The 69,774-nt window shown below is 38.1% G+C and overlaps 1 protein-coding gene across 1 annotated transcript; it reads left to right on the top strand.

Moving 5' to 3' along the window:
• The first annotated feature begins 21,761 nt into the window (after positions 1-21,761).
• On the top strand, positions 21,762-50,586 carry LOC574982 (beta-1,3-galactosyltransferase 1). Its single transcript, XM_030972310.1, has 2 exons — positions 21,762-21,937; positions 48,403-50,586. The coding sequence occupies exon 2, from the start codon at positions 48,464-48,466 to the stop codon at positions 49,844-49,846; it is 1,383 nt and encodes a 460-aa protein (XP_030828170.1). The 5' UTR covers positions 21,762-21,937; positions 48,403-48,463; the 3' UTR covers positions 49,847-50,586.
• Positions 50,587-69,774: the final 19,188 nt, after the last annotated feature.

Here is a 69,774-nt window from a genome sequence, read left to right as displayed (position 1 = left end):
TCCTCCACTATAACAGGCATATTTTGTTGCTGAATCGACATATTTGTATAATGTAATTCAACTTTTTATACTTTACATAACTTTTGCTGGAATAAACTAAAGTGATTCCATATTGCTTTCTGGCAAACAGTTATAAACAACATTTTCCTTCGAAAAAACGTTTTTCATCCCATTTTAATTAGGACTTAGCAATACGACAAATCTGCGTAACAAAACTATAATTCCTGGTATTTGTGTGGAGAGTTGAAATATCATGCACGAGCACGGCATACAATTGCTAAATTCGGTTCTGTATACAAAAGAGATTTTCTGTTGAAAGATAACCAATATTAAGCGTGGCAGTTATATAAAACACTTTGGTTATACATGTATACTGATTAAGAAATTGAATCACCTTATGTCAAATATGAGGTTTTACTATCATCAATGTAATTCTACCGGATATGCTAAATCATTAAACAAATAAAGTATAGTTGTTGTTTATCAATCTATTAATCGATGAAGTTTTTATTCTTGATAACGAGATGGGGGATTAACCTTGCGACCATATCGTGTGACATAGGCAAAAGAATCAGAACGAGGGATTGAACCATCGAAATCCTGTGTTCCTGCGGGTGTTGTGCAGTTGTCACCATCCTCTCTTGGAAGATGCTCTGTCCCTGGTGGTGGTGCTGTTGCCGTCTCTATTTGTATCGGTATCTCTCTAAGATGGGACCTGTTTCTCCTTAACACGCTACCATTGGGTGTTGTCACTTCATATGATCTTGGTTCTGGGCAAACTCTTGAAACCTCAGCCGGCAGCCATGTGTTGTCTTCTGGATGCAAGGTTCTGACTTTCTGGCCGACCTTCAGGAGGGGCAGTACCCGGCCGGCATGTCTGTCATGGTCGCTCTTCATCCTATCCCTCCTTCGCTGGAGCTGGTCGTGGACATCGCTCATCTGTCTGTCATGGCGACCTGGAAGTTTTGTCTTCATTTGCCTCCCAAACATCATCTCGGCAGGAGATGGCAGGTCGGACTGAGGCGTTGCTCGAAGGTGGAGAAGTGCCTTTTGGACATCTTGTCCTGTCTGTTTGCACTTCTGAATCATCGACTTTATGGTGCGTACCATCCGTTCAGCTAGGCCGTTAGAGCGCGGATATCTCGGCGATGAGGTGGTGTGCTTGATGTTCCATGACTCACACATGTCTTTGAAAGCTTTTCCAATGAACTGGGGTCCGTTATCAGATATAACTTCGGAGGGCACTCCAAGGAGGCTGAAAGTTTCTTTCATTACGGTAGCAACTGAAGCACTTGTGGTGCTGTGCATTTTCCTAATCACAGGGAACTTGGAATGATAGTCAGTAATGAGTAAGTATTCAGTTCCCTCAAGAAAAAACAGGTCTGTGGCTACCTTTGTCCATGGCGTCATTGGAACTTCGTGCGGTTGTAGTGGTTCCCTTTGTTGCCGATCCTGGTTCTCCTGGCAAGCAGGGCAAGTCTTGACAAGGTTTTCGATATCCTTATTGATGCCTGGCCAGTATACCGTGTCCCTTGCTAGTCTACGAGTTCTCTCTATACCCATATGACTCGTGTGTAGCTGCTCCAGGATGTCCGATTGCAGCGTTGAAGGTATCAACACCTGTCTTCCTTTGAAGATAATGCCGTTGGCGACGTCCAGTTCCTCTCGGTATGACCAGTGAATCCTTGAGCTGCTTGGAACCTGCTTAATCACGTCTGGCCATCCATCGTGAATAATTCTACTCAGCTGCTTCAAGTTCGGATCGCTTGCTGTCTCTCTCTGCAGCTGTGTCTGCTTCATAGGTGTAAAGCTTGCCAGATCAGTGTCATGATTCTCGTCTAATTCCATGACTTCATCTACACGGAGCTCAACGATGACGTCTCCTCTCTTTCTGGGGTTTGGCAACCTACTGAGTGTGTCCGGTAATGTCATCTGACTTCCGGGCTTGTATAGGATATCACAATCATAGCCCTGTATTTTGACGAGAAGTCTCTGTAGTCTTGGAGGCGCACTCCCCAGGGGCTTTCTACAGATCGTTTCGAGTGGCTTATGGTCAGTGTAGACTGTGAACCGGTTGCCAAACAGATATGAATGGAAACGTGTGATCCCAAAAACAAGTGCCAATGTCTCTCGCTCGATGTTTGAGTAGTTGGATTGTGCATCTGACAAACTCTTCGAGGCGAATGCGACTGGTCTTTCATTCTGAAGGAGGCAGGCTCCAAGTCCTTTGAGCGATGTATCTACCTCCAGTACTGTTGGGACACTGGGGTTATAGTACCGTAGACACTTTCCTTCTGAAATGTCTGATTTCAATCGTTGAAAGCATTCCTCATGGTCCTCCTGCCAGGTAAAGGGAACATCTTTCTTCAGAAGATCACGCAGTATTGCTGACTTTTCAGCATAGTTTGAGATGTATGGTGATAAATAGGTCATCATCCCTAACACTCGCTGGAGATCGTCCTTGTTCTGTGGTGTAGGCATTTCTCTGACATCCTCCAACTTGCTAGGATCTGGTTGTATGCCTTTGTCTGTGTACAGTGAACCAAAGAAATTGATGCTTCTCGCCTTGATCACACACTTTGTACTGTTGAACACCAGACCTTCTTTTCGTGCAAATCCCATCAGTCTCCAGAGGTTATCATCATGCTCCTGTTCAGTCTTGCCAAATACTGCTATATCGTCAGCTATACCTTCACAGCCGGGCGCCTGTGCAAGGATTGTGTCCATCCTTTGTTGAAAGATGTCTTGACTCACCGAAAGTCCAAATGGAAGTCTGCGAAAGCAATACCTTCCAAATGGTGATCTGAATGTAGTAAGCTCCTGCGATTCTTCGTCCAGGTGGACTGACCAATATCCTGCCTTTGCGTCCAATTTCGAGAAGTACTTGGCCTGTGAGAATGCAGGATTGAGCTCCTCTAGAGTTGGAATCTTATGAGGGCATCTCTTCAGGTTTTGATTGAGCCTTTTGGGGTCAAGGCAGACTCGCAATGACCCATCCTTCTTCAGGGCTGTGGTGAGGGAACTGCACCAATCTGTGTGATGAGTAACTTTCCTAATGATGCCGTTTCTTTCCATCTGATCCAGCTCTTTCTTGAGCTTGTCCCTCAGGTGGATGCTGCATTTTCGAGGCGCATCAATTGATGGAGTTGCATCCTTCTTTAAGTGCAACGTTGCCTTGCCACTGAAGTTCCCAATCTGGTCAAACTGGTCTGGGTAAGCCGCCTGTAGGTCTTTAGCTGACCTGATGGGAGGAAGATCATTTGGACTGTCCAGGCCCATCTGTTGTTCTACTGTGTGAATCGCCCGGCCCCCCCACTCAGTGTTATTTAGGGTACGCATATGCTCGTACCCTCTTTTTGAAAGCACCCCCTATCTGAGGACTGCCAACATTTCCGAACCCCCCTTTCGCGGGCTTTTCGCGGGCTTTTCCTGCCTTGGAGACCCCCCTAAATCAGGAAAAATTCTCAATGTACCCCCCTAAATTCGGAATAATTTCTCAGAAGTCCAAAGAGATGAGAGAGAAAAAGAAAAACACCCCCTTTTTAAAGAAATCTCCGGGTGAAAATCAAATACACCCCTTTTTTTACAAATCTCGGGCCGGACTTTGTCGCACGAAAAGTACCCCTTTACCGGACATTTTTGCAACACGCATGCGGTCATTCCGACCTCTGAGTGGGGGGGCCGGGGTGAATCGTAACAATCCCTAGCTTTCTGGAAGTAGGAAGTCCGACAATGACTGGTCCCTTTACGTCCGCAACATACCATGTTTGGTCTACGATCCAAGGCGACCCTTCATACATCATCGACATCATCAAGGTGCCTAAGCAGCGTAAAGGCGTTTCTCCGTAGGCAGATAGTCGCGTAGTGGTGGGACGGATAACATCTTTCCATCGAGCCCTGTACATGTCCTTCAGCGTCCGCAGTGGCAGAACATTACCGCTGGCTCCTGTGTCAACCTTTGCATTGAGGCGATGGTGACCCCTCAGGTCTGGACATATGATGTTGATACTCGCATATGCTTCGGTCTGCTCCGAGTCAATAGAGTTTAGCGATATATGTATCATGTGGAATTCACGTTCCTCCCTGTCCGGTTGGTTTGTGTCGTCCGGTCCAATTTCGTCAACCTTACGCTGGTTCCTGCTATGAAAGGATGTAGACCTATACTGCCTGTTTCTGGGCTGTCTCTGCTGTGAGCTCCACCTGTCTTGTGATGGTGGACGTCTAGGAGGGATCTTCGATTTGACCGGATCTTTCGTCTTTCGACACATCTTCGCCCAGTGTCCTTTGACGCCACACGCATTGCACAGGTCCCCGAAGGCTGGACACTTCTTTGGAAGGTGTGAAAGACCACAGTTCCTGCATTTCTGCCTACTGTCGTGACTAACAGCATCAATGTTCCCACTTCCAATGGTGTGGAGCGTCTGCAGGCACTGTTTACCGACTTGAATGGCCTCATATTTGCGGCCTTCTTCAAGAAGCTTATCAACTGAGAACCCTTTTTCTTTGTCGAGTAGGTCTTTCTGAAATGACTCGAGTTGTGTAGACGAAATCACCAGCTCTATAAGTCTTTCACTCAATTCCCCTTCGGTGAATTCGCATTCCTTTGCCTTACTCCGACATCTATTGACGAACTCGTCGATCGTTTCTCCAGACATCTGCTTGTATCGCATTAATTCGAGACGATGAATCCTGAAGTTCACTTTGACATTCAGTTGGCCTTCGATTAGGGCCCATAGCTTGCCTGGGTCCTTCTGATCCTCTGCGCTGAGGCTAGAGGCGTTTATTCTGCGTAACCCTTCGTTCCCAAGAGCTATCTTTATTTTTGTTGCCTGTTTTGTAGTATCAGTTATCTCATTATCGAGAAGGCAAAGTTCCATTCGCTGTTGAAATAACGTGAATTCTTCAGCGAGACCACACCGAGAGTCCCACTTCATCTCTGGATAGCGGGCCATGGTCCTGGTTTCTACAATGGGGTCTTGGACTACACAGGTAATTACGTGTAATACATGAATTGTGACTTAGATCGACATGTAGGCCTACAGAGCAATTAGCATTTACACTATAGACTCCATGTACAACTTCAAAATGCAGGTTCAAATGTATCAAAATATATCAAGTCTAGATCCATAGACAATTGGACCCCCTTGTGTAATTGGTCTAACATAGACAACTGGTCCTGGACCCGCTTTAAGGGGATACCACAGACCACTGTTTGGTCTAGTACCAGTAGAGTCTACCACTAGATCTAGATCTAGATCTAGTAGAGTCTAGTAGTACATCAGCTCTTCTACATACATGTAAGAGATGTGTATCATTCATTTAATTAGGACAGGTCCACATGTAGAAATTGGACTCGTCAAGGTCTAAAGTAAACACATCTAGAAATCTAGACTAGGCCTAGTCCAGATCTGGTCTAGATCTAGACCAGGTCCAGTAATATAGAACAAGGTGACAGTAGATTTTGATCAAGTTACACCTTCTTAATCTTAGTCATAGAATCTACTCATTCTCATACTCGGTCTAGTCTAGATCCATAGGTAGAGTCTAGACTAGAAAAAAAAAGTGTCTAGACTATCTATCTAGGCTAGGTCTTGATCTAGACCCCTAGACTAGACTAGTCCAGTTTTATACGTCATAGCACATTAATGGTTTAACTGTTTCAAACCGAGTCCAAACATTATATGTCTGCTTAGATTATAGTCCATTTGATTAAGAGTCTAATCTTGTTTTCATTCCACAATCACTGAATCAGATCCGACCAAGTCCAGCAATCAGTCCTGGATCTACTTGCACGGTCCGCAACACGACGCTCTGGGTCCGAGTGGCGTACGCTAGTTCCAAAACCAAAATGCAGTGCAGGGCTGGAAGTCCGACTCCGAGGTAGCGGCCTATAGCTGTACTGTTCCCGGTCCCGGTCGAGCCTCTAGGCTCTGGTCTTGTCGAGCCTCTAGGCTCTTCTCCTGACGAGCCTCTAGGCTCTGCTCCTGGCGAGCCTCTAGGCTCTGGTTCTGCCTCCGCATCAGTTCTGGTCCTGAATGTAGGGCTTTAGTACACTACGTCACTAGTCTACTCGTAGTGTTGCCCGCGTAATACAGTGCGCAACCTTTCGCCGACACAAAGTCATATTGGAGACGCGGCTGTGAGTTTACTCTGCTGGCTGTGCAGTGTGATTGTCGGCAGTTCAAAAACCGTCCCTATCAATCTTTCATAAGTCATTCAAGATTATTGCTGGCCCAATGTGATCTGCAGTTCCATAGTAATAGATATGGCAATTCTTGTGACCGCTGCCACCATGTTGAAAGATCAGATGAACGGATAAATAAGAGATCACTGTAGACAATGTTCATGTATAAGTGGCCATCTTGAAAGTGCTTTATTCCCATATCCTTCCGCCAATCGCGGCCTCATTACGCACATCAATGAACTATTGGTGTTGTTCATATAGTACCACAACAGGGGGGGGGGGGGGGGGGGGGGGGGGGGGGACTGAATTGAGACGAGGATTCAGAGGCGAGAACGGTAATACGAATCTTTAATTATTTAATGAAACGTAAAAGCTTATGCGCTTCGCGCGGGATGGAGGGGGAACTAAATTCCGATGAGGATTATTTTCGAGAACGGTACAATGAATCGTCTTCTTCTCTAATGATTAAATGAAGATTAAAAGCTTCCGCGCTTTGCGCGGGAGGGGGAACCTGAATTCAGACGAGGATTAAGAGTCGAGAACTGTACAACAAATCGTCTTCTTTTTCTAATGATTTAATGAAACGTAGAAGCTTTCGCGCTTCGCGCAGGAGGGGGAGGGGGAAGAACTGAATTTAGACAAGGATTAAGAGTCGAGAACTGTACAACGAATCGTCTTCTTCTCTAATGATTAAATGAAGATTAAAAGCTTTCGCGCCTCGCGCGGGAGGGGGGAACCTGAATTCAGACGAGGATTAAGAGTCGAGAACTGTAAAAACGAATCGTCTTCTTTCTCTAATGATTTAATGAAACGTAGAAGCTTCCGCGCTTCGCGCAGGAGGGGAGGGGAGGGGGGGGGGACTGATTTTAGACAAGGATTAAGAGTCGAGAACTGTACAACGAATCATTTTCTTCCTCTAATAATTTAATGAAATGTAAAAGCTTCCGCGCTTCGCGCGGGAGGGGGGGGGGGCATAATTCAGACGAGGATTAAGAGTCGAGAACGGTACAATGAATCGTCTTCTTTCTTTAATAGTTTAATAAAACGTCATAGCTTCCGCGCTTCGCGCAGGAGGGGGAGGGGGAGGAACTGAATTTAGACAAGGATTAAGAGTCGAGAACTGTACAACGAATCGTTTTCTTTCTCTAATGATTTAATGAAATGTAAAAGCTTCCGCGCTTCGCGCGGGAGGGGGGGGGGGGAACTGAAATCAGACGAAGATAAAGGGTCGAGAACGGTACAACGAATCGTCTTCTTTCTTTAATAGTTTAATAAAACGTCAAAGCTTCCGCGCTTCGCGCAGGAGGGGAGGGGGGGCTGAATTTAGACAAGGATTAGGAGTCGAGAACAGTACAACGAATCGTCTACTTTATCTAATGATTTAATGAAATGTAAAAGCTTCCGCGCTTCGCGCGGGAGGGGGGGGGGGGAACTGAAATCAGACGAAGATAAAGGGTCGAGAACGGTACAATGAATTGCTTCTTTCTTTAATAGTTTAATAAAACGTCAAAGCTTCCGCGCTTCGCGCAGGAGGGGGAGGGGGAGGAACTGAATTTAGACAAGGATTAAGAGTCGAGAACACTTACTGTACAACGAATCGTCTTCTTCTCTAATGATTAAATGAAGATTAAAAGCTTCCGCGCCTCGCGCGGGAGGGGGGAACCTGAATTCAGACGAGGATTAAGAGTCGAGAACTGTAAAACGAATCGTCTTCTTTCTCTAATGATTTAATGAAACGTAGAAGCTTCCGCGCTTCGCGCAGGAGGGGGAGGGGGGGGGGAACTGATTTTAGACAAGGATTAAGAGTCGAGAACTGTACAACGAATCATTTTCTTCCTCTAATAATTTAATGAAATGTAAAAGCTTCCGCGCTTCGCGCGGGAGGGGGGGGGGGGGGAACTGAAATCAGACGAAGATAAAGGGTCGAGAACGGTACAACGAATCGTCTTCTTTCTCTAATGATTTAATGAAATGTAAAAGCTTCCGCGCTTCGCACGGAAGTGGGGGGGGGGGGGGGAACTGAAATCAGACGAAGATAAAGGGTCGAGAACGGTACAACGAATCGTCTTCTTTCTTTAATAGTTTAATAAAACGTCAAAGCTTCCGCGCTTCGCGCAGGAGGGGAGGGGGGGGGGGCTGAATTTAGACAAGGATTAGGAGTCGAGAACAGTACAACGAATCGTCTACTTTATCTAATGATTTAATGAAACGTAAAAGCTTCAGCGCTTCGCGCGGGAGGGGGGGGGGGGAAACTGATTTCAGACGAGGATTAAGAGTCGAGAACGGTACAACGAATCGTCTTCTTTCTTTAATAGTTTAATAAAACGTCAAAGCTTCCGCGCTTCGCGCAGGAGGGTAGGGGGGGGAGGGGCTGAATTTAGACAAGGATTAAGAATCGAGAACTGTACAACGAATCGTCTTCTTTCTCTAATAATTTAATAAATCGTAAAAAAAAAAACTAAATTTAGACGAGCATTATTTTCGAGAACGGTACAACGAATCGTCTTCTTTCTCTAATAATATAATGAAACGTCAAAGCCTGGGAGGGGAAACTCGCCCCCCCCCCGGCATTACGTCACTGTTGGTCACCATAACGTACCAATATTTGGCTCGCATAATTTCAAATTTGGCCCCCCCCCCCCCAAGAAATCCTGGATCCGCGCCTGGATAAGACCGTCCAAAGCCCCATTTCTCAGGTCCTCGCGACAACCTCCATTGTTATTTTGTCGCACGCGTAAACTGCATGTACTTTGCATGTACTTTGTATGTCGAGCGATCGCTAGCTACGCGCTTCGATATCGTTACGTTGGGTCACATGACCAGTACTTTAATCAACATTGATTAAACTTTAACCGGAAGGGGGCTATCATTACTGTCGGAATTTTGTTTTTAATCCATGCTGGGTGACAATTTTTGCCAACGACTTAGACTTAACCAACATAGGTTAAAAAGAATAATTTTGATCAACACTGTTTTTAACCAACGCAAGATTAAAAGTAAATTTTAATCAACGCTACATTTTTTAACCATGGTTGAGCGTTTTTAATCAACAATTTTTTAACCCGCAGTTTTTTAATACTTGTTTTAAATTGGTGTGGGGTCCAGGGCATCTGCTTCAGCAAGGGGTTAAGGGGCTGAGCCCCGGAAGCTAAGGGGTTTTAGGTATTTAATTACGGTTAGATGAGCATCCAGGAGCCCTCTTTGAGGCAATTGACGTGTTCCAGGGGGGGGGGGGAGAGCCCCCAGAAGCTCAGAGGTTTTAATATTTAACTATACGGTCAGATGAGCATCCAGGGGCCTTAGGGCCCTTGGTGGGTTCCAGGGGGCAGAGCCCCGAAAGCTCGGAGGTTTTAGGTATTTAATTATGGTCAGATGAGCATCCAGGGGCCGCCTTAGGGCCCTTGGTGGGATCCAGGGGGCAGAGCCCCGGAAGCTCAGGGGTTTTAGGTATTTAATTACGGTCAGATGAGCACCCAGGGGCCCGCCTTAGAATCCTTGGTGGGGTCCAGGGGGCAGAGCCCCTGGAAGCTCGGGGGTTTTAGGTATTTAATTACGTCTCAGATGAGCATCCAGGGGCCCGCCTTAGGGCCCTTGGTGGGGTCCAGGGGGCATAACCCCCGGAAGCTCGGGGTTTTTAGGTATTTAATTACGGTCAGATGTGCATCCAGGGGTCAGAGCCCCCGGAAGCTCAGGTGTTTTAGGTATTTAATTACGGTCAGATGAGCATCCAGAGCATCCAGGGCCTAAGGGCCCTTGGTGGGGTCCGGGGGCGGAGCCCCTGTAAGCTCTGGGGTTTTAGGCATTTAATTACGGTCAGATGAGCATTTTTTATACCTCATTTGTGACATGGGCAGGTCATTTATTTTTTCTCACCGTCTTTCTTTTTCTCTTTAACATACTTTTTCAAAAAGTGAGGGAGGGGGGGGGGGGGGGCTCGAGCCCAGCCGCCTTGCAGACCATGACATAAAGGCTTTTGAATAAGCGTTTTTTCGCCCGACTGTAATTTGTGAATGTTCCAACAAACCCATAAAAAAGTATTACTTACAAAAAAATGGAGAAAAAATACCGGAAAATCATGTCATAACAGCAACAGTTGTAAATCACTTGTATCGAATAAGAAATACACCCCCCCCCCCCCCCATCAGTACGCCAGCGTTCAGGGGCTCATGTCTTCTCACACCTATAACAAAAAAACAGACACGCTTTCCCATTCTCGCACATATGTCCACGATATGCGCGTATCGCTATCATTAAGACCTCCATTGATAAATACCGTATAGGTGGCATGCGCAATGTTTATGAAATTTAATTCCTGTGAACTTTCCTTTTCTTTGAATGGAATTGTATATGTGCTTTAATTCAGGTTTTATTATAGTTATGTTCTTTTGGGTTAAAAATACAAACCATGTTTACTCCTTTACTGCTTTCTTTCTTTCTTTTTTGGAGGGGGGGGGGGGGCAAAATGCGTTTTGTCGCCCCCCCCCCCCCCACTTTTTTGTTTGGGGGCAACTGCCCCCCCCCCCACTTCCGGCGCCTATGGTGCTTTTACTAGACCGAGTGAAAAATTGATAGAGGAGGGAGAAAAATGTACACAATATTTCATTCAACTTGATAAGCAAAGAGGGAATGAGAAAGAAATACATTTTGTAGAAACGAAGGGATGAAACGGATCGTTAATAATTAAAAGATTCTGAAAGAAATTCATAGATTTAAAAAAACCCTGTATAGTCAACCTGTATACGAAACAGATGTCGATTAATATTGCAGTTTTCTGGCATATCTGACGAAGAAGCGAAAAGTTGTGAAGGACTGCTTACTGATACGGAATGTTGGAAAGTGTTGTCAACCATGAAACGTAACCGTTCACCGGGGAGTGACGGACTTAGTGTGGAATTTTACAAATTTTTGGGGAATGAAACGAAAGACATGGTAATAAACAGTTTGAATATTAAAGGTAATACAAAGTTTTGGTATGGGGCCATGAATTTGGTTCAAAATAATGAACATATTGGAAACTTATGCGATCCTACGATATTTAGTGATCGTTGTCGCGGTTGAAATCGAGTCTAAAGTTATGAAATTGTAAATAATAAACTCTTTATGTTGTATAGCTCCCTCTCAAGGTCAAGATAATTAATTAAGCTATGGAGGTGACACGACATTTGCTCCTGCGACAATTGCTCCGGGCTTTATTTCGTCTAAGATGTAGGGTTAGGGTTAGGGTTTCAATAGGGTTTTATGTTAGGTTTAGGGTTAGGTTTAGGGTAGGGTATAGTGTTGAATCCAGGGTTGAAGTTAGCCATTCGATTAGTGTATGAAATTTACAGCGGAGCAATTGTCGCCGGAGCAAATGTCATGGAATCGCTATGGAACAACGTTTCTTGACTAAAATCGACCGATTAGCTATTCCCGTTTGGAAATTAAATATCACAACTTCATATTCTGAGATTTTCATGGTCGCAGCTACCATTGTTCCACCGTAGGGGCTATTTGAAATTTATAAAAATTTACCGGTAGCACACGTAAATCTTTATATTCAATTTTTTAGGTGCTAACTTTTCTAGTGCTTATAATACATCCACAGGGGCATCCAAATATATCAAAATTGTAAAGAATCACTATCCACCAGATTTTCAAAGCTTTCCAAAACTTTGTATTACCTTTAAGGGTATACAAAGGGAAATCTCCCTTCACACAACTTAGCGCATTCAATAATTGTCACTAGTCTGTTATATAAAAAGGGTAAAAAAAAAAGGATCTTTGGATAATTGGCGTTTTCTACAGAAATTCCTTAATTCTTTTGGGTTGGGACTAATGTTCTGCGAATGGTTTGTGTTTTTAATGTAATGCGTAGGGAATGATAAGTTGGTACAAGTTTTGGCGAAATAGAAATAATATCAATCCTATATTCATATATTCAAATGACATGACAATTTTTGTACGAGATATAAACCCAATTTATAAACTGGAGATAATTTTAGAAACTTTCAGGAAAATGTCAGGACTAAAGATGAATGGGAAAACAAAATCATTTTGTCCTTAGGATCTTCTGTCGGCTCTGCGACTACGTTTCCTTTTGGAAACAATGTAAACATTTACAAAATGCTGGGTATATAAGGAAACCAAAGCTATAGGTTTTCACCTGCAATATTGTACTATTGTCACATAAGAGCTTTATAGATCTCTACAATCGGACCTCTGAGTAGTCCACAACAAAGTGAACAAACCTGCAAAGAGTCTGCTGGGGGGGGGGGGGGGGGTAAAGGGGGTTCTTGATGTTGTCAGTGATTCAGCTTTTTTTCCCCTCTAAATGTTTTAAATTTATATATTATTCCTGAGTTATTGTTAATACATGCTTTTTCCTTGTAAATATGTTTTTAAAGTTACACAACCTTGCCATTTCCTTGTAATCATTTTTGTACATTACCATGTTTTTTGTTGTTGTAAATGAACTTATTGATCTCGGTTGGCGGACTCTAGATCTGGGACCTGCTTGTTTTGGGGGCTCTGCGCGCGTGAGACTGTATCGTATCCATGATCGTATCAGATACGATCATGGATACGATACAGTCATGTATACCATCTTTCATGATTTGAATTGCGCAGATCCTTGAAACACGTTGGTCTCTTTGCCAATCCGCTGGGATTGAGAGGTCCATCCTCCACAGGGGCCCCACTCACAAGCATTGCTTTTTGATGTCTCAATTTGGATCATGTTTGTTCGTCATGATTACTATGCCATGTGTTTTTTAATAAAAATGAACTGAACTGTAAATAAACATTTGCAACGTCGTCTGCTATCATGTTTGTTCGTCATGAATTATTTCCACGGAGTCAAATTTCACTCTGAATGGCGTCAGCTGGGAGTCAACTCTATTCCTAGTTAAAGTGACACGGAAAAGGAGTCATCTTGACTCTGAATTGAGTCAATTCTCAGCTGATGCCACACAATCCGAGTCAAATTGATTCGGAATCCGTGTCACTTTAACTAGGAATAGAGTTGACTCCCAGCTGACGCCATTTAGAGTGAAATTTGACTCCGTGGATATACTATGCCATGTTTTTTTTAATAAAACTGAACTGAACTGTAAATAAACATTTGCAACGTCGTCTGCTATCATGTTTGTTCGTCATGATTATTATGCCATGTGTTTTCTAATAAAACTGAACTGAACTGTAAATAAACATTTGCAACGACATCGTCTGCTATCAAGAAAGATGTGGCAACCACATCTACACAGTCAGATGACAATGTCACATGACATCAACACAAAACACATAGAACACACGTACAGTGCACCCTTCTTTTCCTTACACACAGACAGCTAGAGTACAGTGAGAGGGATTTTCGAGAGTGGTCTTTGACCAAGTCGCTTTGCGGAATAAAATTGGCCGATGTGACGCGTTAGTGGTACGGAAAAAATAATCGCGGCCCGGGACACAAAACGTTTTTAATTTGAACAAGAACCTTATTTCTCTTCTTCCTTGCAATCTTAGCATTGATGATAATCATATTAAAACAATTTCTTATCTGCAAACACGAGGATAAGACCTCCAAACCCGTAAGTCCTGAAAAGCGCTATATAAGAACTAGCTATTATTATTATTATTAAGTTTAACCAACAGTGGTTAAAACTGTAACCAACAACCCACTAAAGTTTAACCAACATCGTGTGAATCAAAACAGAATATTAACCAACAATGGTTACAATTTTAACCAACGGCCCATGTAAGTTTAACCAACGTCATGTGAATCAGCCCCGAACAAAGCATAAATAACCAACAAAAGGTTAAAGTTTTAATCAGCATAAGGTTAAAGTTTAATCAACACCATTTTAACCAACATTGAGCAATTTTTTAAACCAAAAAACGATTAATTAAAAAATGTAATCAACCACAGGTTAAATTGTAATCAACAGGCCGTTGGTTAAAGTTTAACCAACAGTTGTGTGATTCATATGGTAATCCATGGTTGATTAAAATGTTAACCAAGTTGATTAAAAATTGTAATACTTGTTCTAACAGTGTATGAGTCGGTCCCCTATAGATGCTCATCTGACCATTATTAAATGCATAAAACCCCTGAGCTTCAAGGGGCTCAGTCTCCTGGACCCCACACTAATTAGTGACCTGCTAGTGTGACAAATAAGGTATCGAAAATTTGAAAAATCGCACCCCCCCCCCCCCTTGAGTGCCAGGGGAGGGGGCCCATCTCCAAAAAAAAGGTCAAATTAACGTGTTTTTACAATACCACACGAGTTTAATTGTTCTGGATTTACAAATTAATGGAAGTTCACATTGCAATAATGGTTGTAGGAAATAACTCAGCACGTTGGCAATTTTTAAGCGAACCGTTAGTGATAAAGTCATTCATGAATATTAATATGTAAAGATATAAAGAAAGTGTTTAATATTATTTTGACAGTCATGAAACACATATAGAGCACCACAAGAGTATAATTGTTCTGGATTTCCAAATTTATGGAAGTTAGTTGTAGCTACAGATGTTTTTTTTATTTACTCCACAGGGATAAAAATTTCATTTCTTAACACCTGCAGTTAATGTGGGGGTACAGCGCCTCTCTTTCCCCACAAATTTAAAAATTACGAGCTGACCGAATATGCATTTTTTATGTCTTATCTCATATAATTATCTTGGTGATAAATAACACGCTCAATTTTTCGCTCGCTCGCGAAATTGTGAACCCAGATAAATGATATTTTGTCAAGTCAAGTGGATTCAGCCCCCCCCCCCCCACCCCTGATGAAAATGTCAAAAATTTAACTTGGGAGATAGTTGACGTGACTTGAGCCTGCCCCCTTTCCAAAATACTTTGTACCGGTAACGGTGCTTTTAGTAAGTCGAGTTGAAATAACGGTCTGCGCGATTTTCAAATTTCCGCCCCCCCCCCCCCCCCCGTATTGGAAAATCCTGGAACCGCGTCTGTGTCGCAATGATTATGGACAAGTTGGGTAGTCATTCGTTTAATACGGTAAGCCTCCCGATTTTCTCGCAATGTCATTTATTTTAAGTAAACTTAGCTTTGCACTTGTAATTTAATTCTATTCTATTCTATTCTATTCTGTGTGCGTTGCTTAATTATCCTTAAAAAACTGAATTATACCGTTCTAGATAATCTCTCAACATGCAATAATATTATGGAATCCCTTTTTATTGAAATCGTGATTCCCGGTAATAAGAACATAATAGTCGGCGTGATATATCGACCCCCAAGTTCGAATGCACACGAATTTTTATTGTATTTATCTGACACATTACAAAACGCCAGTTTCAACAATAAAGATTGTTTTTTGATGGGCGACTTTAATATAGACCTGTTAAAGCACTTACATAGCAACGTTTCTCAAGAATTTTCGAAACAATTTTGTCTGCTTCTTTCTTACCACTTATTTCCAAGCCAACTCGTGTTGCAAATACATCTGCTACTTTAATTGATAATATTTTTTCTAATGTTACTCCACATTTTGATTCTTACATTATTCTTTCAGACATATCTGACCATTACCCCATTGTGACTTACTACACGGTTTCAAAGCCATTTAACAACAATGGTCCTTACCCAAGTAGACGTAAAATAACTGTAGAGAATTTAGCTCGCCTTGACGCTGATCTCGAAAATACTGATTGGTATAGTGTTTATTCCGAAAATGAAATTAATTGTTCTTATGAAATGTTCTCTAGTATATTAAACAACCAATTAGATGCTAACATACCGAAGCAAAAAGTCAAACATGGTTATAAGAAAACGCCCAAACTCCCTTGGATTTCTAAGTCTATTGCGATCAATAAATCGGAAGAATAACCTTTATTATAAATATAAAATAAAAGGCACTGAGCAATCAAGGGGAAAATATACATCATATAAAAACATTTTGACTCGGATTATTCGATTAGAAAAGAGAAATTACTTTGTAAATCGTTTGAAACTTTTTAAAAATGATATGCAAAACACTTGGAAGGTAATCAAACAAGCAATGAACCAAGTTAATAATAAATCTGAGGTAAATAAGATCAATGATAATGATAATGAGATTGTTGAAGACCCAAAAGATATAGTTAATATTTTTAATACTTATTTTTCTTTAATAGGTGATAATCTCGCTAAAAACATTCCGCCTTCAAACACAAATTTTGTAGAGTTTTTAGGCCCTCACAATTCAAATTCTATTTTCTTTGTTCCAACTAATAGGCAAGAAATTATGAAAATTGTTTCTAGTCTGAAAGATAAGAAAAGTTCAGGGTACAGGCGCGGATCCAGGATTTCTTAGGGGGGGGGGGCCCACTTTTTTTTTTTTGGTCCGAAAAAAAATCGTAACGACTCAGCCAGCCGCTAAATAATAAATAAGCGGGGGGGGGGGGGGGGGGGGGGGAAAGAGGACCCTTTTTTTTTTTTGGTCTCGAAATTTGAAGATTTGACATTTTGTTCCGTTGGGGGGGGGGGGGGGGTGAGGTCACCTTTTTTAGGTCAGCCATTGGCATATTTGTTGTAATTTTTTTTTAATTAAAAAAAAAAAAAAAAAAAAAAAAAAATCACAGAAAAGGGGGGAGGGGTTGCTCAAAAATACGCACTTAAAAAGCCGAAGGGGGTAGGGTCAACCCCCTAACCCCCTCCCCCCCTCTTCCGTACGTGCCTACTCGTCTGAAAATAGTTTTTCCCCTCCCGCGCGAAGCGCGGAAGCTTTTACGTTTCATTAAATCATTAGAAAAAGAAGACGATTCGTTGTACAGTTTTTTACTCTTAATCCTCGTCTTAATTCATCCCCCTCTCAAGCGCAAAGCTCGGAAGCTTTTACGTTTCATTTAATCATTAGAGAAAGAAGACGATTCGTTGTACCGTTCTCGACTCTTAATCCTCATCTAAATTCAGTTTTCCCCTCCTTCCTCCCGCGCGAAGCTTGTACGTTTCATTAAATCATTAGAGAAAGAAGACGATTCGTTGTACCGTTCTCGAAAATAATCTTCGTCTGAATACAGCTTTTACGTTTAATTAAATCATTAGCGAAATAAGACGATTCGTTGTACCGTTATGACTTTTAACCCTTGTCTAAATTCAGTTTCCCCCCTCCCACGCGAAGCGCTGAAGCTTTTACGTTTCATTAAATCATTAAAGAAAGAAGACGATTCGTTGTACCGTTCTCGTCTCTTAATCCTTGTCTAAATTCAGTTTTCCCCCGCTTCGACGTTTCATTAAATTTTTAGAGAATGAAGACGATTCGTTGTTCCGCTCTCGAAAATAATTTAGTTTCCCCCACCCGCGCAAAGCGCGGAAGCTTTTACTTTTCATTAAATCATTAGAGAAAGAGGAAGATTAGTCGTACCGTTCTCGACTCTTAATCCTTGTCTAAATCAATTTCCCCCCCCCCCTGCCTAAGGGCTCTTGGTTTGGTCCAGGGGGCAGATCCCCCAGAAGCTCAGGGGTTTTAGGCGTTTAATTACGGTCAGATGAGCATTTTTGATACCTTATTATTTGTGACACTAGCAGGACACTATTTGGCGTGGGGTCCAGGGGGCAGAGCCCCCAGAAATCAGGGGTTTTAGGCATTAAATGACCGTCATATGAGCATCTAAGGGCCCGCCTTAGGGCCCTAGGTGGAATCCAGGGGGCAGAGCCCTTAGGATTTTAGGCATTAATTTTAATCATGGTCAGATGAGCATATTTTGATACCCCATTATAATGTGACACTGGCAGTTAACTATTTTTTCTTTCTCGCTCTCTTTCTTTCTATTTCTCTTTAATATACTTTTTCAAAGAAAGTGTGGGGGGGGGGGGGGGAGGGGCTCGAGGATCCCGATCCCCGCCGTTCCGCGCGCCCTGATATGTAGGCATCTCAAGAAGCATTTTCTTGCCTGGCTGTAAATTTAGGAATTTGTCATTTTCCAACAAACGCATGAAGTGAGGAAAATTATCTCATTTCAGCATTATCTGTTAACCACCGTTATGGAATTATAAATAAACCACGTTTAAATTCTATTTCTCCAACCCCCCCCCCCCTCCCCTATCAGTATGCCAGTGCCCCCCCCCCCCTCCGATCTACACCTTGTTGGCGGGAAAATTGCAACTGATATCCCTTACCTTTCTTCATTCTCTTTTTTTTTCCTTTCCCTTTCTCTCCTCTTTCACTTTCCCTTCCCTTCCTTATCTCTCTTTTAGGTGTGCTGGGGGGAGGGGCACGGTCATTTTGGTCCCCAACCCGCTCCACACATTGTTGGCGGGATTAACCGCAACTGATCTCCGCTTCTTTTCTCCCTTTTCTTTTTTTTCTTCCTCTTTTTGTTCCCTTTTAGCTCTCCTCTTTTCCTTTTCCTTCCTTCTCTCTTTTTTAGCGGGGACGGGAGGGGGGGGGGGAGGCTATGGTCTTTTGCCCCCCCCCCCTCGATCCACAATTTGTTGGCGGGAAAATTGCAACTGATATCCCCCTTCTTTTCTTTTCTTCTTTCTATTTTGTCCTTCCCTTTATCTCCTCTTTATCTTTTTTCTTTCCCTTTCCTTCCTTCTCTTTTATTTTTTTTAATGGGGGGGGGGGGGGGAGGGGGAGGGAAGTCCTCCCCCCCCCGATCTCCTACTTCCCTCTTTTCTTTCTTCTTCCTCTTCTTTTTTTCCCTTTCTCTCCTCTTTCCCTTCTTTTCCTTCTCTCTCTCTCTTTTTTTTTTTTTTTTTTTTTTTTTTTGCGGGGGGGGGGGGTCGGGCCAAGGCACGCTCGGGCCCCCCCCCCTGGATCCGCGCCTGCAGGGTATGATGGAATCAATAATGTCATACTAAAATCCATTATTCCCTTTACTGCAGATCCATTGGTTTACATCTTTAATATATCACTTTTACATGGTAAATTTCCTAATTCTATGAAAATAGCCAAAATAATTCCGTTATTTAAAAAGGGTGATAAATTGGATTTGGGTAACTACCGCCCGATTTCTTTATTATCTTCATTTTCTAAAGTTTTGGAAAGAATAATCTATATCCGGATGATGTCCTTTTTGAAAAAATATGATGTATTTTTAAACTTCCAATTTGGTTTCAGAGAAAAGCACATCACCGTTCATGCTTTAATGTCTTTTGTTGAGAAGGTTGCCCACGCAATTGATACATCGTCACACACTTTAGGTATATTCCTGGACTTCTCCAAGGCCTTCGACACGATCAATCACGAAATTTTACTTTACAAACTATCTCACTATGGTGTACGTGGAAAGGCCTCGGAGTGGTTCAGGAGTTACCTCTCTAACAGAAAGCAATATGTACACTTAAACGATCATGCATTTGAATTATGCAATATTAGTTGTGGTGTCCCACAAGGTGGTCTGCTAGGCCCGCTACTCTTTTTATAACTTTTGTAAATCGTCTAACTCCCTGTCGTTTATTTTATTTGCAGATGATACTAATTTTTTTTTCACACAAAAATCCAAACGTCCTGGTTGATAAAATCAATGCCGAGTTATTAAATATATTGCAATGGATACAAGCAAATAAATTGTCACTTAATCTCCAGAAAACAAACTACATGCTATTTAGTAACTCTTTGGATTCATTACCCTCTGACATTATTTTTAACAATACCCCTTTGAAACATGTCCCTCTTACCAAATTCTTGGGTATAACAGTCGATGATAAACTTTCTTGGAAACCACACATTGATAATATTTGTAAAATCATTTCGCGCAATATTGGTGTTATTAATAGACTAAAATTGTATTTACCACAATCATCATTATTTATGCTGTATTCTTCATTGATCTTGCCATATTTGAATTACGGTCTTCTAGTTTGGGGCAATACACATCATACATTGTTGGAAAGAGTTCTATTGCTGCAAAAGAGAGTTATTCGTATTATCTGTAAAGCCCCCATACGCTCCCATACGGATCCTCTGTTTTTTGAAAATCTTAAAAATTAAGGATTTGTACTTATTTCAGCTCGGTCAATTTATTCATTTTTTTTTGTTTTAAATGATATTTTATTTCCTTCCTCATAATTTCACATAACAAGAAATTCACATAACAAGAAATTATCAAATTAAGCAATATAAAACAAGATCTTTGATACAAGACATTTCATGAGTTACATCAATCAATGAACATAGAAAAAAAAGGAAAAAAAAATCTTGCATGTAACAGTGTATAATCAAAATAACAGTAGAGGAAGGTTTATTACTTACTTACTTCCGAAAGATACTCTTCCTTCCAACCTCCACTTTCTCGCCTTTCTATTTCACTTCTATTTTCTATCCCCTTCCTTAGTCCTTCTAGGACTTTACACTTAAATTTATGTTTAATTACAATAAAGGTATACTGCCCTCTGTGTTTAATGATATGTTTCTTAAAAACCATGCTGTTCATAGATATCCCACTCGACAATCCGATGAGTTTCACTTACCTCTTTTGAGAACATGTTCTGCACAGAACACGTTCATTTTTGAAGGCCCTAAATTTTGGAATACTTTACATAACGATTTGAAAACTTCCTCTTCACTAATTGCTTTAAAAAAAAGTTAAAATTTTCCTTATTACAATCTTTTAATATTTAGAAAATTACTGTGTTGGAACATCTCCTTCCCAATTTTGTTTTCTTTCCCTCTTTTCTTCAGCCCATCTCAAAACAAAAAACTACTTGCCATCATGTTCTTGCTCTTTTTGTTTCAGCTATCTCAAGGATTTTGTGCGCTCCCTATTTCGTGCTCGATCTCTACAACTTTCCTTTTCTCTCACTCTCCTTCCCTCCAAACGCAGCCCGCATTTTTTTCCTTTTTCCCCCCCCCCCTTTTTTCTTCTTCTTTTTTCTGTTCTTTCTTCGTCATGTAATTTGTTACGTCTTCTTGTTTACAGTCATTACGTGTTTTAATAAATGTTCTCTGTTGGCCACTATTCTTCTTTCATTGATTATGTATTCAATATTTTGTTCACACTCATTATTATCTGAGGGGTCCACAATTTACAAGCTTTGCTTTTCAGTGGACCTCTCCATTTTCTCAAAATATAAATGCAATTAAATTTTAAAATTCTTTTTTTTGTCTTCCTAAAATGTATAAATTGTTATTAAGATTTGTTTATTACCAATGTAACTATGTTTTGTATATATTTTACATTGTATTCGTTATTATGTATTGTATTTTGTTGGAAATGAAAAAATAAAAATGAAATGAAATGAAATGAAAATCATGAATATTGATGACTAGCGCATGACGTATAGCCTAATAGTCCACTCCAAATTTTATTAAACCGAAACGGAAATTCTTTTTGCCCAATTGATCGTGAGCCCGGCAGCCACTGAGCAGCGCCAGATCGACGTTGCTCTATCCCTTACTGTTGAACGCCTAACAAGGTAGCAACAACTCCCATCTTTTAACGTCTTTTGGTATGACGCGGCCGGGGTTCGAACCCACGACCTCGCGGTTGTGAGGCGGACGCTCTACTGACTGAGCCAACACTCCGGTATAGGTGCCTATTGAGCCAATCAAATGCAGCGACAGGGTGGCTACCTTACGGAAAAAAAGACGCTACCCGGCGGCCGTACCGTATCGACCGGACAACCGCGCGCCGCTACGTACTGCATGCTTTGCTTGCGATCATGACGAGACGAGCGAGATGATACGCATATTGGCATTGACCCTCTATGCTTTGCTGGCCTGGAGTGACGAGATGCATAGAACATGAATTTCGTTATTTTGTAGGTGAAAAAGGATGTTGTTTTGTGTTCAGCTGGTCTTATAATCGAGAAAGGAGATGAAGCGAGCTAGGTAAGATTGAATGCTTTCATGATTCAGCGAGAATCGACTGAATTGAAGTGAGAATGAGATGGAGTCTTTATCTTCGACGCTTGCTCTGCAGAGCTCTGACTGAGTCTGGCGCTGCCACTGGTATACTAGCTGCTTGAGACGTTGAGTGTATTATGCAAGCTGCCAGTGCTATGCCTCTGCCTCTGCTATGTCTTGTGCATGTTCAATAATCCCTGTTGTGTGTTGTGTATATATTTGTCTTCAATGGTCTTTTTGAGACGGTGTTGCCCCAATGATGAATATACACATCGGTTGTGCAGTTTAGGCATGCTATTTAATACATGACAATCGTTTGCCTTTGCCTTTGGCATTGTTAGTTACTCAAAGTCAAACTCATAAATTTGTAACAATGTGTTCTGAGTAACTTCTGACCGGCTGAGAATAGGGCAGGAACATGATCATGATGATGTACTAGTCTGCTAGTACTAGACTAAGTTACTAGTACTAGTAGTAGCCGTACTAGTACTAGATCTAGAGCCAGAGGTAGTAAAGTCTGAACTAACCTAGATCTAGGTCAGTAGGTGTAGAGTCTACCTCAAATAGATCTAACATTCAGATATCCGGTTAAATTTGTATTTGTGGAAAATGTCTGACCTGGGGCCCGTTTTACAAAGCCTTTTTTCAATGAAAAATGCCAAAAATCAGTGACAAATCTGCTGACAACCATTCAGAAGCAAGGATTTCAGTAGCTTATAACAAAAACTGTCATTTGTCATTGATGACAAGTTTTGTGAAACGCCCCCCTGTGCTTCCCTGATCGACTAGTACAATACTAAAAATAGGTTTCTTAAATCTTAAGTTAAGTAGAGTCTACTACTCCACAATACTGAAAATAGGCTAGGCCCTAGGGTCTACTTAACTTAAATTTATTGTGGATCGGGAAGCACAGGTCTCAGATTAAAACAGATATTTTACACCAATAAATATTGAACTGGATATCTGAAGGTTACTTGGCCTTGGGGTACCTAGGTTTAGAACTTTTTGGTACAATTATCACAGATGGCCGAACATAATTACTGTGAAAAGATCAAAGAAATTAAAATTTGAATGACCCTGTGGTTGATGAGATCATTGACCCCTTGACTGTAGGATGTGTAACCATTGTTAAATCGTTATTTATAGCAAAATTGAACTACTGGTACATGTATGTGTACCTGTTTCTATCAATTCCAGAACCAAACTCACAAATTATTAATGAGGCAAATCAGTGTTTTGTCTTGTTTACATGTACATGTCTGACAGAATAAGAAGAAAACAAATGTGTCATTTTTATAAGGAAGGTGGAGTTAAAATGACAGATACTTTCATACATATAAAATCTCTTAAAGGTACTATGTCAAATTTGCAGGCCAAAAAAATGAAATGGTTAAATTCCAACGGCATTTGAAAGACAATACAAATTTAAAACGTCCCTAAAAGAAGGGGGGGGGCTTGAAAATGTCTTTAAGTGGGAAAATAACGACTATTAGTTGTTGAATCGACTTAGGAGCTATAGAACCAGTGAGTAATATTCTGATTTTTCAGACCATTGTACCGATTGGTCGTTAGTTTTATGCTACGCAAAGATTCTATCAGTTTAATTTTGGCCATTACAAGAAGTGGGTTATTTATGTAGACAAATGTTCATGTACCCTTTTACAGCTCATTTTATATATGTTATTACCAAAGATGAAAAAAGCCAGTTAGTCACTCAATAGTGCCTGACAGAGAAGTCTAGCAAGTAAACGGGTTTCCTTGCATAATTTAAATATTAGGACACTGCTAATGTTTAAATTTCATAGATAGGACATACATGTACATGACATATTCATAATTCCTGCAAAGTTCTACAAAATTTTGAAAATTGGGTGGATAGTGATTCTTTATAATTTTGATATATTTGGATGCCCTTGTAGATGTATTACCGGTATAAGCGCTAGAAAATGTAGCCCCTTAAAAATTCTACCTTTTGAGAAAAATTGAATATATAAAAATTTACCAGTGCTCCCGGTAAATTTTTATAAATTTCAAATAGCGCCTACGGCCGTTCAATCTGAGCTGCGACCATGAAAATCTCAGAATATGTAGTTGTGATATATAATTTTCGAATGGGAATAGCTAATCGGTCAATTTTAGTCAAGAAACATTGTTTTATAGCTTAATTAGTATCTTGACCTTGAGAGGGAGCTATACAACATAAAGAGTTTATTATGTACAATTTCATAACTTTAGACTTGATTTCAACCGCGACAACGATCACTGAATATTGTAGGATCGCATATCCCAATATGTTCATTTGAACCAAATTCATAACCCCATACCAAAACTTTGTATTACCTTTAATATATCATGGATCAGAAAATTTATCAGTGACTCATTAGATCAAAACTTTAATCATATGTTTCTTTCATTTTTGCCTCTGTCATATTCTCTCTAATTAATATGGGATCCGAGGATTACAAACAATTGGCCATTTTCACACCTAATCCATTTTGGACAGAGGTGCTTTGTGCCTTTTTAGATCTGGAATTCTTAATACATGTAGTTACTGATAAACATTGTGCATTTTGTAACAGCTGCCCTAGTGCCCATACTCAAATATAATGTGATCAGAATTCGAGCAATGGTTTTTCAGTAAGACCAATATAAAGGCCAAACTCAAGAACCAAAATAAATTGTTTGACTTGAATTGAGGTCATAATAAGTAATAATGCTCTTAAAGTCCAAGTCCACACCAAAACTAACTTACTTTTAAGTTTCAATAGAAGCAGAAAAACCAGACAAACCCAATCAAAAAAAGTTTTGAGTAAAATTGGGTAACTACAGTAATAAGGAAGTTATGAATTTTTGATAAAGTATGGAAATCACTACACAAATTGCCAATTTGGTTATCAGTTTGTGATGTCACTGCCTCACTACTTATCAATTGCTTTATATATATTTATCCATTAATTTCCCTTTATATCCCCAAAAACTTGATTTCCCCATGCCTTTGTCCAGGTTACATGATATGTAGGCTATCATATTGCTTGCATGAAATTTCACAAAATCTGTTATGAACTTTGAAGAATTGATACTATTTTCTGAATATAGCATATAATTATTGATTCTCATTTCTCATATATTAAATAGTTTATCAAAATTCACATTTTTCATGATTCAGATTTTACTGAAAAAAATTACTCTAGATATTAGTGCATCCACACAAAAACATATTGCTGCCAAAATAACTTGGATGCTGCTATGAGGGAATATGATTTTTTAGTGGAAATTTGAAATTTATGTCATCAATATAAAGAAAACAATGAGTGGATAGTGAGGTAATGACGTCACAGACTCATGACTGAGTTGCCAATTTGTTTGTGATTTTCAAACTTTTTCATGTGTTTAAAAATTCATAACTTTCTTATTAGTTATCCGATTTTGCTCAAACTTTATCCGATTTTGCTCAAACTTTTTCTGATTTAGCTCAATGAGGGATATAAGGAAATGTACCGTAAATCTTCGTGTATAAGGCGCACCTTTTTTGCCGCCGAAAAAAATTGAAAGTCGGGGGTGCTTCTTATACACAGGTACAGAAAAAAAAAGTTTTTTTTTTTTCGTTTAGATTTATGGCGCTATGCCTGGCAATGTCTCCCAGCTCAGTAATCAGTGTGTTGACTCACCACTCGGAAACTACAACAACACTAAAATTTGTCTGTCATCTTGGTTTGAAAGTAATCTTTCTAATAGATCTCAATATGTAGTTTATAATAATAATTCCTCAATTTTTATGCCTCCGCCACCGAAGGTGGTGCCGGAGGCATCATGTTTTCGGGTTGTCCGTCCGTACGTCCGTCCGTACGTCCGTCCGTCCGTCCCGTTTGACCGTTATCACAATATCTCAAGAACCATTTAAGATTTAAACTTAAGACTCGGGAATAGTATTTATCACCATAGGAAGACGATCTGATTAGATTTTGGAGTACGTAGGTCAAAGGTCACAGGTCACAGAGGTCAACTTATGAAATTCCTTGTATTGAGTTTGTTAGCGCGATATCTCAAGAACCATTTGAGATTTAAACTTCAAACTTAAGGATAGTATGTATCACCATAGGAAGACGATCTGATTAGATTTTGGAGCACGTAGGTCAAAGGTCAAGGGTCACAGAGGTCAACTTATGAAATTCCATACATTGAGATTGTTATCATGATATCTCAAGAACCACTGGAGATTTAAACTTCAAACTTAATGATAGTGTGTATCACCATAGGAAGACAATCTGATTAGATTTTGGAGCACGTATGTCAAAGGTCAAGGGTCACAGAGGTCAACTTATGAAATTCCATACATTGAGATCGTTATCGCGATATCTCAAGAACCACTGGAGAATTTTCACTTCAAACTTAATGATAGTATGTATCACCATATCATAATATCTCAAGAACCACTGGAGATTTAAACTTCAAACTTAATGATAGTGTGTATCACCATAGGAAGACAATCTGATTAGATTTTGGAGCACGTAGGTCAAAGGTCAAGGGTCACAGAGGTCAACTTATGAAATTCCATACATTGAGATTGTTATCATGATATCTCAAGAAGCACTGGAGATTTAAACTCCAAACTTGTTTAAATTGCTCTATGGCGGAGGCATCATTTTCGACTGCGCGCAGTCAAAATTCCATCTAGTTTTTATATAACAAATGGTGTACCACAAGGTTCTATCCTAGGACCTAGGTACTGTTTTTAATTTTTATTAATGATCTTACACATTCTTCTAAAAACGACATTGTTACTATTATTTGTGACAAGTTTACAAGCGCAAATCAGCGCCTTTAACTGCATCTCGATGTTAAATGAAGGTCCTTCTCGCGTGGGTTTTCGGCAACAAACCAACAACAACAACAAAACAAAAACAAAACAAAAATAGGGTGCGCCTTATACACAGGTGCGCCTTATACATGGAGATTTACGGTGATTCTTTAATGAATAGAATATATATTTTTCATGGTTTGAAACTTCAATACATTAAGGTGTCAACTGTCAATGGAGATGTATTTTACAAAAATATGTAGTAAGTTTTTTAGATGGAAATTATGTATTTCTTCCCCTTGCAATTGTTATGCTTGGAAGCTACAGCTACCTACATGTACAGTGCATGTAGTGCAATCATATGCTCAAAGGAAATGCTTGAGCCTGACCTACATGTACATCTACACATATTCCTTGGCCTGAGCAATAATGGTTCAAATAATTTATCAAAGTGGGCCAGATTTCAAAACTAACATTTGCTTGGGCTTTATTAGTAATACTGTACATAGTAGGTTATCAATTACATGTTTTTCCATTTAATGCTGGCTATGGCTACGCGAGGCATGTGGGAGGGCAGCTGGTATTGTTTGAACATGGACCTTCGTAGTAGGGTCCATGGTTTGAAGTTTACAATAAATAAGGTCGAAGTTCACTCCAACATTGAATCATTCTGCCTTCAGGGGGGAAATAAAAAAGATTTTTTTTGCGCCTAAGCATAAATCAAAAACTATTCTTTCCACTATCTTTCCAAACTGGCTGCAGAGAGCGATATGACATTTTGCTGTTAAATGAGATGAAACGGCTTTAGCCTTAGGGCTAAAATCATTCACAATGCACATTATTGTACATCAAAATGAATGTGTGTGATTAATTTTAATTGAAAACCAAGAGCACAAACGTTTCACAGACACATTGATCCTGTACCGTTGTTATCATGTGCACTGTACCTTTATCTCCCTATATATCTTTCAGTTTCTCTTTTTCTCTCTCCTCATCTTTCCTTTCTCTCTCTATCTTTTTCTCTGGATAAATTAGAATATCTTGTTCCACAACATTGAGTATAATGAAGCTAACATGTACTGTACATGTACCAGTACATACTTCCTGATTTAACGAACAAAATGTTAATATTGCTGTTTCAGTTTCAGTTTCAGTTTCAAGTTTTATTTCTGCATTTTCCATAAACAATAACAAAAATAACAATGAATACATTTTAGCAATATAATGATAAGTAATACAAGTAGTAATTCACAAATTAATAAATATAAATAATCAATAGTACAATTAATTTGAAAAGAAAGAAAAGGGGAAGAATGCAGAAGACCGATATCGTAAGCAGAGCTTGATATGATACCGGCCTTACAAAAGGAGGATAGGAGACAGGAAGAAAGAGCGGGTGAAGAGAGTGCTGTGCAAAGTGAAGAGTGCACTGCGTGAGCTCCTCATTCTATCAAATAATTTCCTTTTTATATACAAATAAACAGTGAATATTTATATTAAAACAAAGTACATGTAGTATATTATGACCAAAATCTAATTTTCATACCTTATCAATAAATATTCTTTCATCTTCACTTTAAAGGAAACAAGTGTTGTACATAATTTTAATGTTATAAGTAAGGAGTTCCACACATCGGGTCCATTGTGTCTGATTGATTTTTGTGCCAAAACAATGTTAGGGTTAGTTAAATGAAAATCCATAGAGTGCCTCGTGGGGTACGAATGTACATTAACATTATGAATATAAAAATCATGAAAGGACTTAGGAAGTAAGTTGGAGACATATTTATACATAAAAATAGCTGTTTGAAAAATGTGCATATCAGTTGGTCAGAACTTTGCGACTTTTCTTGACGTGTAGCTTTCATTTTTTTGTTTTTGTTCTGTTTTGGACTTTTGGACTTATTTGTTGATGCCTCAATGTGTAATAACCTGTAAAAGTGGATAATTGTTTATGTTTGCCTGGATAATATATTTAAGGCCATCAGCACTTTGCCTATACTGCCACATTAGGTAGTCATACATGTAGGTCCATGAATATCAATAATTTTTACACACAATTATTAATATACCGGTATATTGATTTGAATTTTCCTAAGAAACTTGAAATGTTTCTTTTATGATAAACAGAAGCTTAAAGCTTCTACCAACCTTATCATTTAGTAGGCCAGCTTTTATCCACTCATGTGGACTTTCCCAAGCCGAGCGATTATACACACAGTTATTTCCCTGCTTCCTCAAGAATACTGGAGCCAAGAGACACTTTTATGTACATTGTACATGTAGGTGACAATGAATAGCCAGAGTTCCCATTGAATGAAGGATTAGTCCTTTTGCTCAAGATGGATTCTTTCACCATTCTTGAAGTGCACTTCAAACTCAATAATATTGGCATATTGCTTTCTGAATAAGAACGATTGCTCAATCTGAGGATTCTTTTAAAAGAGCACAAGTAAGTTCACAGAACAGAGCACACATCACACATGTGACAACACTCCAGACTGTGAGAACAACTGACAGTTTGTGCTTGCAGTGTAAATGCCCCTTCTGAAGCAATTCTGCAAATTGTAGGAATAAACTCATCTTTCACTGTCGTGTTGTTAGCTCTGTCTCCTGCCTGGAGGGCATTGTTTTTGCTCATGTATTGGTCAGAGAGAATGATTCGCAGGGCTCTTTTCTGGATTATTATCATGGCATTGTTAGGCGTTGATGACATGCTCTAAGCATGGACCTACTAAGAATATCAGTTTTTAAATTGTCTTCGTGGGATTCGCTTGGTGCTATTCTTTGAGTTGTAGCCAAGTCCTTTGTACATGTACACTTGACAGGAGATGCAAAGGTCGCAGGTTTCATTCGAGCAACAGAAATTTTGTCCTTATGCCAGGCCTTTTTTTGTGTGAAAACATTGGTGTTTGCTAATTCTGTTTTATTTATTATTTTCTCTTTTAGTATGGTAGTGCACATGCACGGACTTGTCGCTGCTCTGCATGCGATAGCACAGAAGTAAAAAGAGACACATGAGTAAAAACATAGACTAATTCATCTGTGATTTTAAATCAAGCATTTACTCTTCAAAAACTGGAGTTTTTGTAGGAGTTTAAAAAACCCACTCTCCATGCAGAGTCTTTTCTTTTCTTCTGTTGTGTATATATGGGTAGTTGCCTAGGCAACTTCTGACAAAATTCTGGGTTTTTATAGGCCAGAAGGGCAATGTGCAATACAGTGAAAAAAATACATGGGGGCTCGGGGCGAATTACATGTAGCCCCCGAAATGCCTAAAAGAGCCCCTATAAATTTGCATAGAGTTCAATGCAAAACAAATTTTAGAATGTTATTTTCATGCAGGCTAGCTTGAAAAGTAGCCCCCGAAAAATAAATATTAGTTTGCTGTCTTGGCAGTACAGTTATTTCTTCATGAGATATACAGCCAGAAACCTCCCATTTTTACCGGGTTCAGTCTATACAGTGTGTCCCAGAAAAAACGAAACCGAGAATTATTGATGTTTTATCATAACTTAATCACAATTATAATTAATAAATGACACATATAAAGCTTAGATCCTCTTCTTGCAGTTAATGCAACTCATATGATGCATATTTCATGCATGAGTGAGTGAGTTGCAAATGAAAGAGGAGGATCTAAGCTTTACAAATATGTGTCATTAATAAAGGAAACCTAAACCCAAAGAATAAGTGTAGGAATTCTGAAAAATGAGATATATTCTTGCCCTTTGAGGTACAATTTTTGGTAACCCGACATATGCTCCGCCGACGATTGCTCCGCTGACATTTACTCCGCAAAACGCGACAATTGCTCCGCGACATTGCTCCGCCGACAATTGCTCCGCCGACATTTGCTCCGCCGACATATGCTCCGCCGACATTTGCTCCGCCGACATTTGCTCCGCCGACATTTGCTCCGCAGACAATTGCTCCGCCGACAATTGCTCCGCCGACATTTGCTCCGCAAAACGCGACATTTGCTCCGCCGACATTTGCTCTGCCGACAATTCGTCGCTGTTTTCACGAAGTGACGGTAGTGAAAAAAAATTGCATTCACTTTGCGTTACGATTTTCGTGAAAACAAGGACGAATTGTTCCACCCAAAAAGTGTCCCATAAAATACAAATGCTACTAGTACTACGACAAATGCTTCGCCGAAAATATTTTTTTTTCACAGGTTATTTTTGTTTCTTTTTTTTTCTTCATTTTCTGAATGCATTTCATGAAATAATGTAGATGAAATGAAATGAATGAATGTTGATGACAATAATAATAACTAGATTTGTAATACTTGTTTTGAACAAGTATAGGTGGGCTGGTCTAATTAAAATTTTAGACAAAATAAAGGGCAAATTTAAGATAGCTTATTGTCTCAGCTACAACATACTCAAATTTCAGCGTAAACGAAGCTTAAAGGACAAGTCCACTCAAAAAATAACTTACTTTCAATAAAAGCAGAAAAATCAGACAAACCTATCAAAAAAAGTTTGAGCAAAATCGGATAACTAATAAGAAAGTTATGAATTTTTGAAAAAGTATGTAAAACTATGGAACAATGAGAATCACGACACAAAATGCCAAGATGGTTATCAGTTTGTGACGTCACTGTCCTCACAACTTATCAATTGCTTTATATAGTTTAATCCCATTAATTTCCCTTTTTATCCCCCACAACTTGATTTTCCCATGTCTTTGCCAGATAAAAATGATTTGTATCATATTGCGTGCATGACATTTCCCAAGAACTTTTATGAATTTTGAAGAATTGATACTATTTGCCGAATATTGTATTTCATAATTATTGATTTTTATATAAATAGTTTATCAAAATTCAATTTTTCATGATTTAACTGGACAAAAATTACTCTTTATTTGTGCATCCACACAAAAACATATTACTAACAATCTAACTTGGATGCTGGTGTGAAGAAATAAGATTCTTAGGGTGAAAATAGGAAATTTATATTATCAATATAAAGAAAATAATTAGTGGATAGTGAGGACCATACGTCACAGACTCATGAGTGAGTTGCCAATTTGTGTAGTGATTTAAAAAAAAATTCATGTCATTAAAAATTCATAACTTTCTTATTAGTCATCCGATTTTGCTCAAACTTTTTTTGATTGGTTTGTCTGATTTTTCTGGTTCTATTGAAAGTAACTTATTTTTGGAGTGGACTTGGGCTTTAAACGACGGAGATTTTGCTCGCGAAAGACAGGAATGTAGAATCCAGTTTTGAAAAAAAGTCATGTCCCATAGAGAATACACGCAAAAAGTGAAAAATTGATATTCCTCCTTTAATCGCAAAAATACGCCATGATGCTTTTGTCGAAATCAAAAATCATGTGTAATGCATTTGTAGTGAATTATTTCAGCTAGAACATATCGAAAGTTGGAAGAAAATCAATCAATATTTACAGAGATACAATCAATTTTCCAAAAATATGCTGATGTCATAATATGCAAATTGGAATTTTGAGTTCAAAGGCCATTATGATGACGTCATGAGTTAATTTAGGGCCAAATGAGACAAGAAATCATATTTCCAATTCATACTCTACAAAATATGAAACAAAATTTGGGGTCACCTTACATCCTAAAGAGCTACAATGGATTTTGTATAGGCATGTTTTTGCCCATATATGCTATGTATAATTACAAGAGCTCGCACGCACGGACGTGTATCTTAAACGGACGCTCACTCCGTTATTAATGGTCAGAAATATGTTAACAAGGTATCAAAATGCTTGGGAAAATGTGCCAAATATGATGGCAAAGAAAAATCGGCGATTCTTTGTTGCAAAATGCCAGAACGCGCGAAAACACGCGCGCATGCGGGTGTGCGAGATTTTTTATAAAATGCTTAAAATGGCCTAAAACGTATGTAAAATTATTTTGAGACTATTTTGAGCATTTTAATATTTTGCGCGCGGACGTACGCGCACGTGCGCGTTTTTTGACCTGAAATTGACTGGACGAATATTGACCTTAATCATGATAAATATGAATCAAAAATGGCTTTTGGTTATGAAGATATGATCATGAGTTGATTTTCAGAAAAAATTACAAAATTGCGCCTAGATGACGTCATCAGTGAAGGTCATAGTTGAAAACGTTATTGTGTTTTGTACATATGCCTATACATATGTGTGCCAAATTTGAAGGCATTTGATTGAGCCATTTTCAAGTAATCATGCTTACAAAAAAGTGGTTTAAAATAAGTAAAATAAATAATAAAGGCAATTCTAACGAAATTATAAGGTGGTCTGTATTAGATACAGCCCACTTAATAATAAAGGCAATTTTAACAAAATTATAAGGTGGTCTGTATTAGATACAGCCCACCTGATAAATAAATAAAGGCAATTCTAACGAAATTATAAGGTGGTCTGTACGATATACAGCCCACCTGACAATAAAGAATAATAAAGGCGATTTTAACAAAATTATAAGGTGGTCTGTATAAGATACAGCCCACCTGATAATAAAGGCAAATCTAACAAAATTATAAGGTGGTCTGTTCGATATACAGCCCACCTGATAATAAATAAATAAATAAACAAAGGCAATTCTAACGAAATTATAAGGTGGTCTGTACGATATACAGCCCACCTGATAATTACAAAAATAACACTAGACTTTAATTCGTCACTTTGACGAATTAGGTGATACGTATGCTAATGATTTACGTAACGAAGAATGCATTTTCACGATGTCATATTGTTATATAAAATGCTTCTCCCATTATGATCTATCCATATGTCAAGTTTCTACTGTTTAGCCTTGATAATTATGGATGTATGGAAGATATATTGAGACAATTTGACCATTGACCCTAATTAACATAATGAGGCCTACACATACACATTACATATTCCGTGGTAAGAATGAAGTAAGCGAGGGAAAATGAAGGCAATGACAAACGAGTGAGAGACAGAATATGGCCGGGTTCAAATTAAGTTTCCTTTAAATCAGACCCAGTACTGAGAATCTTTTTATGTGCCATGTTTTCGTTATTTGATGGCTTTTGACGCTACATAGAAATGCCGTCTTTTGTCACCAAATATTGTTCAAATAGCATTGTAGAGACGATGAATAACTACTGTACTAACGCAAAGTCGTTAGCCATGAGAATATCAATTTCTATCTCGTTCTGCTAAATAACCTGAACAATAGAATCAACCAAGTGGAATCAACTGTTAAACAAATTTATCATGAGTTCTGAAATTTCAATTTGTTACTGCACGTCATAATAGTATTAAAGAGCAGCAAAGGCGAACTATTGTCGCTAAAATTCTAAAATTGTTGGTTAGATTGATTAAATTACCATGAGGCATCAAGATGCATAGAACTATGATTGACAAACATGATATTGTTTTGAAAACTGTCTGAAAACATTGGAGGTAGAATGAACAAGAGATAATGTGGTCATGTAAACAAGTGCATTATGTCCATGTTAATCCCCTAGTTCCAAAATCATGATTGTATCCTCTATTTATTTCTTTTATATAATTTATTTCAATTAAAATAGAAATTCTAATGTTCCTTCTTTTGGCTTGATAATATTTCAGCAACGAATTGACAGTTTTGGTAGACATCTTGGATGTATCATAGCAATAAATTCTTGGCACATGACGTATTGTGTATACGATAATAATAATAAGAAGAAGAAGCATACAAATAAATATAAGAATAATAACAATAACACATACTTACTATAATAATGATTATAATTACGATATTTACTATAATAATAAATATATCAATGATAATAATAATGATTATTATGATACTGCTGCTATTACTACTACTACAACTACAACTACTAAGAAGAAATTAATGAAGAAAAAGGGGTAGGAGAAGAATCATTTCAGCGATATTAGTGAGTATATTCTCAATGATTGAGGCATACACGTGCATACACATTCCATATTCCGTGGTAAGAATGAAGAAAGCGAGGGAAAATGAAGGCAATGACAAACGAGAGCGACAGAGAGAGAGAGAGACAGAATATGGCCGGGTTCAAATTAAGTTTCCTTTAAATCAGACCCAGTACTAAGAATCTTTTTACGTGCCATGTTTATGTTATTTGACTGTCTTTGACGCTACATAGAAATGCCGTCTTTTGTCACCAAATATTGTTCAAATATCATTGAAGAGACGATGAACACTAATACAAAGTCGTTAGCCATGAGAATATCAATTTCTATCTCGTTCTGCTAAATAACCCGAACAATAGAATCAACCAAGTGGAATCAACTGTTAAACAAATTTATCATGAGTTCTGAAATTTCAATTTGTTACAGCACGTCATAATAGTATTGAAGAGCAGCAATGGCGAACGATTGTCGCAAAAATTCTGAAATTGTTGCTTAGATTGATTAAATTACCATGAGGCATCAAGCTACATAGAACTATGATCGACAAACATGATATTGTTTTGAAAACAGTCTGAAAACATTGGAGGTAGAATGAACAAGAGATAATGTGGTCATGTAAACAAGTGCATTATGTCCATGTTAATCCCCTAGTTCCAAAATCATGATTGTATTCTCTATTTATTTCTCCTATATAATTTATTTCAATTTAAAATAGAAATTCTAATGTTCCTTCTTTTGGCTTGATAATATTTCAGCAACGAATTGACAGTTTTGGTAGACATCTTGGATGTATCATAGCAATAAATTCTTGGCACATGACGTATGGTGTATACGATAATAATGATAAGAAGAAGAAGCATACAAATAGCTATAAGAATAATAACAATAACACATACTTACTATAATAATGATTATTATGATACTGCTGCTATTACTACTACTACAACTTCTAAGAAGAAATTAATGAAGAAAAAGGGGTAGGAGAAGAATCATTTCAGCGATATAAGTGAGTATATTCTCAATGATTGAGGCATACACGTGCATGCACATTACATATTCCGTGGTAAGAATGAAGAAAGCGAGGGAAAATGAAGGCAATGACAAACGAGAGCGACAGAGAGAGAGAGACAGAATATGGCCGGGTTCAAATTAAGTTTCCTTTAAATCAGACCCAGTACTAAGGATCTTTTTAAGTGCCATGTTTTCGTTATTTGACGGCTTTTGACGCTACATAGAAATGCCGTCTTTTGTCACCAAATATTGTTCAAATAGCATTGTAGAGACGATGAATAACTACTGTACTAACGCAAAGTCGTTAGCCATGAGAATATCAATTTCTATCTCGTTCTGCTAAATAACCCGAACAATAGAATCAAGTGGAATCAACTGTTAAACGAATTTATCATGAGTTCTGAAATTTCAATTTGTTACTGCACGTCATAATAGTATTAAAGTAGATATTCATTGATTTTAAAAACTAACTTTATTTTCATTATTGCGAAGTTGAAGCTTTGATTCGACAAGGTTATCAAAATTCAATGCTTGGACACATTCGAAGTAATGATTAGTATAAATTACAAAACGCTTAAATACAGCCCCGGAGGTAGAATGAATAAGAGATAATGTGGTCATGTAAACTAGTGCATTATGTCCATCCATGTTAATCCCCTAGTTCCAAAATCATGATTGTATTCTCTATTTACTTCTCCTATATAATTTATTTCAACTTAAAGTAGAAATTCTAATGTTTCTTCTTTTAGCTTAATTATTTCAGCAACGAATTGACAGTTTTGGTAGACATCTTGGATGTATCATAGCAATAAATTCTTGGCACAGGACGTATTGTGTATACGATAATTATGATCAGAAGAACAAGCATACAAATATCCATAAGAATGATTATAATTACGATATTTACTGTAATTATAAATATAACAATGATTATTATGATACTGCTGCTATTACTACTCCAACTACTACTACTAGGAAGTAGAAGATGAAGAAGAACGGGGAGGAGGAGAATCGTTTCAGCGAAATAAGTGGTTATATTCTCTATATAATTATGATTGAGGCGTACACTCAAATTTAAATTATAATCAAACAGGCATCTGAAGTTTTTAGATGCTTACTATTTGCTTCATGTTGTTGAGAATCGGCCCCCGGCTGGATCGCACCCTGCTTCCCTGAATCAACAAACAAACTTTGAGAAAAGATTTTGTCTCCCTTTAATTCAAAGTCGTTTTACAAACTTTTGACCATCGAATAATACCTGCATTCATTCAGGCTAATTGTTCATCGTGTATTTTGTAGAAAGATACAAACCCTCGTGTAATTTATATAACGTTGGAAATTTGGAATTGAAATGGGGCCTTGAGCAAAGAATAAACATTAAGATGACCAAAAGTGCGAGGTAGTTTCCACTGCCCGTGGATCATAAAATATGTCATCTAAATCGTTTGCCTGTAGGTCTGGAGTATCAAAGGTCGATAAATTTAAGATCAGACCTGCGAAGGGTCATTTTATCCAATTTTGATCTGACAAATTTGAAGCATAAACAAAAATCAAAAGCAGTTAGAGAAAAGACATCTCCAAGTCACCAGCGGTAAGACAATTGATGACAAGCACAATTGAAGACCAGTCTAAGACGCGTTTATAGTGACGGCAGACTTCTGTGGGACGTTTAAAATTGTACCGCGATCATTTGAGTTCGATCGTCATCGCAAGTGCATGTAAAAACTGAAGTTTGATTTGGACTCGTCGTCTTTGACCACAAATTTCGTCATGATCCCGTCAACAAAATGGAAAATATATGTCACAAGTAATTTAAAAAAATAACCTCAGCAACAACACAATAATTTTTTTGAGAAATTTGAATAAAGATGAATGATACATATATGGTCCAACGTGCATTGTCATTAATTACTTAATCAATTAAAATTAAAAGTTTTGACTTAAACGAGCAATATGATGATATCGGAAAATCCGATAAGCCAAAAAGATGTATGGAATAATATATACAACTCATACTTAATCCACTTATTCCACTTATTAAAAGAAATTGGATTATCCGGGCACTTATAGAAGTTATGACCTATTAAACATATTAGACGATTAGAATGTATAAATGAATAACCAGACACATTGAATAATAGTGGCGTACTGTCATTAATCTAAGTTTGAGAGAAATCTATACATAAAGTAAAGATGAAATTGGATAAAGCATTACAATGCCCATGGTCTCAGCTATAACATACCCAAATTTGGGAGAAAACAGAGCACAAATAAGATAGATAGTGCTCAAAGATGAATGTCATGTAGATTCATGATGTGAACAAAATTCACCTTCCATAGACATAACACGCAAATTGAGCAAACTCGACATGTGGCCTTTAATTGAATTTTGTACTATGATGACGTCATTAAAATGAAATTTTGTGTGTATTGATCTTGTAGACAATTGCCCCAACTACAATATTTTATCTTGAACGGACGCTCATTCCGTTTTTAATAGTGATAAAGAGCTAAACATGGTATCAAATTTTCCGGAAAAATATGAAGGATATTCGGTCCAAAGCTTTTGCGGAGAAATTATTTTTCGATCGGCTGTGACGAACGAAAACGTGCAAAAATGCGTGTTTTGCGTGATTTTTGTTATGAAATGCTTATAATGGCCTGAAACATATGCAAAAAAAATTTAAGACGATTTTGAGCAATTTAAAATTTTATGCGCGCGCCTACGTGTACGTGCATTTTTGCGCGCATTTATTGACCTTAAATTGACCCGACAAATATTGACCTTGATCATGACAAATATGAATGAGAAATGGCTTTCTGTTATGAAGATATGATCATAAGTTGATTTTCACAAAATGGCATCTGGATGACGTCACGATGACTTTGAGTCTTTGAAAAGTCACGCAGTTAGACTAAGATCTATCATCATTGAAAGATTCATAACAATGGCTTCATTCAGTCTTGAGATATCCTGGGAACAAATTCGAGGAAGAATAATAATAAATAAATAATAAAAATCTTGACGAAATCAATAGGTGATACGTAGACTTCGTTACGTTAACTTAATTTAGACAAGTCGAGAACGGTACAATAAATCGTCTTCTTTTCCTAATAATTTAGGGAAACGTCTAAGCTTCCGCGCGCTTCGCGCGGGAGGCCTAACACCGACACGATAAGCCATTTGCTCTTCTTCCGGTGGTTCCGTGAGTACCTTAAAGTCGGTGAAAACAAAGTACTCGAATGAGACGGGGTGTTTTACACACTAATATATATATATATATAGTAAAGCTACGTACACTTAAAGGGAAAGTCCACCCCCAAAATAAGTTTGTTTCGATAGAGGCAGAATAATAAGAAAATCAGGTGAGTGAAAGTTTGAGCAAATTCTGAATGAAAATAAGAAAGTTATGAATTATTGAAGTTGTGATCAATCAAATACAAATTGGCAACTCTGTGACTTATTATACGAGCTCTCCTTCATTTGCTTTGTGCATAATATTCCATAAAATCATGTTTTCTTCGTTATTGATGACGGAATATATATTTGTTCCTTGCAGGGGGAGTATAGAAACATATTTGCAATTATTATATTTAGGGTGCATGTATGGTTGAAATTTTTCTTGAGGGAAAATGAAAATTTTAGATTTTTTTAGTACTGAGCAAATGGAAGTTGAGCTCGCATGATACGTCATAGAGTTGCCAATTTGTGTTTGATTGATCACAACTTCAATAATTCATAACTTTCTTATTTTCATTCAGAATTTGCTCAAACTTTCACTCACCTGATTTTCTTATTATTCTGCCTCTATCGAAACAAACTTATTTTTGGGGTGGACTTTCCCTTTAACTGAAGGAAAGAAACCTATAGAAGACGGACTGGATATTATTGAAAATACTATTCTAAACAAGAATGTACTACATGTACTGCATTACGTTACAATTTCACGAGAGAACTAGAACTCAAGAGGGGAAGAAAAGAAGAAGTGATGAAAATGAAAGAAGACTAATAGCATGAGAGGAAAGAAAAGAGCTAAGAAGACAAGAAAAGGGTGTAAAAAGGAAAAGGAAGAGCAAGAGAGAGAGAGAGCGAGAGAGAGAGATATCCTTGAGCTTTGGATCGGCTAATGAGTAATAAATGAAACAGATTTTGAGCGGAGTAATTATCTTTCGCTGGAGAACTTGCATAAGGAGCTAAAACTTGATTTTTAAAAAATCAAACATGGGGAATAGCAAAAAACGGCTGAGCATTTATTGCACTAATTGCCAGAGGATCATTTGTGTCTTCCACGAGGCCGCACTTTTGGATCAGAGAGCAATTTAATTGTCGGCGGAGCATTGTCTTTTGCGGGGTACTTTTGGGGAGGAGCAACAATTATTGTCGTAGTAGCCTTTGTATTTTACGGGGCACTTTTTTAGTGGAGCAAATGTCGGCGGAGCAATTGTCGGCGGAGCAAATGTCACCGGAGCAATTGTCACGTTTTGCGGAGCAATTGTTGGCGGAGCAACTGTCGTTCGAGGAGCATTTGTCACCGGAGCAATTGTCGCGTTTTGCGGAGCAATTGTTGGCGGAGCAATTGTCGGCGGAGCAATTGTCGGCGGAGCACATGTCAGCGGAGCAATTGTCGGCGGAGCACATGTCGGCGGAGCATGTGTCATGGAACCCAATTTTCCTTACGAAAACGTACAAGATATATATAAATGAAGATATTCCTGGCATGATGTGATGCCTTTCAGCATGATATGGGCGCCGCCATTTTCTTGAAAATGTGATGTACGTGTTGAAGTTGTACATGTATCATGCACCAAGCTTTAGTTGGAAAGAATTTTTAAATCAATAACGAAACCTTTACTTTTCAATAGAGAAAAATAATAACTGAGATGATAGAAATTATATTAGGTGAAAAATAAATAATAGGGGCACAATTGTAACAAAATTCATTTATAAACACTACACTATAGCAGTTGACAAATCTATATCATTTATGAGAAACCTTCACCCCAGAAGAGCACTAACTTATTTATGCAATTTGCGTTCTGGCAATTATAGTACAAAGGATAATAGCAGGTGAATGAAATGCTTCATCACCACACACGTCTGGGAAAGAAGCATCCATAAATTTGAATACATTACTTGATAAACGACTTCGCATAGTACGTCACATTATCAAAAAAATGGCGATGCCCATGTCGTGTTGAGAAACTGTACTTTATTTTCGCTTTATTCCTCTCTCATAAACTTTTGGTGGGGAACTTGTAGATTTATGGGCAATAATATAATAAATCTCTTAGTATAAGTACAGTGATTACTTGGGGTTCGGTTTCCTTTAATAATTATGATTAAGTGGTGATAAAACATTGAAAATTCTCGGTTTCATTTTTTCTGGGCCGCACTGTACAGAGGGTTACAAACTTACAGTCCTCCAGCAGATCTCTATTCTCTTTGCATCCTGCATTTATTCTTTTCAGCAAACAACTAGCAAAAACAAGCACAAAAAAGTGTATAATCTTTAAAACTTAAAGAAGCATCAAACCTGAAGTGGGAAATTGTTTCATCTTTTGTCTGATCAACTATACATACCATGAGACACCTTGAATGTAATTTTTTAAACGAAATTTCTGTATGCTGACTTGCTGAGGCGAATAAAACGATACATTGACGTACATGTACAATGTATCTACAGATACTCTTTTATACAAAACAGTGATTCACCCTCACTTTGAATATATTTTAACACAGATGAAACTGGATTCCATGCCTTTGAATAGGCTCCTCATATTACTAGACAGAGCACTCATAATCGTTTTAAAAGTGGATTCTTAACCCTTTACTATAGATTGTTTGGATATAAAAGACATCCTTGTTATTTTAATGATCAAGTTGTTACATTGTTAAAGTTTGGGATGCTGTAATTCATTTATCGTTAGTCAATCAAGCTGGATTCTTGTGACATTTAAAAAGGATATTTTCTTTACATGTATGTATAGTTTGCTGTTAAACTTAGTGCATGATGTAATGTAATTTATTTTAAGCTGTCTAATGCTTAAGTGTAAATTATGGTTATATTTCAGGCGGTGTGTGTAGATGCATTTCGTTAAATTTACCACCAAATATGTACACATTTGCAATTCAGCCACAGGCTACAGGACATGATTGATTATTGATTTAAATTGAATTGAATTAAATAAAGGTGTGCAGCTCTAAAATTGAAATGAAACAAGTAAACCACTCTTCAGTGAAAAAATACACGGGGGCTCTGGGCGAATAAGCCCCCGAAATGCCTAAAAGAGCCCCGAAAATCAGAAAAGAGCCCCTATAAATTTGCATAGAGTTCAATGCAAAACAAATTCTAGAATGGTATATAGCCCCCGAAAAATAAATATTAATTTTATTTTTTTTCCCTGCCACTCTTTCAGAAATGTTATTCTCCTTCCTATTAAAAACCCCACACTAATATTTTGAAAAAAGCACAATATACACTGCCCGTCATTTATTTAATAAACCTTCCTCAAACTGTACATGTAAGATTGCAAACCAAACAACCAATTTTTTATAGAATGCACCCAACATATCTCACCAATAAATTTTTAAAAAGATACCAAAATTCAGTCTTGATACTTTTTGTTGGGTGATCCTGTTCATCTTTTTTTATTTTCCCTAATATCTCTCTCTTTTTTTTCTTCTTTTTTTTTGTTGTTATTTTTATATAACTTGTATTTTGTATCTTTTCTTTGGAAATGATATGCAGTTGTCATTGATGGTATTTTTTGGATAATGTTATAGTCTTTTGTATACGGACTCGCTGAAGAACAATCTTGCAGCTGATGGTATATTTTTTTTTAATACCGTATTGAAATAAATGAAACAAATAAAACATTGCATCAACATTTTCATAAAAATTGCATGTACACAAAATGTACATGTTGAACGTATCATTGAGAAGACTTGTTATAATAGGAAGCTCTTTTGCTTTTTATTGTATCAGCCTATAGTTAGCCTATAGTGACTTAATGTGAAATGAGTACAGGCATGTGGATGTACTGTACTTTGTAGATATACGATTATCTTTGGCAGACCTTTTAAAAGACAGATTCCATGATTTTGCTTTGAATATATGTATTCTAATCCTTTAATGTACAAATGTTATCTATTTATAATAGAATTCCTGAATTATACAAATAACATGAAGTATAATTCATGATTGGAATTAACAATAAAGTATGAGTCGAAGAGGGTCCCTCCCTCGAGTCCCTTCAAGATCTCCTTTGAAGATCCCCTTCCCCTATTTTATTTATAAAAATATATAAATCAATAAATCAAAAAAGTTGTCTGATGGAATCTTTGTGACAAGTTTGCATATTATATGTACAGCATGGTTGGCAGGTGTTCAGTATATGCTTCCATGTTGAATTGAATACCGTATGCTTTTCATTCAAGTTGGGGTACTATCGAGTGGAAGGTGGTATTACAAAGTGAAGCAATACCTCATTATAATTTTTTAATTTTTTTTTAGCAGATGTTTCTGCATTTATTGATAAATCAAATATAAAACATTCAAATAACAATAATAATATATAATATAATTGATTTACATAAAGAGTGACAACTTTAAATACACACAAATAAAAATGCATAATTGAAAGCTTGAAAGTATGAAGGTAAGTAAAAATAATCAAGATAAATGCAGAGGCCAACTATCATAAGCAAGGATGCTTGAGTTGATAGCAGCCGGGGGGGGGGGGGGGGGGGGGGGGTTGGTTGGAGGGGGTGTGGTACATGGCGCTGTGATTTAGGAGTATGTAGGAGAATAGAGTGTCACATATAAAGATTTTGTTCAGAAAGTATCTGAATAAAAAGTGGAAAGAAATTCAAGAAAGAAAAAAATATAGTTTATTGTTCTTGATAGTTTTATCCTATATGCATAATTGTCCATAAATATACATCTCCAAGCCCAAGCCTTAATATTATGATAATGAAATAATGGGTTTCCCTTTTTTTCTTCATCACTTGCCAATGTGCCACTTAACCCTTTGTAAAGGTGACAACATGTACTACCCTGCAGAATTTCTGGCACATCGCACACAGGCCTACATGTATTTACATTCATGTATAGGGCAAATACCTTTATGAATCTGAAAGTCCTTTGAATTTCGTTTGTGTGGTCTCACTGCCTAGCACCTGGACATATTTGCAAACCCTCTTTTACTTCGTTATTATTAATAGAATTCCTGGTATACTTACATGTACTGTATACAGTAGTCATAAATTGTTTGATTTCAGCAGGTTGGCAATGAATATTGAGTTTTAAACAAGATGAATGTGTATTGGATAAATGACTGCAAATTTAGCCTTACTACATGTACATGTACATGTACATGCATGTATCTATAGTTTCAGTGTATTCACAAATTCTATGATTTTGTTGATTTTCCCGACTTTTGAATGTTTATATTTATTGCCTATCAAGATAACAAGAGAAGTATAGGAATTGGTGAATCATGTAATTCATGGGCAGATCGATGTAAAGATGATTATTCTAAGTCCTAAGAAAGAATCTATTTAGATATACACTGTAGAACTACAGTATACACTGTAGAACTACAGTATCATTACATGTACAGGTGTACATTGTTTTACAAATCAGCCACAGAAAGGGCTACAGGGTATGTTAATATGTAATTGTATAGTCTGGTGTTCGGGGATAGGGGATGGGGGGGGGGGGGGGGGAGTTGGGCTGGAGAAGTTTTTTAGTACACATTTAGGGCAAATGGGACGGGAGCTCGCAAAAATAGTCACAGAGTTGCCAATTCATGTTTGATTGATCGCACCTTCAAAAATGCATACATTTCTTATTTTTAATTGATTTTTGCTCAAAATTTTACTGACATAACTACAGTGTTCATAAAATTCATAACTCTCTTGTTAGTTATCCGATTTTGCTCAGACTTTTTTTGATTTGTTAGTCTGATATTTTAGCTTCTATTGAAAGTAAGTTATTTTTGGAGTGGACTTGGGCTTTAATACCAGGGTGGACTTATAGTCTATACACCTACATGTATAGTCTGGGGTTAAGCAAAATTTTGTGAAAAGTGTGAAAACAAAGTGGAATAAGCTTAACCCCAGACTATAGATGGGGCTAAAGATGGGGCTTTAACGCAGTAGCAAACAATGACTCACATACTAACAATGTGTGCAAGTAACTCTCTTTGAATGGAGGGAGAATGGAGATTGGTGGAGTTTCTAGGTTGGAGCTGTGATGTCTGTCTGTATGACAATATGACTGATATCCTGCCACAGAAATACATGTCTATAAAGGTGGAAAAGGTTAAAAGCTTTGGTATGGGGTCATGAATTTGGTTCAAATGAACATATTGGAAGCCCATGTGATTTTACATTATTCAATGGTCGGGGTTGAAATTGAGTCTAAAGAGATGAAAGTGGAGATAATAAACCTTGTATGTTGTATAGCTCCCTCTCAAGACTGACATCACTTTAGCTTTAAACAATATTTTTATGCCTCGGGTACAAAGTAGTCGGAGGCTAGATTTTTCTCCAAGAAAATCAAGGCTAACATAAAATCCTATGCACGGAACGTTAGTCTGACCTTTCGTGTGTACCCTATTTTATGTCAGCGTGTATGCATTTCTCGACTAGCTGTACAAGACGTTTTTTTACTTGTTTTCTCAGAGGGTAGTTCAACTGCATGTTTGTTCATTACAAAGTTCATGTTTATGAGGATTGAGGAGATTTGTGCGATTGGCCGATTATAGCCGTGATATTTGAACAGGCGGAATTTTTATACAGTCTTGGGAGTACACTGTAGCCCAGGCAGATTCAGTTCAATTTAGTAATGGGTTTATTTGAACATTTGCATTGCATCATAACCCATATCCGCAGACTGCATTTAATACACTGCACATTGTATCTGTATGTAAACAGCATTTGTACCCAATTGATATACACAGATATTTGCACTCAAAACATTTTGCACTTCACATCCCCTTCATAGACACAAAAATAATTAAAAGTTGACAAATTATATATTAAATATTTCATTTATATGTGTACACACATTTAGACAAATTTAGACATAAATTATCACAAACACATATAAATATTTATTCAAAACAACATTTAGAAATAAATTGCATATTTTGTTTTTCTCTTAATTAGTTCAAATCAGAAATAAAGTCACTTATACCCTTTTTTTAACTGGCCTGATTTTCATCAGATGCATCTGGACGCATCCGATGAAAGGGCCAGTATCAGTATGAAAGCAACAGAGGAGAAAAAGTTGATCTAATGAAATAGGCGATTAAATTCTCATTCTATCGATGTGACACCGATGAAACAGCCAGTATGAAAGCGTTCGGGAGAAAAAGGCGATTAATATTATCCCGACCAACTATCCAGCTAATTTGCTACTTCGGTCTAGTGAAGACGCAAATAGCTGGATAGTTTGCGATCGGGATAGTTCAAATAGCTGGATATTTGACAATCTCGAGATAGTGAAGACGGGCCTATTGCGATGTTGGGTCACATGACTTTAGGAGCAGGGCTAGCTTTTGTCCTTGAGGCCTTATTTGGATGAAGTAAACGACTTGTTTATGCTGAACCGCTATGAGAGAGTACCAGCTAGACTGTCAAATCTTGCTTTAAAACCCACATGGGGAAGACCGCACATGTGCATTACCAACCAAAACACGCCAAAACATCACTGAGCTTTTCAGTCGGTGATGTTTCAGCACAAGTGTCAACGGGAGCACAAAACATCGCGATTTTTTTAAATTGAGGTATTTGACTGTATAAATGCGCCTGCTGAGGATATAAAAAGAAATCTGCAACTGGAAAACGTTGCTTCGTTATTCTTCATTCAAATGAAATCAGAAAATCTATCACATAAACTCGCTATCAAGCTTTGACAGGATAGCACTTATGTGGGAATATCAGTGCCATTCACTCTGACTATTTAAAGCCCATGATCACAGATTGTGACGTCCTGAATTCTGGTAGAGGACTTTTTTTCTCTGTGTAACTCCATGTCTCTGACTTGAGATTTTAGTGGAGTTTTCTAGCATAAATTCACCATTCTGAACTTGTTTTGTCGGTTGAATGCCATTTAGTGCTATTCTGGGGGTTAAAAGCTTTCTATTGATGTAATTATCTCAATATCTGGGATTGTTTTTGTATGTCTACTTTAAGTGAAATTTTGCCATCAAATTTTTGGAGCTACCAACACTTTAGAGGGGCTTTAATGTCAAACAATAATGAGCAAATAAAATTCCAACTCTCAGCATATGGTTCATACAGAGAACAAATATCTGCTGCCCTATTGCTGTGGATTATAAAATCCAATTGATGTTTTTCTCAATCCATACATTTTCAAATATGTGATTGTACTTTTATGTTAATGTTCTGTACTCGGCATTGTAATGACTTTCATCTACCTTTGCTGAGAACCCTTCTAGCTCAAAACACGTTTATTTATACAGCCCCCAAATTTTGGAACTCTCTTTTTAATGACATTCAACTTGCCCCCCCCCCCCCTCTCTTAATTCTTTTATGAGGAAATTGAAATGGTTTCTTATACTTCCTTGCAATACAAATTAATATCAGTGCATTGTCAAATCATGTCTTGCCTTCTGTTCTCTAAACACTTCCCGTCACATCTTTTTTCATGCTCTGTGTATGTATCTTACTATAATTATGGTCACTACCCCTGCAGTATACACAGCGTGTGCTCTCTCTCTCACTTTCCTTTCTTTCCTTTCTTCTCCTTTCCACCTCTCCTCTCTTGTTATTTACTCTTCTCATTTGCAGCAAAATTTTCTATTCCATTGCTTGGTAATCTATGTTTATATTTTTGTTGTCAAGTCAATATATTTACATGTTACACAAATTATGTCTGTCATTATTTTAAGGATCCACATTTTACATGCTCTGCATTTCAGTGGATCCCTCCATTTTTACAGGTTTGTCTTTAAAAATAACTCTCAAAAAAATGTTATACTGGAAATTATGTATACTTTCTATTTTATAACTTTGAACCATGTAAAATGTATTATATTATTGAATGCTGAATTGTTTATCTGATTTCTGGTCTGAATAACTGTTCTTTTGGAAATGAAAGATAAAACTAAAACTGAAACTGTATGTTTTCTTGGTAGCATGATTTGAACACTGAATAACAAAAATATATTTTTAATAAGAATGTAGTTTTTGTATGTTTACATGTCTGTCTGTCTGTCTCTCTCTCTCTCTCTCTCTCTTTCTCTCTCTCTCTTTTTCTCTCTTTCTCTCTTTCTCTGCCTCACTCTCCCACGGTCTTTCTTCTTTTTTTTCTGTCTCTCCCACTCTCTCCGGTTGTCTCCTCACCTTTCTACCTCTTTCTTTATGACAATTCACTTTTCCCTACATTCTTCATGTACATTGGTCTACAGGATGTTTGGGTTTCTGAAAAGGAAGAAAGTATTGATACTAAAACCATTTTTTACCAGGTTGAGGGTCTTTAAGTCTTTCCTCTCTGAAAATTGCTGGTCAGAGCTCTGTAATATTGTTTATGACAGTACAAATTGCGGATCATAGTAGACCATAGTAGCAAAAGGTATCACAGTGCATTTTACCAGCAACAAAGTGGTGAACAGTGGAAGCATTACTGTGTGATATCCCTAGTACTTTGAATAAACAATCCTTTGTTTACCTGTCCAGCTTGTGATTACATAACATAATACCTGAACTCTCCCCTTCTCTTTCTAGGTGGTTGTCGATGCATTGACTGATCTTAAACCCATTGTCATCCAAGGAGAAAGGTATCAAGATGAGGAAGCTGTCTATGAATCTGTGTTTTGCCGTCACTATTGCTGTGGTGAACATCCTCTTCTACTTGAACATGTCAGGAAACTTGTTGGCATTCAAGAGGAAGGAGCCTATTGAGCGTAGCAGCAATGTGCACCCTCGTAAGGCGGAGATGTACCAAGAAGAGATATCCAAGCTGGTCAGAGAGGCGGTCAGGGATCATGGTGTCAGCCGGGAAAACCTGACCTCGATGCTTGAACTAGCATACAGGGAACACCAAACATCCGAACGCACCAGCATGGAAGACTTCTTCATCCACAAAGGCAAATCTCTACCCAAGAATAACACCTCCGATTCTGTAGGGCTTCTAACAAAAGTATCGAGTAAGGAACATGCAAGAGATGGAATGAACGTTGAGGATCTTGCACCAATTCACTCTGTAAAGAACCAGTCAAAACCAATGGATGTTGAAAAACTTGAAAAGATAGATGCTCATGACCCAACGCTTCATGATACACAAAGGAGTGGAGTGTTGGGTGTCATTGGCAACTTGTTAGGCAGTGGTAAGAAGGAAACACCTATTGTTTTTCCCCATGACCACAACTTGGTTATAAATGAACCCAACAAGTGCAAGAATGACGATGGCAGCGATAGGCAGGTATTCTTCTTGGTGCTCATCTTGAGCATCCATAAAAATTTTGACCAGAGGAATGCTGTACGGAAAACATGGGCAAGTCCCAAAGAGATAGATGGCAAGCAGATTGTGACATTGTTTCTCCTAGCTAAGAACACTAATCCCAGGCATCAATCGCTGGTAGAACAAGAGAGCAAGCAGTACAAAGATATTATCATGGAAGACTTTATGGATACCTACAAGAATCTCACACTCAAAACAATGATGGGTTTAAAGTGGGCCAGTATTTTCTGCCCCCAAGCCGACTATGTCATGAAGACTGACGACGATATGTATGTCCAATTTGCTAACATCATCACGTACCTATCCAAGCCTACAGTTCCAACTAAAAATTATGTGACTGGATTTGTCATCAATGGGGGCCCTATCCGTGACCCCAAAAGCAAGTGGTACATGCCAAAAGAAACATACCCCGGTAGTAAATATCCACCGTTTTGTTCTGGAACAGGGTATATGATGTCGGGAGATGTGCCGGGGAAAGTGTATGAGACATCGCTTCACACGCCTTTCCTCTACTTAGAGGATGTTTTCTTTGCCACATGCATAAATTCCCTCCACATAGTACCAGTCAACAACAAGGGATTCAACAATTGGCGGACACCATATTCCTATTGCAAGTACAAGCGTATTTTCACAACTCACATGGTCCCACCGACAGAGATGCAGAGAATATGGAATGACCAGAAGACCCAGAAGGGATACCGATGCTAATTTTGATACAAAGATAATATATTTGTAGAACATGTTCTAGGAAATGTACAGTTTTAATAAACTTTTATTCTTTTACGCTATTGTACAAAAGGTTAACAAAATTAGGATGACGGTGCAATTTCTGAGTACTGATTTTGGTTAAAAATTTATGAAAACCTATACATGTGGTCCAGTGCATAAAATAAGCGATTTTTTTGTTGTTGCTTGTTCGAGGCTTAAATGAATCTTCATATACCATAAATGTGAAGATTCAATTGATATTTAAGAAAAGGCAAAATATTTTGCTACTTGAACATGTACTTTTGTGTATTCGGTCCAATGTGCGGAGCGAACTAAACCAACAGAAATATTGTTTGTACAGTACTGTAAGATTGACAAGAAAAATATAGAAATTGTTAAGCGTATTCCTTATCCCTACTTTGGAAGTTACGATGGAAGAAAGTTCCAAGTCTACCAAAATTCAAAGGCAATGGCTCTACTCATACATTCATATAACCAATATATTGATTTTGACTCCTTTTATGAAAAATATTAGTTTGCTCTCAATGAAATGTATATTTATCTCGATGATGCTGTGCAGGATATGTATTTAATGTTAATCCATATCTGTAATCAATATTTGTCAGCTGGCTAGGAATTGGTCTACTACTTTCACAGAGTCTAAAATGTACCGCAATGGTAAAATACATGAATGACAAGATCTGCTTTGATTGAAACAAATAAATACATACGGTTACATACATTGTAGCATTCTCTTCCTCTTCTCTCTCTCTCTCTCTCTCTCTCTCTCGCTCTGATTCTCTTATTTTCTTCTTTTAAGATTCTATTATTTTTTTCTTTCTATCTTAATAATAATAATACATGAGACTTGTATGGCGCCAAATCCACTTGACAATCAAATGCTCAAGGCGCAGCTTGTGCAAAAGATGAAATACATGATTTATACACAAGTGCAATAGGAAAGGTACAGACATGAAAGGTAATGGTAATCAATTATAAGCTAAATTAAACAGATATTTCTTAAGATTTTTTTTAAAAAACCCATTAAACCCCATCAAAACATATACAAGTAAACCACCGCGACCCCCCCCCCCCCCAAAAAAAAAAAAAAAAAAAAAAAAAAAATCTGAAATTTTTCTGAAAATCTGATTTTTCACTCCAAAATCTGATTTAAAAAAAAAAAAAAATTCAATAATTTTTTTTTTAGGATACTCAGTCTGTCTTTTTGTGCCAAGAGGTTGGCATCTCTGCTGTATGTCAGACCAATAATTAGAAAACATTATGAATGCTTGAAATATGAGATCACTAAAGTCGATCATTATATAGAATTACCCTAGATTACATTTAATACACTACAAGCAAATTTGGCAAATTGTTTGATATCTAAATATTGTGATTTTTCCACTTCCTTGATCGAACTTTAGTCTACTCTGCACAAATACTTCCAAGTGTGCTTACTTCTGAAATGATATTAGCAGCGCTATGGTTTGTTTGTCTGGATATGTTATGAAGGGTTTTGGAAATGATTTGACAAGTCATTCAATAGTCTCTTTTTTTTTAAAGGTTTAAGGAAGTCATTCAGACATGACTTCCTTGTTTCTGTGTTTTTAACACATATTATTCCAAGCATGGTATTTTCCGGTACATGAAGAGTTTTGAGTACAATGGAACTTCCAAGGAACATACCCTTCATGTACAGATCACTTCCCATCCTGCAATAGTACATCTTATTCCTCAACCAGATTGTCAAGTTCATGGGTTATATACATTACGCTTGAATGACCTTGCTCATGTGATTCTTAGCATGACTTCCAGGACTGACACCTGTACACATTTTTATTGCTGGTACTACTAGTCTTGTACTATACATTGAACTCGGATTTCATGTATCATCAAAGTTAATAGTATCTAATTCCAATTTAATGTACATGTATAGTACTGTAGTAATTATGTAGCCAAATTATTAACAGCAGTACTTTCGTTACATTTTAGTATATTTACATGTATGTACTTTTAAAGTAGATATTCATTGATTTTAAAACTAACTTTATTTTCATTATTGCAAAGTTGAAACTGATTCGACAAGGTTAATAAAATTCAGTGCTTGGAAACATTCAAAGTAATGATTATTATAAATTACAAAACGCTTAAATACAGCCCCGGCATAGCACCTGAAGAGCTCTCCGAACGCTACTGAGATGTGTGAGATCACAGTATGGACATGACTTGCACAAGCAGACGATGCCCCATGACATCTCACACATTTTCAGTGCCTGTGTTTTCATCTTTTCTTGAGTCCTTTCTCTTACTTCACTACCGTCAGGCTAAATGTATAATCTGTTGCCTCACTCTTAACCCCGCGCATGTTTTTATTTTGATGACTAATGCAGCGATACAAAAATAAAGGAATCTGTCGCTTGTAAACAAAATAAGACGCCATTGTATATTCAGCTGTGCACACATCGGGGTATGTTCGGCATTTCAAGAGGGAACAAATGCCATCCTTAATATCATTCCAGGGGGTTTTCAATTTGAAAGTCTGGTTTCTTTGATTGTTAATTAACCCCAATCCTGTGTATTTACAAGCAAAAGATTTTAGTTATCAGAATCGGGTCATATCCCCTTTTGAATGGTTTGACATGCCATTACATTTATATACACTAAACTCATTATAATTTGACAAATAATAGCTTTGCAATTATGTTCATTCTCTATGGGATGTTGTCTGCTTGGGCAGTGTTGGTCCATATAGTGACGTCATTAAAACATCATTATTTTTCCGGCGAATCTCTGGTATATCCCAGCTGCTATGGAGGTGGTTGTATTTGTATTTTTTTATAAATCACCCGATATGTAGTTGACCTATAACTTGTACGATGGCCATCTGTTAGCTTACCAGTTTCTAGTGATACATTAGTTGAAATATTTGTGATCTTCTTTGAATTTCACCTTTAAAGATTTAGAGGAATTTCCAAATGTCATATTCGATAAAATCCTCTTGTAAGAGCCAGATGAGTGTTTATTGATATTATGTGACCAGGATTAGCTTCCATCTAGCTCTCCACAGACGAAATGAGGAGACGCGATGGCTCAGTAGTTGAGCAGTGGCCTCGTAACCGGGAGGTCCCAGGTTCAAAACCAAGTCAATGCACTTTTGGCCTTTTAATAGGCATTCATCCTCATTACCGAGTCCCTTGGAGAGGAATTAAAGCTGTCGAGACCAAATAAGCATAAGCAGACGATGTCCCACAACAGCTTTGACTGCAAACTGCAAACTGCAAGGAAATCTCAATTTTACAATCACAAATCCGAAGAGCTTTGTGCAGAAATACAAGATTTGTCATTTTGATTCCTACTCACATAATGAAGATTACCAGTAATGTGTTTTATCTACACTTGTATCTCTCAGCCTCAGTGTGGTGGTAATTGTTAGTTGTGAACCTTCATTTTAGATTTAGAGAGAGACAAAAATAAGCTGATAATTGTATTAAAAATTGTGAATCATTTTAAAATATATGAAAATTATACTCCTATTTGATTACTTAGCAAGGGAAACATCGCTCCCAAAGGCAGTTTTCTTGCTAGCCATTCTCCCACGGGAGTCACCAATTTAATTAAAATAGTGATGTCAGAGTAGTACAACTTTTGAGATTCCCACTGTCTTGTGGTATGTAGGATGCTCACCCATGAAATGCATGACAATAGTTCCCTAATAATACACCTTTTTTGTAATGAATTCAAAATTCAAATGAATGGGTGGCCTCTCATAACTATGGTGACAATCTGTTTTTGGTACAGCTGGTTTAAACAATCCAGCCGTCTTGTGGTATGTAGGATGCTCACCCATGAAATGCATGACAATAGTTCCCTAATAATACACCTTTTTTGTAATGAATTCAAAATTCAAATGAATGGGTGGCCTCTCATAACTATGGTGCCAATCTGTTTTTGGTACAGCTGGTTTAAACAATCCAGCAGTTTCTATTATTTAAACAATATTTGGCTTGCATAAGTTGTTGCTTTGTCATACAAAGCTCCACTAATTATTCAAAAGAGTGACAAAAGATGTATACAGAACAGCTCAAAGAAATCACCTGTTTGAGAGGGTCGACACTATATAGGCATGCGCACATGGTAGCCGTTATGGTTTAGTGATAGGGTTATAATAATCATGCTAACCCACCTTTCATCAACCCATCATTAGCTCAATCGGTAATGACAGCGAAATAGAACATTGTAGTTGTGGGTTTGAATCTTAGTATTTATTCAGTTCTATTTTATATACTTCATAAATAGTGAGGCAAAGCAATAAATAATCATGGACCTACTACATCTGTGAGGTAGGCACAGCCAACTAGAATCTTTGCGAGCCGTAAAAATTGTGACATTTACAAAGTATTGGTATGGGGTCATGAATTTGGTTCAAATGAACATATTGGAAGCATCTGCGATTTTACAATATTCAATGATCGTTGTCGCAGTTGAAATCGAGTATAAAGTGATGAAATTGTGAATAATAAACTCTTTATGTTGTATAGCGCCCTCTCAAGACTGATATTACTTTAGCTCTAAAACAATGTTTCTTGACTACGATCGAGCGATTTGCTATTCCCGTTTGGAAATTATATATCAGAACTGCATATTCTGAGATTTTTATGGTCGCAGCTACCAAGGAATGGCCTTTGGCGCTATTTAAAATATTTGAAATTTACCGGGAGCACCGGTAAATTTTTGATCATTCAATTTCTCGAAAGCAGAAGTGTTTTAGGGGCTAAATTTTCTAGTGCTCATAATACATCCACAGGGGCATCCAAATATATCAGAATTTTAAAGAATTACTAAAATCCAATTTTTAAAATTCCCAAAACTTTGCATTACCTATTACATATAGTGTCAACCGTTTGAGATACCAGAGTAACAAGATGGCTGCTGTTTCTATCTCTGATTCATGGTGTACAAAACCAACTCACTTTAATAGTAACACCCTATCCATTTCATGCAGGTCAATGGACTTGTACTACTCTGACATCACTATTTTAATCAAAATGGCAGTTCCCTTGTTAGAACGGCTAGCAAGAAAACTGCAAAATCTGGAGACATTATTTTCCTTGCTATGAAATAAATAGGAGTAACTACAAGATATTTTCAGTTTCAAATAAGATTATCAGCTAATATGTGTTGGGTTTCATTCTCTTTTGAACTGTCATGTCAAGAACAAACATGATTATTAAAGCACAGTAAATTATGATAGCAATCCAGTCACTTCATGCTGCTTTAACCATTTATACCGGTACTCTTTTTACCTGAGTACTCGCTTTTTAACAGAATTATCAATTATTGTTGAGATGTAAAATTTCATATTTGTAAGTACCATACTTGTGAATAAATTGTGTATATAGTTTTATTATCCTGATAGATATTAATAACTAGAATATCTGCTCTGAAATGCTAGTTTGTAAATTGCGCCATAATTCAAATTTTATTGAAGCCTTTTTAATGTATATGTATTCAATCATAACAGTTATATACAAGTACTTCTCTGCCTATATAGTTTGTAGTACTTTATGTAGCTCATGTTGAGGAATTGAACAGCCTTGTATTCCTGTGTCAAAGATTATGTTGATTCCTTTTCGTTTAGTAATAATCATATTATATTCTGTATATAAAATTAAAAAATGAGAAAGCAGCTGTGGTTTCATCTAAAACTTTGGCATTTCCTCTGAAAATCTAAGAGTATAACTTTCCAGGAATTTCAGAAGAGTTATAATGTACATGTATATATTTGATGAATTGTGTTTTCTGACCTTTACCGATATACCAAATATTTTTAGTCAGTCTCTGTTTTATGGTCGAATCCACCTTAAAAATGTGTAAAAAGGGAAGAAAAAATCCTGCATTTATGATGACATTTTTAGCTGTGCTTCTACTTCTCTACCAGTACTTGGTAAAGTACTAATACAATTACTAATACAATGATTGGAAAAATCCATTATTGATGTAGATGGAAATTTGTCTGCACAGAATATTTGTCAGTTTGTGTCTCGTCATAAGTGAATGTTATATATGCTCATTAGCTCTTCCTTTTTACACAAAAATATATAATGTACTAATGTGTAATGAAGCAATTAAGGCCTTGTTCACATTATGGATGCAAAGTATTATATTTGTGTATCTTATAACAGAGACGCATTGTATGTTCGAAGCCAGAAAGACGTTAGCTCTGTGTAATAACACCCTTCTGTCTCCAAACAGACGACATGCAAGTTCAGATATGTAGCTGTATTAGGACCTTTGTTGTGCACAGCTACTATTTTTCATGCACACTTTTCAGTCATTTATACCTGATGTGAACAAGCTCCAATGGACAAGATCATGAAGTCAATGTGAAGTGATCATGCATCAGTGTCTTATGTCTATTCAGGGCTGTATTTGTATGTATTGGGTGTTGTTAGGGATGGTAAGCCATAAAGTTACCTAAAAACAACCAATGTATGCAATTTGCATTCTGACTATCGAGATCCAGTTGTTTGTGACAGGTTGATGAAATGATTCATCTCAAAGATCTTGCATTTACCTAGTTTAATCGACTAATTTAAATGCATTAAATTTTGTTGAATTATAAAAGTAGCCTGTTAAATCATGGACCTATTACGGATGGACATTCATCGTTTTCTTAACAAATTTATTTTGATTGTCTCCGTCAATGTCGTCTCAATAACATTCCGTACATGTTTCTTCCCTTTGGTCTCATCATGGTCGCCGGCAAAAAGCCGGGACAGAATCAAGATAGTGATTTTACACACGTTAATCTACATGCGCAGAAGATAATTACTCGCCTAAATCATGGAAAATAGATGTGCAGTTCTGGCTTATAATCGGAAATTGTTGTTCCGTGTACTGTACATGTATTTTTTTGAAAAACATGTTGATATTACCAGATAGAGGTTATTTTTGGATTTTTTGGTTGTGATTTAAAATCCTGTTTCCCCCTATTTCCTCATAATATTCCAGAGTTACAACGCACAAGGCTGATACAGATCATGGCCTTCTAATTGTTTTATAAGGTCATAGGTGTGTGCGAAAGTTTGCGAATCAGTAATAATACATTTTATATCACCAAAATCGTCTGCTTTTCAACTTTGCTGCTCCCCATTGAGGATGCTTTTATTTAAGACACACTCTTACAGAGCACACCATCCAACCAAAACCCAAGAGAGGGAAGCTGCTCCTTTGTCAATGACCGAAAATGCTCCGGTACGCAGTCGTTATTGTTAAAACAGCTGAATGTTGTCATTAAGGTGCACATAATCAGAAGGCGGCGACTATGATTGGATCAAAGAAAGAATCATGTTGAATGTCCATCCGTATTAAGTCCATGGTTAAATATAGGGCATAATTTATTTGTTGATTTCACTTGGCCCATTTGACAGTATAATCATGAATAGCAAGAATAATAGCCACAAAAATATAGTCCAGTAGTATCTGATGGAGATCTCTTTATTATGTTTTCTGTTCAGTATATTTAACACTAATTTTATGACAATTCTGAGTCGTCATGTTAATCATTCCATAATATTAATGGTGCTCTAAAATCATGATGAATTGCAGATACTTTTTTTTTTATATTTAAAAACAAAAAATTCATCATTTGCCCATCGATTTGTGGATTTCTTTATGCTACATATTTGTGTACTAGAAATTTTAAAATTTACCCATCGAATAGGTAGACCGCTTAAAAAAATAATTTGTGTGCCAAAAATTAGATATCGTGAGATGAGCTTCAAAGTCACCGAATAGTCAGATATACAATCATGTACTGGTAGTCACAAAACTTTTAAAGGATGAAAGTCATTGACCTATTTATCTTTTTAGAAGTATTATTCATTGTTATTAGTAGTTTAGTAGTATTATTATTTTATATAATTTTGTTGCTGTTTTTATTGTAGTGGTAGTTGTTGGTGTCATTACGTTATTATATTTGGTTTGAGCCTCTGAAAGTCACGAATGATTTTGGTTCAGATTTCATCCGGTTTTCTTTCTTTTGTGTTTATAAACTTATTCAAGTTGCCATGTATTCCTATCAGATTGTACAATATTTGTGTGTTGTTTCAATTTCTTGATTATAATGTAACTTTTAAAGTAAATGTGTTTTATTCTACAATGCATATTTTTCTGTCTACACCTGTCTGAGCGTGCATTAGTACTTAAGAATCACATTCTATGTCCTTAAAAAGATACTATTCGAGTTTGAAGAAAAAATTGTGTCTTTGTGTTTGATTTTTTCGTTGACGATTCAAGGCACGTCCCCCCCCCCCCCCCCCCCCCCCCCCCCCGCTGGTAGTACGCCACTGCCCCCTTTGAACTTCCATATCATTTTATTTTCAACTGCTATAAGACGCATTTTCCAACCTCTAATTCTCTAACCATCGTCCTCTTTTGAATTTCTTAGAATTCCAAGGTCATCAATTATTCTTTGTTCTGGAATATAACGTTTTAGACAATTTCAAACTCGAAGCAACTATATTTGAATTACCAAATGTCATACATGTTAAAAAGATTGAGACATTAAAGAGAAGGTCGAGTTCTGGGGAGAGGTGAAAAATAATTTGTGAGTGACTGAGCGTTATCATTGTTATGCAAGTGTGGAAGAACATCAGAGGGGGGGGGGGGGGGGGGGGGGGGGGGCTAAAGTTTTACGATCAGACAGAGCGGAGTAAATTGGCTCAGGGGTTTAATTTAGCAAGCCAGGGGTGGCAGAGCGTTGTTCACAGGGGGAGGGGCGGGGGGGGGGGGGGGGGGGGGGGGTACCAACAATAAAGGGGACTTAAAAAGAAGTTTGAGTTCTGGGAAGAAGTGACAAATATTTTGTGAGCGTTATCATTGTATTATGCAAGTATGGAAGAACATCAAATGCAAAATGTTCACTAAAAAGCATGGCTCTTCAAATGCCCTAAATATTCTAAATATGGTATGTAACCAGGGCTCAAATTAATTTTTTGTCCACGGGGGCTCTTATTTTAATACAAATTTCCATTGAATTGGTAACCATGAACATCCTAAATTCCTTGGTATTTTATCATTTATTTAAGTCGGCATTTTCCCTCTAAGAAATTTACTTGTTACATAGCTGTATACTTTTATCCCCGTGATCAGTGGCGGATCCAGGGGGCCGGGGGCCGCCCCCCCCCGCCCCCTGGGGAAAAAAGAAGGGAGAAAGATTTTTTTTGTGAAAAAAAGTGTTACTTTCCCACTTGTATCACAGAGAAACAAAAGTTTAAACAAAGAAAATACAATAAATTATTAATGATCCATTGCATTTCCCCCCAATCCCCAACAGGAAAAATTCCTCTGTAGGGCCATGCATCATGATTCAATGCATGCCCACATAGAGGATTTTTTATGTTGGGGGTCGAGGCAAAATGCAATGAATTATTGCAAAATTATTGCATTTTCTTTGATTTTTTGTTTTTGTGGGGGCGTCGACGTACCTTAGCGCCCTCTGCGTGCAGTCATCGTTCGTTCGTGTCTCCTTAGATCAAGATTACTGTAATCTTGATCTTCGGAGTAGTTGCTACAACCGGCCGTGTCAGACACGTTGCCCCGGGGTGCGAGATAGGACTCTTGTAGCGTGCCCCGATTTAAAACAATTATACAGTTACAGTTAACAATACATTCAATTAAAAGTACGAAACTATTAAAATTACTCTCATGTTACGGAAAAAAAATATTGCATTTACATATATTATGAATCAATTGATTTGGTCGATCCAGTTCGATGGCACAAACACGGCACTACTGGACAGAGATCCTAATAATTACAGAGCTTGGTCTTGTTGCTCTGTTCGCCAGCAGTTTAAGGATATGGAATCCCGCGGCACATTACTCACAAGAGTTCTAACAAGCCAAGCTTATACAGAGCCTATAATAAGTAATGTCGTAATGTCGGCATTTTCCCCGTCTAAGAAATTGTTTCTTGTTACATAGCTGTATACTTTTATCCCCGTGATCAGTGGCGGATCCAGGGGGCCGGGGGCCGCCCCCTGGGGAAAAAAGAAGGGAGAAAGATTTTTTTTGTGAAAAAAAAGTGTTACTTTCCCACTTGTATCACAGAGAAACAAAAGTTTAAACAAAGAAAATACAATAAATTATTAATGATCCATTGCATTTCCCCCAATCCCCAACAGGAAAAATTCCTCTGTAGGGCCATGCATCATGATTCAATGCATGCCCACATAGAGGATTTTTTATGTTGGGGGTCGAGGCAAAATGCAATGAATTATTGCAAAATTATTGCATTTTCTTTGATTTTTTTTTTTTTGTGGGGGCGTCGACGTACCTTAGCGCCCTCTGCGTGCAGTCATGATTCATTGGCTAAGCAATGGCCTCGTTACTGTGAGCCCCCAGGATAAAAAAACCTGTCGATATGCTATATTAGTGCCCTTTTATGAGGCATTAATCCCCATTACTGTCAGTTATGACTTAAGGACGTAGGTCCCCTAGTTGATTAGCATAGTAGCACACACATGCTTTAGCAGTCACGCAAAACAAATACTCCCGAATTGTCATTCAATAAAATCTGAGAATGTATACTATTATCTAGATCTAGTAGGAATAAATCATTGTTAAAATCTTTCCATAAATCGGGGTAAAAAAAATTATTCCACCATTATGACCAACAGTGTAGAAGCCTGAAATGACCTTCTGCTCGTAACCGACAAGTCACCGCATTAAAATTAAATTGCAAATAGTGATCAACAACACGATGGTGGATGAAACTTTCTAATATTCGAAGATATATGACCTTCAGACCATATTGTTTCATTATTTTTTATTCTATCAATCAACGTCAAAGAATTGATTTATCATCGCTCTTCAATTTATTATTTCACCTTTTAATGTACTTTCATTCTTATGCATCACGAAAGAACACTGAATTGGATTCTTCAATGTTTGTTTGATTAATATCCTCCCCTTTCCTTCTCCCTGTTTAATACAGATAACATTTTCAATTTTTCTTAATCAAGGCAAATCCTTTTCAATATTATTCAATTCGCTGAAAATATTCAGAATATGAATATGATAAATCCGCATAATACACCAACGCTGTTCAACGCATCCAACGCTCCAACCATAGCCCATATGCCAATGCACCATATTTATCAAATATGAAAAGATTTTTAAATGAAATTTGAAGAAAAATCAAATTTACAATGCACTGACAGGCATCAGTTGAAATCATGAATTCTCTTTGACTGGCTTAGCACTAGTTTCTGATGGACCCGTCACTGAAGAGGAGATAAAGGGAAGGAAAATTGAGAAAGAAGTAAAGAAAAGAAGGGGGATATCAATTGCAATTTTCCCGCCAACAAGTTGCGGATAGGGGGTGGGGCAAAAGGCCTTTGCCTCCCCCGCCCCCGCTAAAAAAAAAAGAGAGAAGGAAAGAAAGGGAAAAAAGGAGAGCTAAAAGGGACCAGAAATAAGGAGGAAGAAAAAAGGGTGAAAAGAAGGGGAGATAAATCAGTTGCGGTTAATCTCGCCAGCAACGTGTGGAGAAGGGTGGAGACCGAAAGGACCTTGCCTCCCCCCCCCCCCCCCCCATCCCCCAGTAAACCTAAAAGAGAGAGAGAGGGGGAAGGGAAGGGAAAGGGAAATAGGAGAGAAAGGGAAAGGAAAAAAAATAGAAAGAAAAAAGGTAGGGGAGATCAGTTGCCAACAAAGTGTAAATCAGGAGGGGGGGGGGGGGCACTGGCGTATTGATTGGGGAGGGGGCACGGGGGAATAAAATTCAAACGTGGTTTATTTCTAATTCCATAACGGTGGTTTACACATAATGCTGAAATGACATAATTTCCGAGATTTTTAGTAAATTATACTTTTTTATGCGTTTGTTGTAGAATGACAAATTCCTAAATTCACAGCCAGGCAAGAAATATGCTTCTTGAGATGCCTAGGGGCCTACACGTCAGGGCCCGCCAAACGGCGGGGATCGGGAGCCTCGAGGTTCCTTCCCCCCCCCCCCTCCACTTTTTTTTGAAATAGTATATAAAGAGAAATGGAAAGAAAGAAAAAATAGTTAACTGCCAGAGTCACAACAAAATAAGTTATAAACCGTCATTAAACGCCTAAAACCCTTGAGCTTCCGGGGCTCTGGCCCTTGACCCAAACGAGGGCCCTAAGGCCCTCGTTACTCATCTGACCGTAATTTAGTGCCTAAAATCCTTGAGCCGAGTCGAGAACGGTACAGCGAATCGTCTTCTTTCTTTACTTTCTTTAATAATTTTATGAAACGTCAAAGCTTTCGCGCTTCGCCTAGGAAGGGGGGGGGGGTGGGGAAACCGAATTTAGACAAGGATTAAGAGTCGAGAATGGTACAACGAATCGTCTTTTTCTCTAATACTTTAATGAAACGTCAAAGCTTCCGCGCTTCGTGCAAGAGTGGGGGGGGGCTGAATTCAGGCAAGGATTAAGAGTCGAGAACGGTACAACGAATCGTCTTCTTTCTCTAATAATTTAATGGAACGTCAAAGCTTTCGCGCTCGAGGGGGAAACTGAATTCAGACGAAGTTTAAGAGTCGAGAACGGGCAACGAATCGCCTTCTTTCTCTAATGATTTAATGAAACGTAAAAACTTCCGCGCTTTGCGCGGGAGGAGGGAAACTGAATTCAGACGAGGATTATTTTCGAAAACGGTACAACGAATCGTCTTCTTTCTCTAATTATTTAATGAAACGTCAAAGCTTCCGCGCTTCGCACAGGAAGGGGGTGACTGAATTCAGACAAGGATTAAGAGTCGAGAATGGTAATACGAATCGTCTTCTTTCTCTAACACTTTAATGAAACGTCAAAGCTTCCGCGCTTCGTGCAAGAGGGGGGGGGGGGTAAACTGAATTCAGACGAGGACTATTTTCGAGAACAGGCAACGAATCGCCTTCTTTCACTAATGATTTAATGAAATGTCAAAGCTTCGGCGCTTTGCGGAGGAGGGAGTGGGAAAATCGCCCCTCCCTGCAACCCCTGCCCCCACCCCTCATTACGTCAATGCTGGTCACCATTACGTTCCAATATTTGGCTCGCATAATTTCAAATTTGGGCTCCCCCCGGCCCCCCCCCCCCCCTAAGAAATCCTGGACCCGCGCCTGCCCGTGATGACATTCTTTCCATTTCTTCTCGTTCTGCACATAATGTCTTCCTCAGTGGCGTACCTGGGGTACTCCGTCAGGGGGGGGGGGGGGGCAAGCGACCGAAACAAACAAAAAAGGCGATGCTAATTTTCACTTCTGGCGAGCGAGCGAGCAAAAAAAAACTTTAAGTAACGTTTGGTATATAAACTGGTATTGTTGCAAGTTGGGGGTGGGAACATTCACTTGTTAGCGACGTTAATTTCATTTTTTTGCAAACGAGTGTAGCGAGCTAGAAAAAAAATCACTTCTTTTTTAATAATTGCCACTTAAACTTGGTTCAATTGTCCCATGCAGGGCGCGGGAACAATATTGTGTTTAGGGTGATTTTATACCCATTTTAGCTAGCGAGCGAAAATACATCTTTCTTTAAATGAATTGCTATATAAAATTTGTTACATTGTTGCAGGTAGGGGCGGGCACAATCGTGTTTAAGGCAATGTCAATCCCATTTTGGCGGGCAGGCAACCCCCTACATTTCTCTTTTTAAGATATTGTAGCAGGTTAGTGGTGGGCACATAATTCCACGAGCTAGCGAGCGTAGCGAGCGAAAAAAAATCACGTTTCTTTTATAGGGAAAATATGGTACATAAAACTTGGGTTCATTGTTCCATGTCAGGGACGTGATTATCAAAAGCGGTGTTATTTCTATTTTGGCGAGTGAGCAAAAAAAATCACTTCTCTTTTATAGAGAAAATATGGTATATAAACTTGGGTTCATTGTTCCATGTCAAGGACGTGATTATTAAAAGCGGTGTTATTTCTATTTTGGCGAGCGAGCAAAATTTTTGTAATGATAATTGGTTCATAAATTTCAGATTTGTTTGTTGCAGGGCAGGGCTTACACAATCATGTCTAAGGTGATGTTAATTCCGTTTTGGCGAGCACGAGCACACCGAAACTTCTTTGAATAACGTTTGGTACATAATTATTAACTGGTTGTTGCAGGTTGGGGCGGGCACGTTGGCGGTGTCAATCTTGGCGAGCGAGCATAGCGAGCAAGCAAAAAAAATAAATTATCTTTTAACGCGATTCAATTCCTTTTTGGCGAGAGGGCGAAAAAACTCTTTTTAATGATATTGTTGCAGGTCAAGGGTGGGCACAATTGTTTCCAAAGCAATGTCTATTCATTTTATTCGCGAGCGAGTGTAGCGAGCGAGAAAAATGAATTAGTCTCTTTTAGTAACATTTGGTACATATATTGTGTGTTATTGTTGCCATGGTAGCAGGTCGGGGCCCGTCGGGGCAGGCACAATAATTGTATAATAGGCAATACTAATCCTTTTCTTTTTTCAGGGGGACGAGCAAGTGAAAACATTTAATACAAAATAGGCTAGCAAGCAGTTCGCGCCAGCGAAGAGTTTCAAATTTGTTATATCACTTATATTTTCCTATTTTCATTTGTTTTTTAATTTTTCAGGGCCGTATGCGGAATATTTTTCTGGTGGGGAAGGGGAAAGATGCGTTAAAAGTTTTCGAAGAATCTCAAAAGCAAAAGGAGTGAAGGGAGTTCGAGCGACCGAACTGGTCATGAGGGTACTTTCGCATTTTCAAAAGTAGAATTGAAGGATTTGGTATAGGCCTACACTACATTTTCAGGAAAAAAACTGTACGTTTTCAAAATATCTGGGGTCAACTGCCCCCCCCCCCCTGGTGCGTACGGCCATGGTCTTTTTTTTTTTAATTCCCCATTTTTATTCCTTTTCTTTTCTTTTCCCTTTTTCTTCCTTTTCTCTTCTTCTTCCTTTTTTCTTTCCTTTTTTCTCTTTCTTTCCTTTTTTCTTCCCTTTTCCTTTTTTTTCTTTTTCTTTCCTTTTCCTTTCTTTTCTTTTCTTTCCCCTTTTTCTTTTTTTCCCCTGGAGCCCGTCAGGGGGGGGGGGGGCACTCTGCCCCCTGCCCCCATAGGTATGCCAGTGGTCTTCCTCATTATTCGGAGCAACCTTATTTACATTCTTTCTTTACTTTTAGTCTTTACCATATCCTTCCAAAACACAGGGGCGGATCTAGCTTTTTGCTAAGGGTGGGGGGGGGGGTAACCCAAATACGATATGGAGCATCGTCCACGAGCCGCATACAGGCGCGGATCTAGGGGGGGGGGGGGACGGAAATTTGAAAATCGCGCAGACCGTTATTTCAAGTTCATAATAAAAGCACCGTACCGGTACATACTAGCGGGGGCAGGCTCAAGTCACGTCTCTTGTCCGATATCAACACTCCCCGAGTTTAAGTTATGCACGAGCAAATTTTTTGACATTTTTATCAGGGGGGGGGGGGGTGGGGTGGGGGGGGGGGCTAAATCCACTTGCTAAAATATTAATATTCTGGGTTCACAATTTCGCGAGCGACCGAAGCAAGCGAGTGAAAAATTGAGCATAATGTATGTTGTGGAACTGGTGTTATTTATCCCCAAAATACGCGAGATAAGAGAGGCTGTACCCCGTATTAACTGCAAGAAATGAAACTTGAATCCCTGTGGCAGTGGCGGATCCTGGAAAAAAAAACGTGTAAAAACACGTGATTTTTAGCTTTTGGGGGGATGGCCCCCCCCCCCCTGGCGCTCAAGGGGGGGGGGGGTGCAAATTTCAAATTTTCGAGGGCCAAAAAAAAAATGTGCTCACTACCCCCCCCCCCCCCCCCCCCACACTAGCAGGTCACTAATTAGCGTGGGGTCCAGGGTACTGAGCCCCATGAAGCTCAGGGGTTTTATGCATTGAATAATGGTCAGATGAGCATCCAGGGGACCGACTTATGGCCTCTGGTGGGGTTGAGAGGGTGGAGCTCTCGCAAGCTCAGGGGTTTTAGCTATTTAATTGCGGTCAGATGCTTTCTTTCTATTTTAATATCTTACACATACTTTTTTTAGTGAGGTGGTGGCTCGAGCCCCCCCCCCCCCCCCCCCCCCCCCCCAACCCCGCCGTCCCTCGGGTCCTGATATGTAGGCTACTAAATTATTTTGGCTTGACTGCAAACTTGGGAATTTGTCATTTTCCAGCAAACAGATAAAAAAAAGTATAATTTACAAAACAGTAACAAAATATACCGGAAAATCATGTCATTTCAGCAAAATTTGAAAACCAGTGGTATCGAATTAGAAATAAACCACGTTAGAATTTTATTTGGGGGCACGCCCCAAAGTCCCCCCCCCCTAAAAAAAAAACCCACCAGGACGCCAGTGCGGCCCTCCCTTATTATTGGGGGGGGGGGGGAGGTTACTGGTCCCCCCATCAGTACGCCATTGAAAGGGGAGGAGGTGACCATGGGTGTCGATCCCGGGGGAAGGGGGGGGGGTAGGGGATATATCCCCCTAATATTTCAGGTGGGCGGATGGTCTGTACAACCCCCCCCCCCCTCCCCAATAATTCACCATCAAAATTTTTTTTTTTTTTGAAATTAATGATGAGTGTAGTTAATGCTTATTACTCGCAAGATGACCATCAATATACACATTTTGCTATCTCATTTTCATAATACATACATATATAAATAGAAAACGAAGTAAATGAGACAACCGTATATGAGACAAGAATAAATTGAATTCTTGCTCATACGGCTTCATCAGGAATTAATGAATTGATTCAACTTATTCAATCAACAGCATCCTAGAAATGCAGTGCGCCAAATGCAAAGCCGCAGCGTTAAAAAGCAACGAGCTAAATGTTAAGCGCGAAGTGCAAAAGTGCAAAAAAGGAGTAAAGAGTGGGAAAGAAAGATAATGAGAGACAGAGAAGATAATAACCCAGGTAGCAAGCCCATGTGGGACCCACATGGGTCCCACATTCTCTGAAAGATGGCCCCATATGGAAAACCATCTGGGGCACCAAGGCATCTGCACCCAAGAAGGTAAAGGAAAACATCTGAGCAAGAAGATCACATGAATTTTGGCCAGTTCAATTAAAGTGATTTTTAATGCTATGTGGGGTTGATGATGCGTTTTTTTTTCTTCATAATACAAGTAAAGTAATAAAATATTGTATCATTGAAGAGAAAGACGGTTTTGTCCAAATGGCAGCATGTAGGAGACGAAACTTTCAGTTTGTTCCCTGATTCATACTCAGTATATATTTTGTTTCATTGATTTCATCCATTTATTTGTTTATTTATATATCTACTTGTAAAACATTTGAAGAGCTATTTTCCGAAAGAAGCCAAATCTTTTGATAGCAAATGGAGATAATGATATATATTTTCCTCTATTTACCTTGAACAAAATTATTAACCTAAATTACGAGAGAAATTGTGAACACGTGCATCTTTTAATAACAATTTTTCAAAGACACCTGAACAAAATCGGGTAAACAAAGAGTTCTTTCTTAAGTTACACACATGGATCTAGTGATCTAGTGCCTCTTGAAAATAAGCTGTTTGTATGTACATAAACAAGCAATACAACAGAATGCTCCAGTTCGATATTTTGGAGAAAGATTATTATGTCACAACTTATTTTTTATTTTATTGAAAAGCTTATGTAGGCCTATGCATTGTATTTAAACGTAACAAGCATAAGATAGTTAAGGTGTTTTTGAAGGTTAGAAGTTTTGTATATAACACCTTCCAATAATAATCCAACTGTAAAGACTGGTTATAGTTTTTTTTGGAAAAAATAATGCTCTGGTCAGGGCCTTAGAGGAATATTATGTTTACATTTTAGAGCGTATCTGGTATAATAAGTATATTTGGGTGAAGAAGGAGATAATGGAAGTTTCTTGATTGGTAGTTGGAACGTAAGTTTTATATTATGTTTTTAAGAAACAGACAGTTTGAATGAGATCAGGAGTGGAAATTTTCTGTCATTTTGAGAAACAAATTTTGCATCAGTGATATTCTATTTCATTGAATTGAGTTTCCCGCAGAGAGGATTCAGTTGGCTTAATTAAAGAAGGAAGAGAGTCAAATGAAGAACAAAAAGCAATATATTTTTCATTTACTAACGAGAACTATGTTTTTTTTAGATCTCCTTACACAGAATATGGGATTGGGTTTTTCACGATGAATGTTGTTTGGAGACATCAATATTCATAAAAATGTATGTTTCTATCACCAGGAAATAAATAATTTTCTGTCTACATGAATCTTTCCTGGTTGCTTTATTAATGCATTTGCCCACTGGTAACATATTACTTTCACAAGTTGATATCCCTCACCATTGGATTTTTTGGGGTAATGTCTAAATTTCGTTTGAAAATAGATGATATCAGTGTGGTAGGCCGACACTGCAGGCAAGAGTCAGGACTAACATTTAGCATGTTGGCATTTTTTGGCACCTATCATCCCCCCAATCACGGATACAAATCGTCACCTTTGGAGGTGACGGAAGTGACTACCCCCATAGAGCTATATGATAAGTCTTATTATATAGCTCTATGCTACCCCCTCACAGGTTTGTTGTATAACAAAATTACATTCTTTAGCAAAACTATAGTATAAAAACAAGCAATATGCTTTTTTCAGACTTCAATTTTACTTTGCCGGTATCTAGTGTGCAGTCCGAAGTGTTGTAAATATTTACTAGGTAAATGTTAGTAAGTAGGCTGAAGGGACTTTTTAAAAGAGCAAGCTGAATATTCATTTTTGTACCACAGATAGATATAACTCTTAATATTGTAAACATACAATGTAAACTGTGCTTACGTGATACCAACAGAATACATATTTTTTACAATATTTACTCGTACATTTTAAAGGATATTATTAGCGACCGTGCGAGAAGATTTTTGCATTTTTATTAGTCTAAACGCCGCACTCTTGGGCCCTTCAGATTCCCCCTACAAAAATTGAGGGGGAAGTATCCCCCCTCCCCGGGTATCGCCGCCCCTGACTCGCACATTTCGCTTTCAATTGCAGAACGCTCTAGCTGTGCTGAAGGGAATAGATCCTCGGAAGGTGGGGCATCTCGAAAAAGACATGAGGAAATATATTTGTCGCGTGAAAAGCTAGGGAAGGACATAGACACAAAACCTCCACCTACTTTGTGTTTTGCTCAAAAAAGTATAAAAAAAGTATCCACAAAAAAGGACTACCGTATGCCATGTTTGTGAAGTGACATATCAGTAAACCTAGGCCACAGTCAGTTTCAGTTTCAGTTTATTTTCATATTTCACATGTTGTATAATACATCATTACATTTGGTATGTTACTTTTTGTACTCATTTTAGCATGCGTTTATACAAAAAAAAAAAGAATAATACATAAGACTAAGTTGTATAAAGGAAGAAATATGATGGAGCCTAAAGGGAAAGCAATGCTTGTAGGTCATAGGCTCAGGAAGTTACAACAATGACTGGCCGAGGATCTCTTCAACATACTTTTTTTTTAAAGTAAGGGGGCGGATGGGAGAGGGGGGGGGGGGAGCTCGAGCCCCCCGATCCGCGGGTCTTGACATGTAAGCTTCTAAATAAGCATATTTTTGGCTGGTTGTAAATTTGGGAATTATCCATAAACGCATATAACAGTTACAAAAAAGTGAGAAAAACGTTTGAATCTTTTTTGGGGGTAACTGCCCCCAAGCCCCCATCAGTATGCCAGTGCGACTGAGGACGAGGGAGCATTGTGAACAAGAGGGGCGAAGGTGACGGCACTGACTACCCCCTCACAGGTTTTTGAAGTTTTGTTGTATTAAAAAATTACTTTCCTTAGCAAAACTATATTATAAAACCAAGCAATATACTATTACTAGCTCTTTCACACTTCACTTTTATTTGCTGGTAATTAGTGGGAAGTCCGAGTTGTAAATATCAGTTAAAGAGGTAAATT

This window comes from Strongylocentrotus purpuratus, unplaced genomic scaffold, assembly GCF_000002235.5.
Source record: "Strongylocentrotus purpuratus isolate Spur 01 unplaced genomic scaffold, Spur_5.0 spur5_scaffold_6, whole genome shotgun sequence".
Classification (NCBI taxonomy): Eukaryota; Metazoa; Echinodermata; class Echinoidea; order Camarodonta; family Strongylocentrotidae; genus Strongylocentrotus; species Strongylocentrotus purpuratus.
Note: the sequence above shows the minus strand (reverse complement) of the source record. Positions and strands in the feature narration are given on the sequence as shown.

What these genes read in the sequence shown, in the direction of transcription:
- LOC574982 (XM_030972310.1), top strand. Translation starts at nt 48,464, where the DNA reads ATGAGGAAGCTGTCTATGAATCTGTGTTTTGCCGTCACTATTGCTGTG.